This window comes from Ceratotherium simum, chromosome 10 (assembly GCF_057802395.1).
Source record: "Ceratotherium simum simum isolate JZ-2026a chromosome 10, ASM5780239v1, whole genome shotgun sequence".
Classification (NCBI taxonomy): domain Eukaryota; kingdom Metazoa; phylum Chordata; class Mammalia; order Perissodactyla; family Rhinocerotidae; genus Ceratotherium; species Ceratotherium simum.
The window spans coordinates 30829965-30902053 of NC_141909.1; the positions used below are offsets into that span (position 1 = coordinate 30829965).

Consider the following 72089-nt stretch of genomic DNA (forward strand, 5'->3'; position numbering starts at 1 on the left):
AAAAGTAGGTGTGGATGTGTTATAAAACAGACAGTGCTACAAATTCCACTGGCACCAATAACAAGACCCAGCTGTGCATGTTAAACTTTTCAAAGACCAAACTTTAGGCACTGCATACTATTAGCCAAGTCTCAATATTTCTGAGAACATCTCAGAATTGCTAAAATTTCTATTTTGGCACATAACAGATGTATCAATAAATGTTGGATTTTTAAAAATAGCTTTCTGCATGTACTTTTGAAAAGTTAATAAATTACAACCTATCAAAACTTCTGACATGATTTTGGTCTCAGATCTACGTTGATGTGGATGGTCCATGTCCACCATCATGGAAGTTTCTACCTGAAACCATTTCTTCATCGCAACACTATTGTCTTCTTGAGAACAAATATCCAAAGAATGAAGAAATCATTTACGTTAATTGTGGTGCCATGTTACAGATGTTTAGTAAATATAAAATTTAAAAGTATTCTGAAGTAAAAATTGGAACCGACACCACCACGGACCAGTTATTTATACACTGATCTCCAAAAGTAGCTTACTAGGAGCACACTTCTTGCATGAAAGTACATTTTCAGAGCTTGCTGAAATAAACAAGGCATCTGAATCTGTGTAGCTCTAGCTTTGTAACTGATGCAAAATCTGCTATCTATATAACTAATTTTCACTGCTTTCAGTTTTCTCAACTGGTTTTCAAGTGTTTCTTGCTGAATTGGTCATAAAGACGTTGACCATGCCTTTGAAAATCAGGGAAACAATCACTGAAGTGGTCAATCTTGCTAACTTCCTGGTCATCATATAGTTGGTCATCAAAAGAATGTAACCCAGCACAACAGCGGATATAATGATTTCACAGACTTAGCTATCAATCCATCCATAAATGCGTCAAGTCTATTAGAAACAAGACCTCGTTAGAGAGACTCCATCGCAGTCTAACGGTGTCCCCACCTTAATGTTTACCTTCAAGAAATCAGAAAATGTATTAATAAAAACGATGTCCGACATTTCTAGACAATCACCTTATTCCAAGTACTATACTGAATGTTTTACAAACCATAGAATTTAAATTTTACAGTGGAGGCATTATTCTTATTCTCCCTCTTACCCAGGAGATATATGGAGGTAAAATGATTCACATAGGCTTCTCAAGTTAGTAAGTGGCCAGGATTCAGAGTTGCCAAGGTCCATGCTCTTTTCTCTTTTCCAGGCTACCTCCTTTGCAAAGAGGCATGATTCTCTCCTATTTCTAGTTAAGAGGTTTAAAAGGAAGATTGTGATCAAGAAGGTACTGGAAAATTTGCCCACCCATGTACAAATCAATCTTCAGGCCCTTGACAAATATTTAGCCCACATGAGAACTAAAAGAGTTAATATCTCGTTGCTCTAAGACAGATAGATCTTAGCCAAAAAAATAATAATAGCAAATAAGCCAGAGGAGGGGAAGTCCTGTACATTTAGAAAAATAAAGGCCACCTAAAGAAGACAGAAGCTATAATAAGACCAAGCCAAAGCCAATACAACATTGCTAAATGTCAAAGAATATTCACACATATGTATGGATGAAAAGGTACATCTACCATGACCACATCTTATAGATTTATTTTACCCTTTTCCCCCTACATCATATTTGTGACTGTTTAGGAAGATAGAGTCCTGTATATTTTGGACCTCTCACTCATATGCTATGAGGATTTCTAATAATCAAAACAATTCATGGTATTGGGCCCACATTATATTTGCTCATGCAAAGCAAACAAGACCTTTGCGTGATTATTTCCATTGTCAGTCACTTCCAGAAATCTGTTGTAACAAGCAGCAGAGTGACAAGCACAGGATATGAATCACTAACCCTTTCACCTTCATCAATGTCTGCACCTAAAATTTAAAGCTGATACATGTCTGAATACAACTGAGTTTTTCAACTGAAAATGCTTACTACTGAATCAACCATTGTTGCTTTGGTCTTTTGTTAACGGCCTAGGCTCCAAGGAAATCTGATACTTTGAGAAATTAATTTAAAAGTTGGATTTTGGAAGATGGTTGTTATGGTTAAAGTAAGTGTTAGAAATATTTTAAGAAATACTTAGAAAATTCTTCTTAGATAATTTGGTGAAAATGTTACTAAGACAATGACATTTTGCCTTTGCTTCTAATCCCGCGATCAAATTCAGCTGTTCCCTGGAGTACAGGTAAGTAACACATTGTTCTCAGATTTGGTCTTCTCTTGACTTTCGAGAAGCTGTGCTGTGTCTGGAATTCCAAAGGAAAAGGGTCGTTTTTGTTTTTCAGGCAAATCTATTTGCATTTATATATTTCAGATTAAATAACTTAAATATGTGTTTTCAGAGCTAATTTTAAACCAAACACATTGTTGATGCCTCCAGCGGTAAACATTTTCAGGAAAAGACATTCCTCTTGAAAACAAAGCTCCTTAAAATATCATGTACTCTAGCTAATTTTACACCAAGAAAACACTGTCATGAAAAAAATATATGAAATATTTGGTAACAATACCAAAACCACCCTGTGGTAAACAAAAGGGATGAAATATTTGCTCAGAATATTTCTTGGTGGTAAACGAGGACCACCAAAGATCAGGTCACTTGGTGCTTAACATAAGACAGTGCTTAACACTACAGCTTTGAAAAGAACATGATATATTACAGTAATATATAATATGAAATCCGCACATATATGTATGTATAATAAAAGTGATATCTTATTTACCCCCAAATTTTTATAAGATAAAAGATTAATTTAATTGCTTGCCTACTTGCTTCCATATAAAAGTTTAAATATACCTGAGTAATAATATAGCTTTTTCTGCAAATACTTGACTACCTCACAAGATATGGATTATTCCTTGTGAATCTAGGTGGATGGATGGATAAAGGCACTAAAAGAAAAGAAATTGTGACAGTCTAAAGATATTATAGCTGTTACTCAAGATAAATTTTATCCAATGCATCTGTGGTGATATTCATAGAAGCCTTTTTTCCAACCACCTTGGAATTGGAAAAATACCATGAAAACATTTCTATCAAGTTCCTGATTGTCACATTCACCTAAATTCCAGGGCTAGTATCTTACCAAATTATCAAAAAAGGGGAATTTGTCTTAAATTTGTTTTGAGCACCCCCACCCTTGTTGGCCCTTGACCTAGTCTCTAGGTACAGACTTCTCCAACCCTCACTTCCCCAGAAAAGTCTGCTAATACCCTTCTTGTGCAATTTCAGGCCTGCCTAGTTTCTACACTGATCCACAACAAGGCAGGATATAGTTCAAGAGTCCAACCCTCAACCTATTTCAGTTTGGGAATCTCTGAACTCGCTCAAGCTCCCAGATCAAGGACCTGAGGGCTCAATGCTTCCACAGCGATCCTTGAATCTCTGCCTTCTACCACCAGGAATGGAGAACTAGACAATTAAGAACATTTCTGTTGAAGATGAGAGATAGATAGATATCTTATACACACGTGTGTGTGTTTGTGTGTGTGTGTTTTATTAACTTGAAGCCATCAAAGATTTAACAAGGTGATGAATTATTGGTCCAAGTTTCCAGAGAAGTAGGAAATCCAGAGAAGTGAGCCTGCCATTTTGAGACTGCTTTTGCTGCCCCCAGGTATTTACCAATCCAGTTGCTGGAAGAGCATTTTTCCTGCCTTGCAGAGCTAGGAGGATAAAATTTGGAGTCCAGGACACACCATGGGTGGGAGCCCTGGTAATGTTCCCCATTTTGGGTTGCCTCTTAATCATAAGGGTGGGCTAGAAGTAAACAAACTTTTTTTTTTTTTTTTTTTTTTTTTTTTTTATTTTTTGTTTATTGCAGTAACATTGGTTTATAACATTGTAAAAATTTCAGGTGTACATCATTGTACTTCTATTTCTGCATAGATTACATCATGTTCACCACCAAAATACTAATTACAACCCATCACCACACACATGTACCCAATTATCCCTTTCACCCTCCTCCCTCCCCTTCCCCTCTGGTAACCACCAATCCAATCTCTGTCCCTATGTGTTTGTTTATTGTTGTTATTATCTACTACTTAATGAAGGAAATCATACGGTATTTGACCTTCTCCCTCTGACTTATTTCACTTTGCATCATGCCCTCAATGTCCATCCATGTTGTCACAAATGGCTGGATTTCATCGTTTCTTATGGCTGAGTAGTATTCCATTGTGTATATATACCACAGCTTTTTTATCCATTCGTCCCTTGATGGGCACTTAGGTTGCTTCCAAGTCTTGGCTATCGTGAATAAGGCTGCAATGAACACAGGGGTGCATGTACCTTTGCAAATTGGTGTTTTCAAGTTCTTTGGATAAATACCCAACAGTGGAATAGCTGGATCATATGGTAGTTCTATCCTTGCTTTTTTGAGGAATCTCCATACTGTTTTCCATAGTGGCTGCACCAGTTTGCACTCCCACCAGCAGTGTATGAGAGTTCCCTTCTCTCCACAACCTCTCCGACACATGTTGTTTCCTGTCTTGTTAATTATAGCCATTCTGACGGGCGTGAGGTGATATCTCATTGTAGTTTTGATTTGCATTTCCCTGATAGTTAGTGATTTTGAACATCTTTTCATGTGTCTGTTGGCCATCTGTATATCTTCTTTGGAGAAATGTCTGTTCAGGTCTTTTGCCCATTTTTTAATTGGGTTGGTAGTTTTTTTGTTGTTGAGATGCATGAGTTCTTTATATATTTTGGAGATTAAGCCCTTATCAGATGTATGGTTTGCAAATATCTTCTCCCAATTGTTAGGTTGTCTTTTCGTTTTGTTGATGGTTTCCTTTGCTGTGCAGAAGCTTTTTAGTTTGATGTAGTCCCATTTGTTTATTTTTTCTATTGTTTCTCTTGCCCGGTCAGATGTGGTGTTTGAAAAGATGTTGCTAAGACTGATGTCGAAGAGCGTACTGCCTATGTTTTCTTCTAGAACTTTCACAGTTTCAGGTCTTACATTCAAGTCTTTAATCCATTTCGAGTTAATTTTTGTGTATGGTGTAAGGTAAGAGTCTACTTTCATTTTTTTGCATATGGCTATCCAGTTTTCCCAACACCATTTGTTGAAGAGACTTTCTTTTCCCCATTGTATGTTCTTGGCTCCTTTGTCAAAGATTAGCTGTCCATAGATGTGTGGGTTTATTTCTGGGCTTTCGATTCTATTCCATTGATCTGTGTGTCTGTTTTTGTGCCAGTACCATGCTGTTTTGGTTACTATAGCTTTGTAGTATATTTTGAAATCAGGGAGTGTGATACCTCCAGCTTTGTTCTTTTTTCTCAGGATTCCTTTAGCTATTCGGGGTCTTTTGTTGTTCCATATAAATTTTAGGATTCTTTGTTCTATTTCTGTGAAAAATGTTGTTGGAACTTTGATAGGGATTGCATTGAATCTATAGATGGCTTTAGGAAGTATGGACATCTTAACAAACTTTTACATATACTTGAAACTCAGCTTCAAGTCATGTGCCGGCAGCGTGCATACAGGACATCAGTGGCTCCCACTGTTGGGAAAGTTTTGCTGAAACTCCAGCAAATAGTTCCTGCTCACCAGTCTTGGTCCAAGGCTTTCTGCTCACCAGTCTTGACCTGTGTTTTCCTGCTTGCCAGCCTTAGCCCACCCTCTCCCAAGCAGGATGCTTCCTGCTTACCAACCTTGGCCAGTGATTATGGACCAGCTCTGGCCCAGGACAACCCAGTGAACTTTTCCACCAGCCAGTGGGCCACAACCATACCCTCAGCCTTGGGAAGGGGCCTTCCTTTCTAAATGTTTACCTTCCTTTAGTACTATCATTCAATGCTAGGGTATTCTTTAGAGTTCTCTTAGTAGTTGTAGCAGGCAGCCTCTAAACTGGCCCTAATTCATCCCTATCTCCTGGTATCTATACCCTTGTGTAATCTCCTCCCCTGGAGTGTATGCTGGACCTAGTGATTTGATTTAATTAATGGAATATGGAGAAAGAGATGGGATGTCACTTCTAGTATTAGCTTACAAAAAGACAGTGACTTCCATATTGGACCTTCTCTCTCATTCTCTTGCTTGCTTGCTCTGAGGGAAGCCAGGTTGTGAACTGTGCCATGGAGGAGCCCGCATGGCAAGAAACTGATGTCTCTGACCAGTGAGGAGCTGTGGCCTGCCGACAGCCCCGTAGTGGGCTTGGAAGAGGGTCAGGTGGGGCCTGCCACCTGAGTGAGCTGGAAGCACATCTTCTTCCAGTCAAACCTGGAGATGACTAGAGTCCCAGGTGACACCTTATTGTGGCCTTATGGGAGACCCTGAGCCAGTATGGACCATCACCAGAGTTCCCTCTACTATATCCTTCCTGCCTGCCTGGTATTTGGTGCCCAGTCTCTCAAGTGCTTCTCTCAAACACACATTCTCGCATCACCCAACCACAGCCTGTCTCTATAGCGGAATAAATTCCTTCTGGCCCTGTCCCACCCTTGTGATCTCTTTACCTTCTCAATAGAAAAACCTGCTCTCGAGAAAGGACCATGAGCATATTAGTTCTTGAATGTGGAATTCCAGACTTCAGGAAGCCAGAGGGCAAGGTATGTGTCTGGGTGGCGGTGAGACGGAAAAGCAGTAAAGCTTCACAGAAGTCCTGATGTCACACCATATTATAAAGTCAATCACACACTACACTGCCCAAGTATACATTCCTTCCCCCGGCAACAAACAAAAGATTTTCTTTTCCCATGTAAGCTTTAGAAGAAAGGATGATTAAGGATTGATGTTGCAACTTACATTGGAAATTAAGTTATTTATTTATTCATTTGTTTGGCTTCAATCTCCTCCATTGTTTCAGAGTAAGAAATGAGAGGGGAAAATAAAAGAAAACTATTTCAATTACATTTAGAGATCGATATATCATGACATTTTATAATTTAACTATTCGTATTTTTCTATTCAATAATATTATAAATTAATTATTTTCTAAGAGCTACTTTAAAATATAAACAGTGTGTGAAATGGTACAACTGCTATGGAAAACAGTATAGCAGTTCCTCAAAAAATTAAAAATAGAACTACTGTATGATCCAGCAATCCTACTGCTGGGTGTATATCCAAAGGAATTAAAAGCAAGGTCTCAAAGAGATATTTGCACACCCATGTTGGGGCCGCTATAAGAAAAATGCCATAGACTAGGTGGCTTATAAACAATAGACATTTATTTCTCACAGTTCTGGAGGCTGAGAAGTCTAAAATCAAGGCTGGCAGATTCAGTGTCTGGTGAGAACTCGCTTCCTGATTCCTAGATGGCCATCTTATTGTGTCCTCCATGGCTGAAGGGGCAAAGGAGTTCTCAGGAGTCTCTTTTATAAGGGCACTAATCTCATTCATGAGGGCTCCACCTCCCAAAGTCCTCACCTCCAAATACCATCACATTGGGGATTAGGTTCCAACATATGAATTTTGGAGGAACACAAACATTCCGTCTATAGCACATGTTCATTGCAACACTATTCACAATAGCCAAGAGGTGGAAGCAACCCGAAGGTCCATGGATGGATGAATAAATACACAAAATGTAGCATACACATACAATGGAATATTATTCAGCTTTAAAAGGGGAGGAAATCCTGTCACATGCTACAACATGGATGAACCTCGAGGACATTAGGCTAAGTGAAATAAGCCAGTCACAAAAAGACAAATACTGTATGGTTCCACTTACACAGAGTGTCTAAACTAGTCAAATTCCTAGAAACAAAGTAGAATGGTGGCTACCAGGGCCTGTGGGGAAGGGAGGAAGGGGAGTTGTTTTTTAATAGGTACAGAGTTTCAGTTTTGCAAGATGAAAAAGTTATGGAAAACACAACAATATGGATTTACTTAACACTAAGGAACTGTACACTTACAAATGATTAAGATGCTAAATTTTATGTGTTTTTTGCCACAAGAAAGAAAATAAAAAATGTCGGTATTCAAAGGATTAACCACTCTCTGGATTCTCTATTGCTATATCCTTCCTGCCTCCCTGTCTGCTATTTGGTACCCACCCTCTTTGCAGTGGCCCTTCAAATGCCATCCTCATATTGCCCCACTGCCCGTGTAGGAAGTATGTCTCCTGTGTGAGATTATGTGAGTAATTTCATTTGGATAATCCACAGCTGATAAAGCCATTTCAGAATCTCAGTCTCCATAGGTAGCCACAACTGTTCTTCCTAGCAGGCCTGAAAGAGAAGAGACAATTCCCTGCACACGCATCTCTAAAGGAGATGACCAGAAACAGCCTCATGAAATCGGGCACAGCTCTGAAAGCCCCTGATGATCCCTCCCTCAACAAAGGTATGCCATAACGCTGAGCTATGTATTTTAGATAGGGCTGGAGATCAAATTATTCATCTAATGTAGAGTAAATAAACTTTCAGGAAAATAATTGTTTCCCTTTACATTTTAGTTCAAGTAGTTCTGTTCTCCTACAGCCAGATTTCAAAGGATAGGAAACTTTTTAAAGACATCAGCAGATTTTGATTGAAAAAATTTTCATGAAAATCCAGAGCTTAATTATTAGCAGAAATGAAATAAAAATATCTCATTGATTAAATAGAATTTTTAAAAAAACCTGCTGTGGAAATTTTCCTTTTCTTTGTTCCCTAGCATACTCTATTTTGTACTGCAAAAATCCTTTCCTTTCTTTAAAAAAAAAGCAATTCTCTTGTATTTATTTTTTTTATTGAGGTCACACTGGTTTATAACATTATGTAAATTTCAGGTGCACATCTTTATATTTTGACTTCTGGATAGACTGCATCATGTTCACCACCAAAAGTCTAGTTGTCATCTGTCAGTGTACACACGTGCCCCTTTACCTCTTTTGTCCTCTCCCTACCCCTTTCTCCTCTGGTAACCACCAGTCTATTCTCTGTATCTACGTGTTTATCTTCCATATGAGTGAAGTCATATGGTATTTGTCTTTGTCGCAAGATTTCATCTTTTTTATGGCTGAGTAGTATCCTATTGTGTATATATATACCACTGTATATATATTTTTTCCATTGTGTATATATATATATATACCATTCATCTGTTGATGGGCACTTAGGTTGCATCCAAGTCTTGACTATTGTGAATAACATTGCAGTGAACATAGAGGTGCATGTATCTCTTCAAATTAGTGTTTTCATGTTCTTCGGATAAATACCCGGAAATGGAATAGCTGGATCATATGGCAGTCCTTCTTTTAATTTTTTGAAGACACTCCATACTGTTTTCCATAGTGACTGCACCAATTTACATTCCCCCCAGCAATTCTCCTTTATTCAAAAGTGGATTGTTAAATTCCCAAGTTTATCTTCTTCCTCTCTTTCTAACTTCCTTTGACTATTTCACATCTCTTTGGACACATCATTAGGATAATAAAAGAATGGAAATAAGGAAAGGTGAAAATTAAAGACAATAGTTACAGTTAGAGAAAATGATCCATAAACTATCTCCCATATGAAATAACAACCCCCAAAAGGAGTGGCTTACACATGATAGAAGTATTCTGATATAAAGTAATGGTAGTGTTTTGTCCATGATTGAATGACCTAAGAATAATTTACATAAATGTCAAGCATGCACAAACCAAGAAAGCACAGATTGCACTGCCTACTTAAACTGGAATTTCTAATACATTTTTAAAGTTGTGCCAAAGAGTTCCTGTGAACAGTTTTAAGGAGTTTGTAGACCACATTACACTCATTTTTTCTTTTACTGATGCTGGTGTAAAAAAAGAATACATCAAAGAAAGGAATATAAAAATTACTTAAGGCAAATAAGCAAGAGAGTAAATCCTTTCATTAAATCCTTTAATTAAAGTAGACCTAGGCTGAAGTCACTTAACTATGCTGCTTTTCTCAGACAGAAAAAAGGAAGCGTGGCCTTCCCGTTTCTCAAATTTTCTATGAGCAGAAAAGAACTAATTATGTCTTATCTCTAGTTACTATAATCCTATCAAATTTTCATTACTTTAGGGGCATTGACCAGAACTAGGCACTATCAAGCAACCATTGATAAACCCTCAAATCTTAGATTCTCTCATTTATAAGCACACCTCTAATTTATGAATCATGTTTCAGTTACAGAAGCTGAGATGTATAAAATAAGTTGATAACATAGAAATAATGTCTTAATGAACTTTTAATAGGAAATAGTGTCCAAATCCAAAATATTCAAATTTTGCTTCTTTAGAAAAATAAATGCATTTTCAACAAGCCCAGTTAGGTATGAGTCACAGGGATGTACACGTTTGTCAAAACTCTTCAAACTGTTCACTTACACTCTGTCCATTTAGCCATATATAAATTGTACCTTAATTTAAAAAGAAAATAAAAAGCATGCTTAACAATTAGGCCCAAATAGCTACAGTTATTTAATATAAGGTAAAAATCCAAGAAATAGAAACACTCAGGCTGTTTGCCACTGGTTTGTGCACTCACTTTAAATCTTCTTCATGCTCTTGCTTCAACCACTATTTGATCATTGGCTCTGTTCCTAGGGGAATGTGTGGAGAAGCAATTGAACCAGCTCTTTCTGTGTGTTTCGCACACCTTGCCCCTCAGCATTCATGATTTAGAGAATGCAAGGTAGATTTCGAAGGGTACATGCATATCAAGGGGATGACATGAAAGTATTAGTTTTTTTGTGGTTAAAAGGGCTTTTCTTTGTTCTCTTACCAGGGGAAAAGTTTTGCTTTGGGGGAGCTCCCCGTGGCAAACTTCTTTGAGGAATGAATTCTGAAGTGCATTCAACCATGTCTTCAGGTTGGTTATAGTTAAAACGTTTAAAAGGGATAGTGGGACATTGTCCTTCACCACCCTTTCTGTCTTTGATGGGTGATCTTAGCCAATCTGTGATTTTGATACACCTCCTAGGACACTTCAAAAAGTGTCTTCATAAAAGTGACTTTGTAAAAGATTCCACATTTACTAAGTTAAAAAAAAGTCCTTCATAAATGCTAAATGCAAAATTAGTTCAAACCCAAAAGTTTTCAGGAAAGGATTACTAAAATTTGATACAACGTTTTGCTCCTCTTTACTAATTAAATGTACACAACACTTTACTGGTGAATTTACTAATAAAGTTTATTTATTAATAAGAGATTTTAAGTTATAAGGTGAAAAAGAAACCTTGTATCTGTAGTAGTATTGCCTGAGGCATGAGTAGAGAAAGTAAAAAGAAAAAAAGAAACCTGACATAAGATCTGTTCTTACTTTTCTGCTCTTCAGGCCACCCTCACAGAGTCAGTCTGTCTGACAGACTGATGTCTTGGAGCAAGAAGCAGCTTTAGAGAGCATCTAATCCTTCCCCTCCATTTTACAAAAGGGGAAACTGAGACACAATTTCTTGTGACTTGATTAGGGTCATTCACGAGGATCAAAGAATAAATCTTTCACATGGTTATCTTTACATTTTCACTCAAATTAAGGTTGAACTTTAATTAAATATTACTGGTGTCTAAAACAGTGCTTTCTCAAAGGAAATTTTTAAAAATCTGTTTAGATTCTGTGTAATTAAATTAATCAAAAGCACAGTCTGTGAAACCAGATAGTCTTGAATTAAAATCCAAGTTCCAAACCATAGTCCCACAACTAACTAGCCATGTGACCTTGAGTGAATTTCTGAGATTCCATTTCACTACCTATAAAATCATGAAAAACAATTTCTAACTCAAAGACTGCTGTGAGGGGTAAATGAGATCCTGTGTATAAGGTGCCTCATACAGGTAGTAGACCCTATAATGGGTAGCCAATATTGCGTTTTAAATTCCAGATGAGAAATGTGTATGTTTGCCTTAAAATTATTTGGCTTTGTTCTTGAGCCCTATAACTAGAGTTACTAAAATATAATTAAATAACTTAACATGTAATGATCAAATCTATAAAAAGTATTTCTTGAGCTCAACTTGTGACAGCTGTTGTGATGGTACAGAAAGAACCTATCATTCTCCCCCTTTCCTGAAAAAGAAATTAATTCACATGAAATCGATAAAGACCCATAAAAGTCTCTGTGTGATCAAGCGCTCAGTTGTGTTTAACACTCTTAAAGTGCTATTCGAAAAGAAAAGAAATGGAGCCTCTTGAGGCTTAGAATAGACATCCAGGACTGGGTGGAGGAAATATGAGTGAAGATGGGAGAGTGAATGGGGAGGAAGAGAAAGTGGTCCCATCTGTAGGGGCTTTATGAATGATGGGAAAAAGGACAGGTTCAAAACTGAGCAAAATATTCATACTCCAAACGCACCTATGTTATTCCTTATTCACATAACACTGTATATTGTTACTTGGCTCAGCTCTAAAGCAATTGAATGTTGACCTTGTTTTCATTTACCAAGACAGGGAGGACAAGTACTGTGTTCAAGACATCCAGATTCGGAATTAGCACTCACAACTCTAGACCATATTTCTCATTCCTTTAGCCTAACTCTTTAATCACATTCTTTAGACCATATTTCACACCTAAAGTTTATTTTTTTATAGAAATTGATTTTCTACTTCCACTTTCCCAAAAAGCATTGCATAGGAGCCAAAAATCTAAGATTCTCATCCCATCTATGCCATTAACCAGCTGTGAAGCCAAGGATGAGCCACTTAGTCTCTAGGTGAATTGCTACATGGAATGTTCCCTCCTGGGTCTGGAATTTCACAGATCCAACAGCGATTTAGTTGACCAGAGGACAGCAGAGTAATACCCAATCTGTATCCCGCAGCCTGAATTTCTGACTTCTGTTTTGTACAACTTTTGGGCAAAACTGTCAGTCACTATTATTTCTCTCTATCACATAAAAGTTGAGTTCCAGAATGGATAGGAAAAATTTATTTTATCACTCTCATAAATAAATATCATCTTGAATTTGAATGGCAGCTTTCTGATTATTTTCATGTTCCCTATAGGTATCAGGTCCCTCAACAGTATAAAAATCCCTGAGATGGCCTGATAAGAACACTTCAGGGCATAGCAGGAAGAGAGGAGAATAGCCACTGCTAGAGAAAACAAGGGGAAAATTTTAGTCCTCTCTTAGGGCAGTGAGAAGGCTTGAGAAGAAAGGGTCAGATCGTGCTCTTCTGTTGGGACGGATGGACTCGAAACTTAAGGGCAAAACAAAAACAGAGCAAAGAGCAGCGCCCCCAAACCAACCAGGTCTTCGATATCACAGCGGGATATTTAAGGGAAAGAAAAGGCACAGTCGTCATTAAAAGTCCAGGTTAACACGCTTAACACAAAGCCCTGTTCTAGTCGGGAGCCTCAGCGCGTCGCGGGGTGCGAGGAAACTTGCCCTTGGTTTAGGCTTGTCGTTTGAAGAACTTAGAACTGTGACAAATAAACAGCTTCTCAGGACGTGTCTCTGGCTGCGGACTGCCCTCTCCAGCGGGCAGCTCGTGCTGATGCTGTCCAGGCATCGCCCAAGGGGAAAGGTTGCGGCGCGGTCGGAAGGCGCGGGAGGAGTCTGGCGGTGATTGATGGGGAAGGGACGAATGAATAAAAGTACTTGTCTAGGGACAGCAAAGACCCCGAGCAAGCTGTGGAGGCTACACTGTCTGGCATTCCCTCAGCGTTTCGTCAGAGCCAGACCCGCCTGCAGCTGAAGGGAGGCGTGCTCTGCTTCGGGAGGAGACTGGAACCGAGCTGGGAGGCGAGCGCGGCCAGGGAAGGAGGTCCCCGCTCTTCGCTTTGCGCCTGGTGCGTCGGATCCGCGAGGTAAAATTCTGGCTCGGTGTTAAATTAAAATCAGTGATTGAACCTTGTCCTGGGCTTCGGCTTGGACTACTAGTTTGGGGATATTTTTTAAAAAGTAAAACGTATAGATACAGCGAATTAAAATGAGGTTGGAGTAAAGGAGAGCGCATGATTGTTTGAAGCCACTTGGAGGGGGCAGAAGCTTCCCAATTAATGCTGATACTCTCCCAAGTCGGACCGAGTTGAGAATTCTCTGAGATTTTCCGGGTCAGCCCGCGCACTCCTGCCGGCGCCAGGGGAATCAAAGCGCAGGCAGCCCGGGAGGAGCGGCTTTCACCCGCCAGGAGTCGTCTTGGTGTTCAGACATGGGGTATCCGCGTTCCCTCAGGAGCAAAATGCAGAGATTGGCACACGCCCTTGTTCTCTAGGTGCCTTAATTCTTCCGTACCCCCGCGTCCTTAGCCAGAACATGCTTCCTCCGGGCACCCAAGGAGCTCAGAGCTTTGCCTTGGATACCCATCCTTCGCTCCCTGGCACACCCCTCCCAAAATGCCCCGCCCCACTGCGAATCATTTACCCCTGGTGGAGGGGTGGGAGAACGCAGGGGAGAAAAAACACAGGGAAAGCTGTTTCTGAAAGGACAGGCGGCCGGCGCAGACGGGTCACGCGCCAGAGTTTCCCACTGGCGGGCAAACTTGAGTTACTTTTGCGCGCGGATAGTAGCGGCGGCTGAGCTCTGAGCTCTGCTAGCGGTTTGCAGGGGCGTGGCTGGGGTAGCTGATCCAAGTGTCCTATCTTCCTTCCCTTGCTGGTCTCCAGACTCTGAAAGCTGCGGACCGCCACCCGACTCCCACTGGTGCAGGCAGCAGCATGCAGCCTCTGCCAAGCCTGTGTGGACGCGTCCTTGCGGCGCTGATCCTTGCCTGCGGTGTGGCCGGGGTCCAGGGAGAAGAGAGGGGATTCTCGCCGGCCGGGGCCACTCCACAACTTCTGGGGTCCGAAGAGATAATGACGCCCCCCACTAAGGCCTCCTGGCCGAGGGGGTCCAACACCAGCATGCCGCGGTCGTCAGCACCTCCGCAAATGCCTAAAGCAGGGAGGACGGCGGGAGACCCGCCACGCACCCTCCCCCCTCCCCCGTGCGAAGGAGCCATCGAGATCAAGGAGACTTTCAAGTACATCAACACGGTAGTGTCCTGCCTAGTGTTCGTGCTGGGTATCATCGGAAACTCCACACTGCTAAGAATCATTTACAAGAACAAGTGCATGCGGAACGGCCCTAATATCTTGATTGCCAGCCTGGCTCTGGGAGACTTGCTGCACATCATCATTGACATCCCCATCAATGTCTACAAGGTAAAGGGCGTCTGCTGATATCGCGACAGGAGGGGGCTGGGTTAGGAAGGGGCAGGTGCCTGAGCCTGTGGAGAGAGCTTACTCAAGAAGATCTATCCCTTTCTAAAAGTCAGTGATCACTAGAACCAAACTCCCTTCTGGTCTATAGTAGCTCCCCTGTTAAGCCTAGAACAAGCGTAATCCCCAGCATCAGCATCACTTGGGAACTTGTTAGAAATGACATTTTATGGCCCCACCTCAGACCTACTGATTCAGAAACTCTGGGGTGGAGCAGAGTAGTTTGTATTTTAACAAGCCCTCCAAGTGATTATGATGAACTGTAAAGTTTGAGAAGTATCCTGTCCCTAACTCCGGCTCACCGGGTACATTCTCTCTATTCAAAAGTGTGGTCTAGGGCCCTGGCCAGTGGCGTAGTGGTTAAGTTCATGGACTTCACTTAGGTAGCCCAGGGTTCACGGGTTTGGATCCCAGGCACTGACCTACACGCCACTCATCAAGCCATGGTGTGGCAGTGTCCCACATACAAAAATAGAGGAGGGTTGGCACAGGTGTTAGCTCAGGGACAATCTTCCTCATAAAAAAAAAAAAAAAAGTGTGATCCATGGATTGGCAGGATTGATATCACCTGACAGCCTGTTAGAGCTGCAAGTCCACCCCAGACTGACTACATCAGAATCTGCATCTTAAGACACCTAGGTGATTCATGTGCACACTCACCTTAGGAAGCATTTTCTTGGAGGACCCTGAAAGTAGAGGGGCTGGAATAGGAACAGATTTTTAGGAAGTAAATAGTCTACAAGAAAGAGACCCAGACTGGGGAGTACACAACGCAGTCTCCTGCTCTGAATGACTGTATTGTACCTACCCTTTACTGAAAGCCTACAGTGGGCCAAGCACTGGAATAGATGTGTTACGTTCCTTTACTCCTCCTTCCCACAACCGGCTCCCAGTAATATCAGATGGAGTAGCTATTACTCCATTTTACGGAGAATTAATAGGATATTCAAGGTCTCACAATGAGAAAGAGATAGAGGTGGGACTCTGGCCCAAATCTCTCAGGTTCCAAAGTGCAAGTGGCTCCTCATCGATTACTTGGTGGACAAGACAAAAAGCACTCAATGTAGAGTCTCTAACAGTTTCAGTGGCTAATATTATTGTGTGATTACAGGGGCATCAGAGGAAACAGAGACCTAGGGTATAACATAAACCCCCACACTATTTGACTCCAAGTTGCTTTGGAACCCTGGACACATCCCAGCATCTCTGGGCCTCAGTTTCCTCAACTCTACAATATCACTGCTAGTGCCCACCTACTGAGGTTTTGCGGTGCCAAGAAAAATAGCCTAAATGAAAGAACCAGAAAATGTAAAGGATTATGCAAATATATAAAACTTCACTTCCCTGTCATGCTCAGTAATGGAAAGTCCGACATAAAAACAGAACTAAAGTGTAAGGGAATGGGAATGTGCTTTGGGGAATTGCCTAAAGCTAATTCTGGGCTCAGTGCTGAGTGAAAAATGGCTATAGGGTTGGAAAAGTGTTGTTGGGGACGCTTTGATCTTTGTGGCAGGAGAAGATGCCATAAAGCATGCCTTTAAGTTGCCTTTCATGAATCTCTGGAAATCCTGATCCAAAGAGCCATACTTTAAGGGAATTCTAGAGATTTCTGAGGTTTAGAGATAGGATTCAGATTAGGATCCAGGCCCTAGGAGGACACTCCCAGAAATGGGGGATAAATGGAAGAAATTCTAAAATCCTGCATGGCAACTGGTTCTTATGAACTCTGAGGGTTTCCTGGGAGAAGCACAGGCTGAAATGGGTCCCTAAATGCAGTTACAGCTCCACTAGGGCCAGAAGTGACCCATTTACTTCTTAAGGAGTCCCACAGACCAAGTCTTACTGTGCCAGTTTGGCAGAGGAATTTCAATTCAATTCATCAAGACTGACTTGAGAAACTTTAGAGTACAAGGTGTCGTGAGAAATTTTAAAATAAATGAAATAAGATCCTTCTGAAAAAGGAGATTATATCTAGTTTTGCCAGGTTTGCACAGCATTTTGTGAAAGGTCTCTTTAGGGAGGTCCCAGGAAACCCCACACAGTCAGCCCAGTGAGAAACCTTCGTAAGTCAGCGAGCAGCTGAAGTGCTGTATGGAAAGTGGGATTGAGGACATTTTCCTTCAGTGTGTTACCTCCAGGCTGATGTACATCAGCCCTTCCAAGACCATCTTACTTTCTCTGTCTGGTCAAATTATTACATTTGATAAGCCAGAGAGTATCCAATTCCCAAGGAGACACACAGCTTTTACTTTCATTTCAAAGTCCTTTATGATTTTCCTAGCAAGTTACATCCTTTTGCCTGAAGCCATTCAGTCTGTTAAAGCTATGTTTTTACTTCTGAAACAAACAAATAAGTTCTTACAAATGTGACCATCTAGTCATGCATATTGGTCATACAAAAATCCATCACATAGGATTAGGTCCCATCACTCGGTTTGCCATCGTTGAATCCTATGTAGTGGCCTTTGGTTTATTTTTATAGTATGCATAAATATGTGTCACTTGAGGGATAACATGACAATAACGGCTACCATTTATTATGCACTAGGTACTTAGCTTATTTCATTAAATCAGTGCTGCAAACCCTGTGGAGGAGCTATTGTTATCACCCTTGTTTTATGGGGAAACTACACATTGAAGAGGTGAAGAAGTAACCTGCCCAATGTCACATCACTAGAAAGTGAGGAAACTAGGGCTTGAACCCAGGCCATCTGGCCCCAGAACTGTGATCCTCCCTGTCCCCCTTCACTGAGCCAGCTCAGGCACAGCATGCCCTTCTCCAACCTGGAGTATTGTTGGGACCTCATTTGAGTGCACTGGTTTATGTAACATACTACCACACAGTAGGATACTTGGTAAGCATTTTCCATTCTAATTTGAATCATCTGAAGATTTCTATCTCCTGAAATCCCCTTCAGGTGGTCTGTAGTGTGTAACATTGATACTATCACTGTTATTCTAAAGGCTTCATTTACCAAAACACCTAACCCAGGACTAGTCAAAAGCCACTTATTCCTCTAAATAATTGTGACACCGTGGAAGTAAGTTTTAAAAAATGTATTTAGTATTTTAGAGTAGTCAGGTATTATACTTAACACAAAGTAATTTAAGTGAATTTTGAACGCCATTTAAATTTATCCTAAAGTGGGAGACTTGAATCTCTAAACCAGTGATTTCTAATTTTGTTTTTGTGGGGTGTTACAATTTTCTTTGAGAATCCAATTAATTATATATATAGTATATTATAGATAATTAACACGTGTAATTTACATATATATTATAATTAATATATAATATAATGCACATATATATATATACGCACACACACATGTTCACAATTTCCGGGGGTTCATAGAGTCTCCCACCAAATCTGTTGGCACACTCAGGGGCCTAGAAATGTCAATGTGAATCTATTACATTAATCTAGAGTTCAGTAAATCTAGAGTTCAACAAAGTTGACAAACCACAAAATGTCACAGATATCACTGGAATTCATAGTCCTTGATACCACTGTAGAATGAGACAGGACTTCACAGGGAGGTTCTGCTGTGAGGGACTGACACACCTTAGGAAACATGTCTCTGCCTTGACTCCCTCAAGGAACCAGGTCTTTGGAAACTTCTAGGTAGAGTCAGTCCACTCACCAAGTCTCAGGGAAGAAATCTTGTGTTGAAGCCTAGAGAGGTGTCATAGGACACTCAGCAAATTGAAGCTGTTGAAGTACTTCAAATATTCAGTAAACTGCTGAAAATAAAAGCCTGTTTATCCTTTTCAGCAGTACATAGTAGGGCTGTTACATGCTACATTACATAAGACCATCCAGATGAAAAATAAAAAGGGATTGATTGCAATCCAAAGAGGATATTTAAAAATATATATGTATTTATGTGTATACATATACACATATAAATATATTAAATGTTATAAGAATATATAGCTACATAGATAGACAGGTGAATATCATTTGGCACAGTGCCTGGCACAAAGTAAGCAAATAAATGTTGTTAGAATGTGTGTGTGTGTGTGTGTGTGTGTGTGTGTGTGTGTATATGAATAAGAATGGAAATTTGTTTGGGTTTTCTTTTTTCAACTTTTGCCATTATAAACATGACTATAAATAACATCTTTGTACATATGGCTTTGCACACATGTGTGACTATATCTGAAGGGTAGGTTTCTAGAACTAGAATTACTGAATCAAAGGATATGTGCATTTGAAATTTTGAAAGATATTGCCATATTGTGCCCCAAAGTTATTGTTGTACTTAGTCTGAATCACTATTTTATGTAACATGTCCATATAGATATACATGTATTAATATGTATCTATCTAATACGTATGTATCTAGAAATAGATAGACATATATGTACACTGGGTCACCATGCCAATATTTACATGGTCGATATATGTACCTGACCCAAAAGCCAGTGTTTAAGTACCTGATGTGAGGATGAATCTCTCCTTATTCGCAAGCCACGTATTATGTCCTTCCTATATAGACTAAAATGAATGGGGTAATTCAGATGTGTGTTGTCTGTGAGAGCCTATTTGACTACTAAGTTGTAGTAGCACCAACATCAAAGCTGTGTAGGAATCAAAAGAGTTGGGTGTCCTTGTGGACGCTGTGAAGGTTTTTATGTTGCCGGTTGGTTGGTTTGTTGGTTTGGCTTGGTTTGGTTTAGCAACAGTATTTAACAAGCCTTGGTTGCAGGTTGAAGTCAAAATTTCTTTAACTTCTCTTGACTTTTCAAGAAGTTAAAAATTCTTGAGCAAATAATAAGTTTTTAAATTATTTCTGGATTTTATTTAACAATTTCACTCTCTTTGAGCTATATTTACATAGTAACTGAGTTAATACAGTTAATTCTCCAATGGAGCTTCCTTACACGTGTAAGCAAACTGCATTTGAAAACAATCTGCCTGTAAACTGATAAGACAGATATTGAAATGCACATTAGTTTAATAAAGATCTAAGCGTAATCAGATGTCGAGTGGTAGTGGAGAGCTTTTTAAAAATTAGGCTGGTGAGCCGTTGAAGTGCCTTTAGATGGTTTTGCTGTTAAGGCTTTGTAGGTACTATTAGAGGCAAAGAGATTGCCTTCAGAGCTCTGAGAGGCAAAACTGCTGATCTTTAACGTTTAACTAGTTAAGGTGGGGTACATCTAACATTATAATGCTGGCATGTCAAAATGTGGAATGCTCCACTGAACCCACAAATGAGTTTTGAGTGAAGTGACTTTCAGATAATCAGACATTTTCTGCTTGTGACACACTCAAAACTTTATTTCTGATCAAAATCACCTTTCTCACTATTCAATCTTAGACTACTTTAAGTACTTAAGTTTGTGTTAATTAACTAGTTTCATAGTTAGAAGTAAAAGTTAATGGAACACCATTAAACTTAACTTTTGAAGTTATAGTTTCGCAATCAGTAAATGGAAGTTCATGCATACGTAGCAATACAAGAAGTAAAGGTATCATATAATAACACTGTTCCCATTTCCAGTTAAGTAACTGAGATATTTTAGTGATATTTTAGTGCTATTTAGAGATGTTTTAGTAGCAGAAGCATTTTGAACCCAAACCAGAACCTAGATACCTTTGAGATTCATTTATTTAAAGCAAAAAACATTTTAAGGAGCACCAGTTAAGCAATTTAAAAGTATTAGCTTTTACGGCCGGCCCCGTGGCTTGGTGGTTAAGTGCGCGCGCTCCGATGCTGGTGGCCCGGGTTCGGATCCCGGGCGCACACCGAGGCACCACTTCTCCGTCCATCCTGAGGCCGAGTCCCACATACAGCAACTAGAAGGATGTGCAGCTATGACATACAACTATCTACTGGGGCTTTGGGGGAAAAAATAAATAAATAAAATCTTTAAAAGTATTAGCTTTTAAAAAGCATTAAGAAAGAGTAAGACTCTTAGCTTTGAATGACCTCAAATCAATTAACAAAGAAAAACTAACTCCCCAACACCCACCCAGCAGAGCACTTGCAACAGTCAATACCAAATAGTTTGTTGACAAAAGTTGTTGTACGTAAGATGTAAGGGCAGCGGGCTTTTTCTAACTCATATTTTTATAACTGTCCAATGAAAAGGAAGGGTTTGAAGAAAAAAGAAAAAAAGTTTGCTCCCCTTTCTATATGAGGATATTGGTCATAACTGAATAACAGGTCAATAGCAGAATTCAAATAACCCAGAAACTCAAAACTTCATATTCCCAACTCACTGCTTCACACATGGATTCCTGTGACAAGATGGTTGGCAAACTCTTTGCCTTGGGCAATGACAGTTTCCCTAGGTTAACTCTATAGTACTTCTTGTGTTTACCTTTGATCTGCCACTTGGTCATTCCATAAATCCAACCATCTTAAAATGTCAAAGCAATGTTTCTTTCAATATGGTAAGGCTTATCTATCAAAGGCATTACATTTTTTTCTTTGCTCACTTTAAATGAATCGTTCAAGATCGAAGATATTTCCACAGCTATACAAGAGGATAACATAGCCAAGACCCTGTTATTTCATGGCCAGTGAGCCATGGTCTTCATTTCACAAAGGAACCCATATAAGGTTATCTCTGTGTGGCTAATATGTTATAGTTGATTGTTTTTAGAGAAACATGCCAAATGCTAATAAATGATTAAGTGCTTTAAAGGGTGTTGACAGATAAAGCCTGAGCTGAAATAAGATTCAAGATGTAATTTATGATGTGAAACATGCTCTTTCAGAACTTTGCAAAGTTAAGAAGAGGTTGGTTATGTTTGGGAGATAGCTGTGTGTGGTGTATGGTATACCTTAGCTGACAACCTCTCTAATTTTAGACTTCTGCTCTTTCCAATGCTTTTATTTTAGAGATTTATTATTTCTCTTTCCATAGAGACCCTATGGAGAAAATGTAAAGGAACAAGAAAATGGCCAAAATGTGGTGGCAGAAGAGAGAGAGAAAGAGGGTCGTTCTTGAGTCAGAAATGTGTGAGCAAAGGTGACTGAAGCCTTTTTCAAGCAATTCTCTGTCCCTGAGACTCACAGCCATACTCATGACTCCTGACTTTTGTGGGCTCTCTACTTCTCTCCTCTTTCGCTCTACCGTAGTTTCCAGAAAGGAGTAAAACTCTTCTCTGGATGTTTACATTGTACACTGTCTTCTTCTCCCTCACTCAGCGTTTTCAAATTATGTTAAAGGGCTTTTGGATTCCGTAATAATCAAACATTTTCTGATAGCACTTTACCGATGTCCAATAAGATATTCTACAAATAAACTAAGGTATGAAATTACTTAATAAGTTTTGTTGAATTCATTAAGTTTGAAAGTGTCTTTCTGAGCCATGAGGCCATCAGGTTATAATTCTTCAGTTTCTTCAAGCATCATGGTGATTTTAGAAGATCCATCTCAGGTAAATGAATGTAATAATAGGCTAGGTTTGTAAATAGCATTTGTCATTTCTCTTAGTTGGATCTTTTCAAAATATGTAACATGTCAACAAAAGTTTTTAGGCACAAACTGTGGATATATTTTTTAAGTTCAGATGATAGGAGAGTAGCAATCCATTTCTTTATAGACCTGTTACAGACTTAGAAATAAATTTCATTGTAACACTGGTAGGGAAATATATTTAAGGTGAACTTAAATTTCTCCTAAGAAATATTTATTTTTCATCTTTTTTCTATCTTTCTGCTTCTCTTAGAGGTTTGTTTCAAGAATCTTACCTCTTTAGGGCATCATCGTTCTATTTCAGCAAGTCAAAGGCATCTTTCCAGAGCAGTGGGATGCCCTCGGTTTTGTGGGCATGCACGCAACAGATTCCTAGAGATAGAGCTTCTGCCTTGCACAACTCCAGGGGGCACTGTTCACATTGTGGTCTATTTAAATGGCACCCCTGGGCAATAAACTGACATTATTTCTGACCCATATATTTTTAACTCACATGGCCTAATCTTTAAGTGATTAAGTGCATTTTGATGGACGCAGGGTGGAACTTGTAACTGATATTTTCCCCCCAGGGCATGGGTACAACGTAGTCAAGAAAATATCTTCTATGCACTTGACCAGTAGCTTACCTTAAATTCTCTTTGTGCTTACGAATAAAAAAAGGAAAGGGAGATCTGACATGGAAATCCTTGAATGGGGGTGCCCTATCTTATTAAAAACACTAGTTCAAATGCAGAAAAGCTCTTATCTGCTACAGGAAACCGAGATAAAAACAGAAGAATACACCCTTTCCCAAAGTTGTGAAACACAACTACTCCATTATTTCCTTCTTTTGACTCGTACTGTAAAAACATTTCTATAATACCAGTCATTTGAAAGAAATGTTCACAGTTCATCGCGAGATGAAACAGACAGCAATCTGGCAAAGTAACCCTGTTTGTCGTCTTTAATACGTTGCTCAACCGCCATCTTAAATGATAATCTCGTACAACGCCTCTATGCTTACTACATCCATCTCCACCAAATTTACAATGCTCTGCAACATAGAATCCCATTAGATAGTGAGAAACAGTAGGTTCTGCTTTATGTCAGTCATTTCCTTGACAGGTTTGACTAAGAGAGAGAGGTGGGAGAGGAATTCTTCTTTTCACCTTTTCCGGCCTGCTTGGAAGGCAGAGAACTCCAACAAGACAACAGCCAACCCTCACGCCTCAATCCCCAAAGCCCTGGCTCTATGTGTCAAGAAGACCTGATCATCTGGAAGGGGGGAGGACATGGACAAGATAATACAAAAAATAAACCTACATTCATCTCATTTCTCTAAAAAATTTGTTTAAAATATGAGAACTGAACAGCTCATGGAAAAAGTTTTATCACATGATTTCTGCCTTATCATCAAATTCATTCATTCATCCATTCATTCACTGTTTTTCAACAAGCATTTAATGAGTGAATGCTGTGTGTCAGGCACTGTGCTAGGCATTAAAAATGTACAATATTCTGAAACCAATAAACAATTAAAGCTCAGTGTATACACTTAATTAAAAAAATAGGAAAAGAAAATGGTATACATGGTTAATGAGGCGATTAAACATTTGTTCGTGCAAACAGTGAACTTTGGCATTTCCTGACTTTACGGGGCTTGATTCCTTCAGGCATTAATAGTGATGTGTATTAACAGGATTTTCTCCATTTAATTTCTCAAGAATGTAATTTTTAATTAAAAAGAGAAATGAAAAATGTAAATCCCCCAGTTGGAGAGATTTTATGGGACTCACTTAACAATACCTCTAAAGAAAAGATATATTTCCTCTTCATGCATGCTATTTATCCTTTCAGAAATTAAAAAAACTATATGATACAAAAATAATTTTATAATGTAATATAAAAATAGTTTCTTTGATTCTGTTGCCTTTTTTCTTTCCCAAAGAGCTGTCCCAACATTAAGTTATGAAATCATGGCCATCCTTGAGTAGAAGAAAGCTTATAATCAGTATGGTCATGTCTTTTTTCAATCTAGTGTTTATTTATTTATTTGTGTTTATTCATATAAAAGAAAGGTGCTAGGGAAGAAGAATAAGCTTTAAGGGAATAGGGTCAGCACAATCATAGGCTTTCACTTGTCACATGGACACCACATTGCTCACAGGACCTAACAGTAACAAAAGCTCTTAGTTGGAGCCATCACGATTTGAAACCGGTGTCAGTTATGGGAGTATTTTCTATCTGGCTACGTTTGATAAATGATAGGTAATATATATTCAAACTTTCTTCTAAACAAGACCTAAAAATTTCATTCACGTGACAGGGACCTAGAAACAATATCGAACTCTAACATTCATTTTGCGATCAGAGAGACTTGTTTGATTACATGCTTGATTTGTCTTCAGTATTCAGACCTTGCCCTTAAGTTGTCTAATTTAATGGGGTAAAGTCCAAAGAAAAAACTAAACATAAAGAATAAGAATACGTTAGGGGCCGGCCCGTGGCTTAGCAGTTAAGTGCGCGTGCTCCGTCACTGGTGGCCCGGGTTCGGATCCCGGGCGTGCACCAACGCACTGCTTCTCCGGCCATGCTGAGGCGGCGTCCCACATACAGCAACTAGAAGGATGTACAACTTGGACATACAGCTATCTACTGGGGCTTTGGGGAGAAAAAGGAGGAGGATTGGCAATAGATGTTAGCTCAGAGCCGGTCTTCCTCAGCAAAAAGAAGAGGATTGGCATGGATGTTAGCTCAGGGCTGATGTTCCTCACAAAAAAAAAAAAAAAGAATAAGAATACGTTGTTGCTGGGTTTAAAGTTAGAGATGCTTCCTCTTGCAACAGAGAATCAATTTCCTCTACAAAGAGGAAAGCTATATTATTGGAATTCAGATTATAGGTGTTGGATGTCATTATTTTTGCCAGCAAATAGTGAAATACTTTTCAGGAATCACGAAAATCTATAAGAACATTCTTTCACCAAATTTTAAAGATGGCGTCTTGGTTGAGAATGATTTTTTTTTTTAAAAAAAGCTTCACAGCTTTCCCCAACCCAGGGCTTTGTTTACTATTAAACGAGAGGTTGAAGTTGCATTTAGATAATCTCCTAGCGCTAAATTGCCCAAAACTTTCTTGGTGGAGGCCATGAAGACAGAGATGAGTGTCAGCAGTGAGCATAGTTCTTGTTGCAGGACATGAGGCTTCTTGATGTCTCCACAAAGCCTTCTGATCAGGGAGAGTCAGCAGTTGCCAAAATCATCGTTCTCACTATAGAATAACAGAAGTGACAGTGGGTACTCCATCCCCCATGTTCTGTGGCATCTCAGGACCAGCAATATTCAAGTCTGAATTGAAAGTGTGAAATAGTAAAAACTGATGAAGGCTAACACTCCCTCTTTTGCCCTTTGGAAGGGTAGATTAGAAAATTGTGGGGCCGGCCCAGTGGAGTAGTGGTTAGGTGTGCACGCTCTGCTTTGACGGCCTGGGGTTCGCAGGTTTGGTTCCTGGGCACACACCGATGCATCACTTGTCAAGCCATGCTGTGGCGGCGTCCCATATAAAGTAGAGGAGGGCGGGCACAGATGTTAGCCCAGGGCCAGTCTTCCTCAGCAAAAACAAAAGAGGAGGATTGGCATCGGATGTTAGCTCAGGGCTGATCTTCCTCACAAAAAAAAAAAAAGAAAGAAAGAAAATTGTAATCTCTCAGTTCTGATTAGGTTTCTGACTATCTCTGTGTTGAACTGGAAGAGAATCGTTACAATTTTCAGTTTGTGTTTCTCTGTCCTCTGTGATAACTTGGGTCAGAGGTTGGGCTGCAGACCTCTCAGTGGTATGAAAAGCAACCATCCAATTTCTAGGCTGAGCCAAAAACAATAGTAACCTCAGAACAGGGCCTGGTTTCAGTGCAGAGCTCATTTTCATTGGCTAGATTTCTTTCCCTGCAGTGGCCTGGACACTCATTCATCTTGATTCATCTGAAGACTGTACCTATGTGATACTAATATTTGCACGTTTGGAATTAGTATAAGACAATAAAATACTTGAAACTATCCAAATTTTTGGACATTATATGAATAAAATTGCTAGGTGGTTAGAAGAAAATTTTACTCTGCATCTAGATATTTTACCATTGTTTGACACATAGCAATGGCTTTTAAACTGCTAATATTGATTTAATTCTAAACATTCTTTTTTCTAAGGTCAGCTTCATCAAAACACTATAGACTCTAGAATCAGACCATGTGAGTTCAAATGTGGGTCTACTACTTACTTAAGTGAGTGAGCAAGGACAAGTATATCAGTTGTCTAATGATGAGTGGCAAATTACCCCAAAACTTGAAACCATAAACATTTATTATCTCATACTGTGTCTGTGGTGGGTATTCAGGAGCTGCTTAGCTGAGTGGTTCTGGCTCAGAGTCTCTCACGAGGATGCAGTCAAGATATTGGCGGGGTTGCAGTTATCTGAAGGCTTGCCTAGGGCTGGAGGATCCCCTCATTCTTACACCTGGCAGATCTCTGCTAGTCATTTTCAGGAGGCCTCAGTTCCTTGCCCTGTTGGCCTCTCCATAGAGATGCTTGAATGTCCTCCTGACAAGGCAGCTGGCCTACCCCAGAATGAGTATCTGAGAGCAAGGAGGAAGCCAAAATGCCTTTTATGAACTAGTCTCAGATATCACACATCATCACTGTTGCCACATTCTACTCGCAAAAAGCAAATCATTAAGTCCAAACCACATTCAAGGGAAGGAAAAGGAGGCTTCACCTCTGAAGGGAGGAGTATCAAAGAACTTGTGGACATATTTAGAACCAACATAGCAAGTTAATAAACTTCTAAGTGCCTCAGTTTTTGTCTACAAAATGGAGATAATAATAGTACTACCTCACAGGATTGCTTTTGAGATTCAAGGATATAGTAGGTGTAAAGTGCTTAGGATAGTGGATTGTAAGTGCCATGTAAGTGTTAGTTTTGCTTTCTTGTTTTTTTTTTTTCTTATGACACCTAAGAACAACCAGAATGATTAGATAGAATATTGTCTGGATAATTTATACCACGCTGGGTCTGGCAGAGCCCTTGTAACTGATTGGAACCTTTCTGTTCTTACTTTTCTAAGGGTAATTGGCAGTTCTTTTGAAGCACCTTGAGTTCATAGCTGGTTCGGACCTGTGGTACCCTGAGTCTGCCCCATTTCAATAAATGTTTTCACCATTCACATGATAAAGCTCTTTGAGTTTCCTGACTCCTGACGTCTTATATCCAGCCCATCAACAAGTCCTACTGGCTCTGCCTTCAAAATATATACATCTATACCCATTCTCCTCAGCCTCAGGGCACCACACGGTCCAGCCCACCATGAGCTCTCACGAAAACTTCCTTTTTGGACCCCACATTCTGTTCTACATCGAGCAGCCAGAGTGATCTTTTTCAAAACGTAAATAACATCATGCCATTTTCCTCTTCAAAACCTTGCAATAGATTTCCTCGAAAAAGCATTCAAACTCCTCCTACTACAACTGCATCTCCTAAACACTTGGCCTGGATCACTCCACTTCAGCCTTATTAGCCTTCTTGAGTCTTTCAGCTCACCAGGCTTATTTTAACCTCAGGGCCTTTGCACTTGCTCTTTCCTCTGCCTAGAATGCTGTTTGCATGGCTTATTCTCTTATTTTAGTCAGATCCCTACTCAAATGTGGCCTTGCTGAGAAGTCTATCAAGAAAGCACCCCAAATCCCACTATACTCTCTTAATGTGATGATACAATGTTATCTGACAATTTTTTTAAAAATATGAATTAGTTGACAACTTTTATAAGTTGTGAGATTTCATATCAAAATTCCAATTTGGGGCTAAAAATCAAGATTTTTGTATTTGGGGTCCCTTGGCAAAAATTGTGTCTTGTTTATTACCAGTTGCTCCTTTTAGACAAGATTTACCCCAGACCCTGCCACTCCCTATTATCTTCCTGACACCAATGACTTTCTTACACCTGGCACTCTCCACTCCTCTGTGTTACCTGCCTGGCCCTGTAGGCTTTTAGAACTCTGTAATAAGCATGTTAGTGGTAAGTTTGCCAACATTCGTCCTACATGTCAGTGTAATTTTTCATTCCTAACTTAGAAGTGAAATTTGTCCCATGTTGGAACTCCAAGTCCTATTGGTAATGAAATACACATCTCAGCCTTTGGTGCCATTCTAGTTATAAAACAGTTACCGGGCTTAACAAACTCTGCAAAGAACCTTCACTAGTGAAAGGACAGAAAGACTCAGTTGTGTTTCAAAATAGTTTTCACTTTCGGAAGGTTATTTTTTAAAACATTTTTAAAAAAAATAGATTTGAAATACTTTCCTTTATTTTCAAAACCTCATGAACATTCGATCCAGATGTTTACCTAAAGTGATTCATTAACAAGTATGGGGCACACCCAGTTGTCCTAAGAAAGAAAATAACTGAGTATAACAATAGATGGTTGCATAGTCTGAAGTCAGATAAAAAGAAATATATTTATACTAGCAAGAACTATGTCTTTTTGCTCATTGTACAACCAGTGCCTGTATATTTTAGGAGGCTGAATATTTGTAAGCTTCTGCTGTGTCAGGAACTGTATTAGACAATTGCAGAGGGCTTATTCTGTCTTATCCTCTAGGGGTTCCAGACAGCAAAAACTAAACAAACAAACAAGTAAGCGTTATAATCTATGCAATAGGAATTAATAAGTGCTATAGAGAAAAAGAAAAGAGGAGTAGGCTAAGGGAGATTAGAGGCCTGGCTTGTTACTGTACTAATAATATGGTAACAGTAGGTCATGTTGAAAAGATGAGATTTGAGCAAGATCTGAAGGAGGTAAGGGAGTTAACCAAGTGGGTCTGTGGAGAGAGAGCCTTCTAGGATAAGGAAAGACCTACAGGGAAGCCCTAAGGCAGGAGTGTGCCTGGTGTGTTCAAGGAACAGTGTGCCTACTCCAGCTGAGTTACTGTGCAGTCGAGTAAGGTGACTACAGTAAAGAATAAGTATGTGAATGCCCGCGCTGCTCTCCATAGGAGTGTCTAGTCTCTATAGCTAAGGAACATTTATCATCTATTTTTAATTGACCTATATTTTTATTTGGCCATGATCTGAGCATGTGAGACTCCATGACAGTATAAGAGACGTGTTCGGCACTGCAGGTTCAGTTTTGTTAGGGGAACTTAAGTGACTGGCCTCAGTTGGCCCCGCGGTGGAAATCCTGACCCTGAGCTACTGTAAATGCATAACAAGTTCTCACGAACTGGCTGCATTTTCATTATTCCCAACCCACTCTCCTGTTCCATATATCGAACACTGGTGCTTTTGAAAGGAGTAGTCCATGAGGAGAAGAATAAGAACTGGAATTTGTTATCTTACTCTGGATGCTAATTTCTCTCCACTAAATAATGCAGTTCAGAGGGCGCCTTGTGCAAGTCTCCCTAACAGAGCTTTGTGTCTCCTCAACGCAGCTGCTCGCGGAGGACTGGCCCTTTGGAGTAGAGATGTGTAAGCTGGTGCCTTTCATCCAGAAGGCCTCCGTGGGAATCACTGTGCTGAGTCTATGTGCTCTAAGTATTGACAGGTGAGAACGTATATTTAAGCCAAGTATATCCTGGACACTATACTAGTGATTACTGTGTTACTTAGAAAATAAACTATGTAATTCAACAGAACCAGGCTCTGTCAGCTTGACAAACAATTCTATTTCACCCTTCAGATATCGAGCCGTTGCTTCTTGGAGTCGAATTAAAGGAATCGGGGTTCCAAAATGGACAGCAGTAGAAATTGTTTTAATTTGGGTGGTCTCCGTGGTCCTGGCTATCCCTGAAGCCGTGGGTTTTGATATGATTACCACTGACTACAAAGGAAGTTATCTGCGAATCTGCTTGCTTCATCCCACTCAGAAAACAGCCTTTATGCAGGTAAGTTTTACTTTTTTTCCTGTCTGACTTGTCTTATAAATATTTAGCTATTTTTCCCCTGATCTCACCTTCTTGGGAAGCTATTGATTTATGACTCTCCTTAGTGTCAATTAAGAGTGTAGATCCCAGGACTGCAGGGTTAACAATGACTAATGACTCAAGCTGTAAGAAGCTGGGTCACTACTTCTCCCAGAACCCCCCGGTGCTCAGGGATACAGATAAACCAAGTGCACAGGAGAGAATCGATCTGAATTTATCGCTTTTCTACTCAAATCCCCACAAGGGCTGACAACTACTGTACATTCTGCATAAGACAACACAGCAGTCATCAGAGAATGATCAAGGAGAAGTCACCCCGCTACGGATAGATTCAGAATGGCAAACCTGTCCTCTCTCTAAAGGGAAAGCTGCTATTGCAAAGAAATTTTCATCTTGGCTATTTATTCTAGAACATTTAATCAGGAAATAGGAAAAGAATGGCAATGCTGGTCATCAGAAGATGGATCCTAAGTATAAAAGGCTCTTCCCAACAGAATGGGTTAAGAGGAGTTAATGCAAAGGGGGCTGGTCGAAGTGTCACTAATGATTATTTTCTATTTTATATGTAAGAAGACCATATGAAATTTTATGAATTTACCATGATTTTATATCATGGTAATCAAAAAAATAAAGAGGGACATTAATGTGAACCCCACAGGTTACATAAATTCTGCTCTGACACAGATCAATATAGAGCAACAATTTAGAAAAAAATAAAGCAGAAAAAGAATAAGAGAGAAGGCATAAGTCATAAGCAGCTTTCATTTTTTTAACTGATAGGTTAGATTTATCCATTACTGAGCTAAATGATTAACATAGACATTTTCATATCTGTTTTTCCCATGAAACAAACTTGTTGAAAGTGAAAACTTCCCGGGCCAGCCTGGTGACATAGTGGTTAAGTGCGTGCGCTCTGCTGCTGGTGGCCCAGGTTCGGATCCCGGGCACGCACCTATGCACCGCTTGTCAGGCCATGCTGTGGCGGCATCCCATATAAACTGGAGGAAGATGGGCACAGATGTTAGCCCAGGGCCAGTCTTCCTCAGCAAAAAGAGGAGGATTGGCATGGATGTTAGCTCAGGGCTGATCTTCCTCACAAAAAAAGAAAAAAAAAGTGAAAACTTCCCTTAAACACTAAGATGTCTTTACATATTCAGATGTGCTATTTCACATAAATAATATCTTAAGGATAACTTGTTTATGTGGAGACAAAAATATTAATATTACCAAATATTTTGAATTTTGCCCAACTGCTTAAATTTTAATGCATAATTATAGCACACTGCTTTAGAGAATTGAAATGCTTTTTAGGAAAAGTTTGTTTCATTTAATATAAGTATTTAATTATTTGTTCAGTAGATGTGGCCTGAAAGATGCTATATAGTATTTATAAAATAGATCTACTTTGGAAGGTATTTATTCCTTGATGACTATGTTTTTTTAAATGTTTTATTGAAATGTAACTGACATATAATATTATATTAGTTTCAGGGGTACAACATGGTGATTTGATATTTGTATACATTATGAAATGATCACCACACTAAGTCTGGTTACCATCTGTCACCATACAACATTATTACAATATTATTGACTCTATTCCTTATGCTGTACATTAAGTCCCCATGACTTATTTATTTTATAACTGGAAGTTTTTACCTCTTGATCCCCTTAACCTATTTTGCCCATCCTCTCACCCTCCTCCCCTATGGCAACCACTAGTTTGTTTTCTGTATCTGTGAGTCTGTTTCTATTTGGTTATGTTTGTTTGTTTGATTTGTTTTGTTTTTTAGATTCCATATGTAAGTGAAATCATATAGTATTTGTCTGACGTTTCATTTAGCATAATACTCCTTAGTTCCATCCATGTTGTTGCAAATGGCAAGATTTCATTCTTTTTTTACGGCTGAGTAGTATTCCATTGGGTATATATACCACATTTTCTTTATCCATTCATCTATTGATGAAAACTTAGGTTGTTTCCATATCTAGATTATTGTAAATAATGCTGCAATGAATGTAGGGGTACATATATATTTTTGAATTAGTGTTTTCATTTTCTTTGGATAAATTTCCAGAAGTAGATTGCTAGATTGTATGGTAGTTCTATTTTTAATTTTTTGAGGAACTTCCATACTGTTTTCCATAGTAGCTATAGCAGTTTACATTCCCACTAACAGTGCATGAGGGTTCCCTTTTCTTCACGTTCTCTCCAACACTTGTTATTTCCTGTCTTTTTGATAATAGCCATTCTGACAGGTATGAGGTGGTCTGTCACTGTGGTTTTGATTTGTGTTTCCCTGATGATTAGTGATGTTGATCATCTTTTTATGTACTCATTGGCCATCTGTATGTCTTTTTTAGAAAATATCTATTCAGTTCCTCTGCACTTTTTTTAATTGGATTGTTTGTTTTTTTGATATTTTTATGAGTTCTTTATATATTTTGGATATCAACCACTTATTGGGTATATCATTTGCAAGTATCTTCTCCCATTCAGTAGGCTGCCTTTTTGTTTTGTGATGGTTTCCTTTGCTATGTAAAAGCTTTCTTAAAATTTAACATTTTTTATGTAAGATTTTCTTACAGAGGAATATTAATCATAAAATTCTTTTTTCCCCATAGTTTTATAAGACAGCTAAAGATTGGTGGCTATTTAGTTTCTATTTCTGCTTGCCATTGGCCATCACCGCACTTTTTTATACCCTGATGACTTGTGAAATGTTGAGAAAGAAGAGTGGCATGCAGATTGCTTTAAATGATCACTTAAAACAGGTAAGAAAATAGAAATATTTTCTGAGTCATGATTATAATTATGATTATGAATAAGAAAATTAGCATGATGATAAACTAAAATTATTATATACCAGAGCATATTTCCTTTTTCTTGCTTCTGGTGTTTTTGAAGGGCTACAATATTAAGTATTCTGTTTATGAAGGAATTATAATGAGCCATTTATTCAATGTCTAACTATGGTTTTATTTCAGAGACGGGAAGTGGCAAAAACAGTATTTTGCCTGGTCCTTGTCTTTGCCCTGTGTTGGCTTCCCCTTCACCTCAGCAGGATTTTGAAACTCACTCTTTATGATCAGAACGATCCCAATAGATGTGAACTTTTGAGGTAAGAAAGGTAAAATAGAAATCGTTTTGTAAATAATGCCATTCAGAAGTCTTCCCATTGATCCCTTTCATAGGCAGAACGTAAGAGCACCAATTTTCTAATGCTTAGGGAGCAATTAGGATTTTCATTTTTCACCTTCACTCCTATTTTAGAGAAAGGAGTAAAGGGGACTTATGAGAACACTGGGAATGGAGAGCCAGAGTTGTTGAAATGATGAGTGAATAGCAAGATTGAAAATATCAGGTCTGATTCTCTTTTGCACTTTGTAAATCCTTTCTTTTCAGCCAGCCTCAGCACTTCCAAATGAGATTTTATTTTAAAAGACAATTGGGCATGGGGGGGTGGGGGTGGGCAATGACAGAGACAGAGAATGAGAGAAAGAGAGAGACAGGTGAAGAGAGAGAGAGATCATTATCAGCAAAGACCAGGGATAAAGTCAAAAACTATTGTAATTGGGTAATTTTTTTCTTCACAAAAACACAAAAATCTGCAAAGAACATATACTCAGGGCAGCATAGTTTTCACAGACATGTTTTGGGTTATTTTTTGCAGCTTTTTGTTGGTATTGGACTACATCGGCATCAACATGGCCTCCCTGAATTCCTGCATTAATCCAATAGCTCTGTATTTGGTGAGCAAAAGATTCAAAAACTGCTTTAAGGTAAGATAGTATTCCAAAATAAAAAGCTGTCTTTAATCTGGCATCAAGTATAACCCTTCCAAACTATTAATATTTCCATCCAGAGAAACCCAGTAAGCTGTTCTACATTTTCCCTTGCATTACATCATGGATGATTTTTTAAAATATGACTTTTGCTCATAAATCACTATAGTTGATTTCCGTCTATAAATCTTAGTCAACCACTCCCTACTGCCTCAACCAAACAGTTATACTCATAGAATTGTTCAGAAAATTAATAAAAATTACAGGCATTGATGTCTGACAGATATCACGTAACAAAATAAGAACTAAGCATGAATTAAATGCACTGTTCCTGTTTTTGGTAGATCTTGGACTGTGCAGCACAATTTGGATTATAACTAAGTTGGTCTCTTTTTCACATGGACATGAGAATAACAAGTCAAACAAAGAAATTTAATTCAGGTTCTCTCTCCTCTTTTCCACTTTCTTTGTACAGCAGAGATGTGCTACTTGATGTGGAATATGCGTAATTATTCTTCATTCAGCTGCCTGCACTGTAACATCCATCCATCCATTCATTCACTCCTTCAGCAATCTAATATGAAATGAAATATTCCCTCTCCTTATATGGGAATGATCGATTTGTCCCTAGTAGTTCATTATTGGAAAGCCAAGAACTTCGCTTCCTTGTAAACTCAAAGGCAGTCTGTAAAATTATTTGCCCACTCATAAACTCATAGATTTTAGAGCTGGAAGAGAACATTCATCAAGATCAACTCTCTCATCTTATAGAACAGAAAACAATGTACCTCCCGTTTTCTTATGCACATAGATTCTCAGAAAACAAATAGAATGAGCAAAGTTTTACATTTTAAAAAATCCAAGAAAAAAATTGGATGAATAAAACTAAGACACTTTTATACTTTATAACATTATTGTGTAACAATATTGAAAAGACACATGAGAATAAAATATGGCTGAAAAAAATGGCAATGTAATGTTAAATTCATTGACATGGAAAGATGTTTATGACAGTGTCAAGTGAGAAAAAGCAGGCTATGGAGTAATATGTGTAGCACAATTTTGTCAAAATAAATTATACACACACTTTCACAAATGTGCACATATACAGTCATGTGTATATATGTGTGTGGTAATATTTCTATTCACATAGGAAAAAGTCTTGAGTTATATATTTATCAGATATTAAGAGTATTTCTCAAGTAATCAAGAGTAAATATCAAGAATTGCGTGGCTTTCTTTTAATTTTAATTATATACATCTTTTCTTCTCTGTATTTTCTAGTTAAAAAAATTATCATATGCTACTTATGTAATTATATGTTTTTAAGGGGGGAAAATAAGAGAGCATGGAAAGAAAGTGGCCCAAGAATTCTGGATCATGCAAAGAAAGTCAGAACCCTAGAGAGTAGGCAGAGTCGTGACAGTGTAACTGATGTAACAACGAGTACTTTGCTTTGTACAGTCATGCTTATGCTGCTGGTGCCAATCATTCGAAGAAAAACAGTCTTTGGAGGACAAGCAGTCGTGCTTAAAGTTCAAAGCTAATGATCACGGATATGACAACTTCCGTTCCAGTAATAAATACAGCTCATCTTGAAAGAAGGAATGTTCACTTAATTTCATTTTCTTTATTTTGGACAGAAGTCATTAAAACAAGGAGGCATTTGCCAAAACAAAACAACTGTGTGTTTGCACAAAACAATGTAAAAATGTAAGAGTGATTATTTTCTTAACACTCGTAGTTACACATGAAATTTTATGAGCTGTTTACAGCATGAGAAGAAAAGCAGTGAAAATTAAGAAAGCTTCATTGTGAAAGCACTTGATTTTCTACAGTCAGCACTTCAATGTAGCTCTTAATAATTTCCAGTGTATTCAGGCACCACTTACAATTAAATTGAGCTCACTCGGAATTCCTATTAAAGAGGTTTATTTTTTAAATTAATGTAAATCTGATACAAAAGAGAAATGTGTCCTTGTAAAACAGAATTTTTAAATGAAGTTTAAATTACTCAATTTAAAAATGTAAAAATTCTTTAAAAGAACTTTCTAATTAACAGTATCACATCATTGGTTGAACTATAATTGGACATAAAATGTGAAAGCAGTTTAGCTGGTGTATTTTTTTGACATTAGAAACATATTTAAATGATCAGGAAGGAGTATCAGAAAGAGAGATTGAGGTTTTTGAAAATCATTAAACTTTTTACATTCAGATAAGATCAAATGTCACAAAGGGAAAGAGAAAGTTTGGAATGCTATCCCAAAAGACTGCTTTGAAATCTCCATTCACGTATTCTGCAAAGAAAATACTACCTACAATTCTTTCAGGATTATGAAAACATTCTTCTTCTTTCACTGTTGTAGTTTAAATGCTATTTGTTTAGTTTTGTCATCTGTAATTACTTAGCTACAATACACAGCGTGTAGATGATTAAATGAAGGGCAGGCCCCAGTGTTCATACCTTTACAACGGAGAGATGCCAGTAACCCTGTAATGGACAGGATGTGAGTTGGCTGGAGCAGTGTCCACTTGACAAAGGAGAAGGCAGCATCCTCTCTCACCCATGCTGTAGTAAAAATGATCTCCGGCATGTGTATAATATGATAGTTAAAACACTGACTGTTTTTTAAGATCGCACAAATTAGTCAATTTAACAGCTACCTATAAAGCCTATTACTAATTTTTATATTATTTTTGTAAATAACTAATAGTAAAGAGTTCTTGTCATGGTGTTTTTCTGTCACTTACAGGCAAGACCGCTTTTTGAGACTGTAAGAACCCCTTACTTTGTGCATTCTTGCCTAATCCTTTCATCTCCCCAGCAAAGTGCCTTAGGTTAATTTGGGATGAAATGCGTGTGAAAATATGTACCAGAGAAAACGGCAGAGAGAGGAAGTGAGGTGAGGTGGAGGAAACCCGTGGGGACAGAGTCCCATTCTTAGCCTGACATTCGTCATTGCCCCGTCACATCAGTGCAAAAGGTCCTGGTTCTGTTCCAGCAAAACACAGTACAATGTTCTCAGACTGACTTCAGGAACAAATTGGGCCCAAGAGCTTTTAACTCCGTCTTAAAATATAACAGAATTTCTGCTTTTTTTATTTTAGTAACCCAGGGCCACATGTTGGAAACAAGCTAGCAATGTTGTTTTCTGCCGGCATCTAATGTGACAATACAGTAAACCAAAACCCAACAATGTGGCCAAAAAGAAAGGGGACAATAACTAATTCACATGCCACATGGATTCCATTTACAAATCACCCACAGTCTTGTTTATTAATTTCTTCCTGATCACTTTCTCAGATGCCTGTCATCCCAAAAGACATTTCAAACTTTGGATTTTAAATTAACTTTGGGTCACTAATATGTTCACAGTTTGCTAAAATATTTTTTATTCCTATTTAAATTTTAGCTCATTTTTGTTACCATGTACTGAGTTTTGTTTCTTCTACTTCATTTACATCCTAACACCCTTTCCTTCTCTGTGTCAGAACTGTGGTCTGTAATCATCTTGCTGAATTTTGAAACTGCACACAAAGAGGATATAGATGCACTATTTATAATAAAATTGTGTTCAGTAACTTTTCTAAAGATGTTTGATTCAAAATTTTAACATCCTGATAAAAGTTGGTAAGAAATAAACATGATTTTTTTGGCATGATTAAAACCAATATAGGAAAAGGTGCTACTCTTTAACTTTAAAACATGTTTCCTGGTATTAAGGACTACATAATATAGCAAAGGACAAAAATAGTGTCAACATGGATGTTAAAACTTAAAAGACTTATAAGTGATTTTAGCCTATTTTCTCCTTTATACATTGCTAATATGGGCGCATGTTCAAACAGCTTTTAGTACTGACAGCTTACATACGGCCAAAGGAATACAGTTTATAGCAAAATGTGAGTATGCTGTAGCTAACTTTATAAAATTGTAATATAACCATGTAAAATAATTATATATTTTGTTTTTCTGTGGTCACTTAAAGTGGCAACTACTGTAGTTGCTTATTCCTTGTTAGGTAAACAAAATCAATAAAAATTGAAATTGTTTTAAAAAAAGACCAGCTTATTTTTTACTGTACAGGCAATAATTCATTAAATATTAATTGATTAAGTTTTTCAAGGAAATACAAATATTACAAGTGGACATTATTTATGTTAAGCATACAATTATCAAGGAAATATGAAAGTTGTTAAAATGCCAAGTTTCTAGTTTCCAGGCTGCCTTATTGTGTTGTTTTATTGTTGTAGGTAACCAGATATATATATAGACATTCAATTTTCTGAGGTTGATTATCTGATGATAGTTTCCAATGGCCCCTTATGTCTTTCTATTTCTGGTTGCCTGCCTTTGGAGCATTTCACTTTTTAATCATTATTGCACAATATGTCAAATGTGAAAGATTGAAACGAGATTTTGGGATCACTCTCTTCATTTTACAAGCTTCTTTTGAGTGTTTACTATGTGCAAGGTGAGACGAAATTAATAAAATGCAAGGTTCCTACTAGATGGGAGACAGAAATGATAACAAAATTTAATATAAATCAACATAAAATGAGCAATAAATAAACGCACACTGATTGCTCTCGAAGTTTACATGTCTGTGTCTCTTAGCACATATTCCCTTTCTTTCTCTGACAAAAATAATCAAGAATTAGCAATTACTCTTTTCCCATATAATTATATTAAACTTAGCCTAGTGTTCTAGAGGTTTCTATGAGTTATCCCTCACCTCTGCTGGATTTTAGCTGCCTAATCTCGGCTGGGCATTTCAAGACATAGGTCTTCTGAATTCCAGGGGCTATGTGAGAATTCCAGAAATGGAAAACATAGGCAGTACCCTCTTTAAGGAGTCACCAAAAAGAGCCTACTACCTTCTCTTGAACAGTTAGTTGTCAAGTTACAATAATAATAACAATGCCCACACAATTCATTATAGTAAAAGTAGGTAAAATAATTTATATTCTTTGAAGAAAACCAAAAGATGTGGCAGCCCTAAGATGGAAATGTCCAGAAATCCAAATAGTACAGAGGCCAAGCTAGTGAAGAGCAATGACTCTGGACTGACTTGCTGTCAGTCATTAGTCAGCCACAGAAGTGACAACATTAAATAATCAACAAATCTAACGAGTATACCCAAATTGGAAAATCTCACTGGACACTTCCAGGATTCAAGGCCCACTTGAGCAGAGGGAGGAACCTCTGTTCTCATGTTGGGAAGGCAGCATGCGTAATGGAAAAAGCACCAAAAGTCAAAAGAAAGTGATATCCTTGATTGTTTTGGAAATATGGTTGACCTCAAACAAGTCAGTTAACACCCAAAAGCCTCAGTTTAATTATCTATAAAATAGAGATAGTAATATTCCTAGTGTAATTCTTATATTGAATCAAATTTTTAGTGTACTTACTATATAATTTTAGTGTACCCTCCAAAATATGAGTATACACAAATGCAGAAGACATAGTCCCTGCCCTCCAGAAACTCACAATCTAATAGGGGAGATAGACAAATAAACAAATAAAAGCAGATGTTATAGGTACTGGAATATAGATACATACATGGTAAGAATCAGGGCATTTAGGGAAACTCATCAGAGGACGTGGTACTTGAGTTGAGCCTTAAAGGAAGTTTGCCAAGCAGACAGGAGTTAATAACATTACTGGCAAAATGACTATCTTGTGGGAAAACTGAAAGGGGCGAAACAGCATAGCCGGTTCAGGAAAAGGGCTGAACCCCAGCATGCTCAGGGAGAGGTTGTGAGAGGTGAGGCTGGAAAGAGAGGCAAGTCAGACAGGGCTTTGTGTTCCAGGCAATGGGGTTTGACCTTTCCCATGGGCCAGTGCTTCTCAAATGTCTGAGGACTGCATGCCACAGACTCATCTGAGATGTTTGTTTAAAATGCAGATTCCTGGCCTCCAATTCTGACTTATATAATCAGAACTTCTGGACCCCATAAGTGATTAGTTTAACAGACTTCAAGTAGCTCTTATGCATGTAAAATTGGGGAAGCCCTGCAGTATAGATATTTGCAAAGCACTGAGTATTTTAAACAAGATGTAACAGGATAAGTTCTGTTTTCATAAGACTGCCTTGGAAGCAGTGTGGAGCACGGATTAGAGGACTATAAGACAGAAAGCAATGAGACTGGATAAACAGCTACTGCAGCTGACAGGTGAAAGAGACGAGGGTCTGAGAGAGGAAAGTGTGTGGGGATGGTAGAAATAGGTCAGGTCAGATGGAGAGGTAGAATCAACATACTGAGCACATGGATGTGGAAGGTAAAGCTCAATTAAGAGGTTTCTGGCTGGAATGACCATTAACTTAGATCAGGAATCAGCAAACTATGGCCCAAGGGCCAAATCCAGTCTACTGGCCTGTTTTTGTTAATAAAGTTTTATTGAACACAGTCACACACATTTGTTCACATATTAACTATACTTGCCTTTTAGGACAACAGCACAATTGAGTAGTTGTGATAGAAACCACATGGCCCACAAAGCCTAAAATATTTACTCTTTGGCCTTTACAGAAAAAACTTCCCTACCCCTGACTTAGATAAACAATATTAAGGGAAAAGAGAGGCAGCAATTGAATTTGGAGGAGAAAAAAGAGTTCTCGGGATGGAGTGAGTTCTGTTTTGGATGGAATGAGTTTAAGGTACCATGGAACATCCATGGAGAAACTTAGGTGATATATCTGGATTAAAGACAAAAATTGTTTGTCATGATTTAGAGATACTATTTAAAGAAGGGGATGAATAGGAGTGCTCAAGGAGAATCAGAAAAAGTAGGAAAAAAAAGGAAAGAAGAGATGGAAAATAAAATAACAGGAGTCACAAATGCAAGAGGAGTGGACAGAGAAGAGAAGTTCAGAAGAGACTGCAAGGAATAAGGAAGACTGGTGTCACGAAAGTCAGGGGAAGGTGACACAAAAATAAAGGAGTAGGCTGAGAACCAGAGTAAGATGAGCATGGAAAAGTGACCTTTGAAACTGGCAATTCCAAAAATATCAGAAACGTCATCTAGAACAGTTTGTATGCATGCGCGCACGTGTGTGTGTGTGTGTGTGTGATATATAGGATGACAATATATCTCTATTTTCTCATCTCCTATTCACTCAATATATATTTTATACATATCATACATCATGTCACCTTAGCAATAGAGAAGGATTAAGCTTTTGGTTAAAGATACTGTATTAAAAATATATGCTTTTTTGGAGAAATGTCTGTTCAGGTCTTTTGCCCATTTTTTAATCGGGTTGGTAGTTTTTTTGTTGTTGAGATATACAGATGGCCAACAGACACATGAAAAGCTGTTCAAAATCACTAACTATCAGGGAAATGCAAATCAAAACTACAATGAGATATCACCTCACGCCCGTCAGAATGGCTATAATTAACAAGACAGGAAACAACATGTGTTGGAGAGGATGTGGAGAGAAGGGAACTCTCATACACTGCTGGTGGGAGTGCAAACTGGTGCAGCCACTATGGAAAACAGTATGGAGATTCCTCAAAAAATCAAGGATAGAACTACCATATGATCCAGCTATTCCACTGTTGGGTATTTATCCAAAGAACTTGAAAACACCAATTTGCAAAGGTACATGCACCCCTGTGTTCATTGCAGCCTTATTCACGATAGCCAAGACTTGGAAGCAACCTAAGTGCCCATCAAGGGACGAATGGATAAAGAAGCTGTGGTATATATACACAATGGAATACTACTCAGCCATAAGAAACGACGAAATCCAGCCATTTGTGACAACATGGATGGACATTGAGGGTATAATGCAAAGTGAAATAAGTCAGAGGGAGAAGGCCAAATACCGTATGATTTCCTTCATTAAGTAGTAGATAATAACAACAATAAACAAACACATAGGGACAGAGATTGGATTGGTGGTTACCAGAGGGGAAGGGGGGAGGGAGGAGGGTGAAAGGGATAATTCGGTACATGTGTGTGGTGATGGGTTGTAATTAGTATTTTGGTGGTGAATATGGTGTAGTCCATGCAGAAATAGAAGTACAATGATGTACACCTGAAATTTTTGCAATGTTATAAACCAATGTTACTGCAATAAACAAAAAATTAAAAAAAAAATAAATAAATAAATAAATAAATAAAATAAAATAAAAAATAAAAAATAAAAATATATGCTTTTTGGGGCCGGCCCGGTGGCGCAAGCAGTTAAGTGCGCGCGCTCCGCTGCGGCGGCCCGGGGTTCGCTGGTTCGGATCCCGGGCGCGCACCGACGCACTGCTTGGCAGGCCATGCTGTGCCGGCGTCCCACATAAAGTGGAGGAAGATGGGCACAGATGTTGGCCCAGGGCCGTCTTCCTCAGCAAAAAAAGAGGAGGATTGGCGGATGTTAGCTCAGGGCTGATCTCCTCACAAAAAAAAAAATATATATATATATATATATGCTTTTTTCCTCATCCTCCTTCCAAAACTCCACCAAAATGACAGGAAAAATAAAAATAGAAAGGTCTAAAACCACTAGGACAGAGATGAAAGAGCAGACACCAACTGATTAGAAATGTCAACAAAACTGTGTAAGATGAAAACCAGATAGATGAAGGACAATTTATTCAGATTTTAGCTTTCTCTACCAAATGCCTGCCAGGAAGGCAGGGTGACATATTTCAGAGCCAAGAAGTGACTCAGGAATTGGAGGCGGTAGGTACCTTTGAAGACAAAGGACAGAAGAAACAAGGACAATAACAACAAACAAACACATAGAGATAGAGATTGGATTGGTGGTTACCAGAGGGGAAGGGGGGAGGGAGGAGGGTGAAAGGGGTGATTAGGCGCATGTGAGTGGTGATGGATGGTATTAGTCTTTGGGTGGTGAACATGATGTAATCCACACAGAAATTGAAATATAATGATGTACACCTGAAATTTATATAATGTTATAGACCAATGTTACCTCAATTAAAAAAAAAGTAAGGCCAAAAACAAAAGAATTGATTAAAAGTCTAAGAGCTCAGACTCCAGCATCCATCTCCAGCCTGTACAACTGGTGATTGTCCCTAGTCAGCTAAAAGACAGGTGGCTTATTTTCTGGAGAGATTGTGTCAGATTATCCATGGACTTGGTCACAATGTGGACAGCAGAAGGTAGAAATGAGGCCTCTTACTGGAATCAAAAGGATTCAGCAAAGACCTGCCTTATAGACAAGGAGAGCTTCAGCTCTCATCCCCCGCCAGACACCCAGAAGAGTGACTAGCAGCTTTATATGTCCCAGGCGAGAGACTGAAGATCTGTTCTGAGGAAATAACCAGCTCAAGAAAAAGGAGTATCAACACTGGGGGTGAGGAGGGTTCTCACTGAAAAGGGTTTTGTGCCTGCTCCATTCTGCCCACATACATAGAATTTCCAATTTGCCTCTTAGTGCCACATTTTTAAATATGAACAAGCAGACAAAGGCCAATAGATGTTTTAGAAAAACTTGTGAAGTGAAAGACAGAACCTGAAGCCAACAAAAAAGTGAGGAGACTGAAGAAACACCAAGTGCAGACAGCACAAGAGAAAATTCAACAAAATTATAATTAATTTCCCTATAACAATAAAAAACAAAAAGCAAAATAGGATACCATATGAACAAAAGGACATTCAAAGATTGAGAAAGTGCTCCTCCAAATGAAAATATGTTAAAAAAATAAAACAAAATACAATAAAAGACTTTCAAAGGTGGAGTTGAGGAAAAGTAGAACGTAAAGCTACTCGACCAAAGTGCGCTTAAGCAAAACGGAGGAAGGAAATTAAGGAATCCAGGAAACAGGTGACTCCAACACAGGAAAGACTCACAAACTATTCCCAAGATGACTGAGGGGGAAAAAAATACCGGTTAACCTGTCTCTGACGCAATCAATCTGGTTAGGAGCTGAAGAGCAAAGGAAGGATATGGCGAAAAAAATAGAACAGAGAGAGTGCCTGTTATATCTGGTCTTATTTATAGGAGTTGGTAATTCTATGAAAGCATCTGAGGATCAATGAATGAGAGTTACATAGAAAGTGTAAGCAAACAAATAGTAATTACGCAATTATTAATCTCTAAAATTTTTTCTTTTAGAGAAAAAAGACATACAGTCATAGCTACATGACTTGGATATAAGCAAATCTACATTGTCAACGTAAATACTGAAGATTGTTTTAAATAATATTGTGATATATATAAAATTGTGATATAAATAAATCAGAAGAAAAAGGGGGAGAAAATTGTGTGTGATGGTTATGGTACAAGAAAGCTAAATCTTAATATTCTGTGGTAAAAATCTAACATCCACTTTGGAAAATAATTGGGGACTATCTAGGAAAGTTGAAGATATGCTTATCCTATGACTAAAATTTCTACTCATAGAGGCCAGCCTGGTGGCATAGTGGTTAAGTTTGCACTCTCCGCTTCAGTGGCCCGGGGTTCACGGGTTCAGATCCCAGGCACGGATCTACACACCGCTTGTCAGGCCCATGCTGTAGCAGCATCCCGCATATAAAGTAGAGGAAGATGGGCACAGATGTTAGCCCAGGGCCAATCTTCCTCAGCAAAAAGAGGAGGATTGGCATTGGATGTTAGCTCAGGGCTAATCTTCCTCACCAAAAAACAATTTCTGCTTGTACAGAAACTGCTATGTGACCAAGATCAGATACCAGAATGTTCATAGAAGTATTATTTGTTTCAACCAAAAATAGAAAAACTCAAACTCCAACAGCAGTAGTTTCAATAGCTAAATTTTGCAGCATATCTATACAATGGAATGTTCTACCACAGGTTTCTCAACCTCAGCACTACTGATATTTCGGGCCAGAAGATTCTTTATTGTAGGGGCTGTCCTGTGCATGGCAGCATTCCTAGCCCCAACTCCCTAGATATCAGTGGCATCCCCCATCAGTTGTGACAACCAAAATGTCTCCAGACATTGCCAAATGTCCCCTGGGGGCAAAATTGCCCCCTGTTGAGAACTACTGCACTATCAGTTAGTCTGATTCCATTAATACAAAGGTAAAAATCTAGCAACACCAAGCTATATTTTACAGAGATGCATACACAGATGACAAAATAAAGGAAAACATGGAAATTATTATAGGAGTAAGAACAGTTGTTATTCTTGGGAGATAGGAGATGGTTGTTATTTGGAAGAGATATATGGGGATCTTCTGGCTTTGGAGAGATGTTTCTTATTTATTATATTGTTAATATATAGTTATTTTGTATATAAACATATATATTAATATATAATTTAGTTATATGTAATATGTTTATATATACTAAATGTGTAACTATATTATATATAAATATATTTACTTAATATATAACTATAACATATATTATACCTTATTTCATATATTACATATGTATTATATAAAACTACATACAATATATACATGTATATTACATATATATTATATAAAATATGATATACTTTATAGACTATTAAATGTTTATTATTTCTTTAAGTATACGTCTTATGCCCTCTTCTGTATATGTGTTGCATTTCACAATTTAAGAAGAAAAAACAGAAGGAATATAGATAACATCTAATTGAAAAATCAAGAAATAGCAGTAAAAGTGTGTTATTTAGAAATATGAAGGCATAAGCCTGAAAAATCCAGGGAAAAAAGTTATTATTGTAGGAGCGTGGAATTCACCACAGCAAAGGATTTCAGGGAGAGGCTGGAAGCTGCTATTATTCATTATAAGCCTTGTTACAGTAAACTAGGTACATATATAGTTAAATATAAAAATTAATTTTTAAAAATGAAACAGTGACAGAACGAGGTGTGTGGACACATTTCCTGGATCATAAGCTATATATATTCAATATAATAAGCAGGCAAATTCAAATTCCTTATTAAATTAATTCTTGAAAGTTTAAACTTTTTGGCAAATCGAAGAAAATGGCAGGGGGTAGGGAGAAAACAATGATGGGTAATTGAAAGTAAGTTTTATTTCAATACACTGTAGGTGGGACTAGAAAAATTATTTTTTTAAGAGGTTGAAACAGTATAATCAACAATCCATGAATAATAAGCATTATCCTAGGGCACTTTCAGTCCAGAAAAGTTTTAATTAATTCAATTGCTTAAATTGACACTACAATCAAGTTTGGAAACTCTTTATATCAGGACATATTAAAAAGATTGTAGAGAGAGCCAAGTTATAAATCTGAGATAAGCGACATTGTTCATTTATTCCTATCAGCAGGTCAAAAATCCAACACACACCAGGGAGTTTGGTAAGAAATCCGATAGGAAAGCACAGAGGATCCTGGAATTTATGACACTTAGGGACGGCTTCCTAGGGTAAGTGACATCTAAGCTGAAGTCTGAGACTGAGTAGGAGTTAGCCAGGCGGAGGAGGACAAGAACGTGGAAATTTGTCCCACGAGAGAGGACAGCAGGCACACAGTCCAGAGATAAAAGAGGACTTGACCTCTGAAGATGTATTTGTATGTGTGTGTGCGGGTATCTGTGAAGATGTGTGTGTGTGTGTGTGTGTGTGTGTGTGTGTGTCTAGCATCAGAGGCAAGGGGAGAATGACAGGTGAGTTAAAAAAAAAAAAAGCCAATTCAGAAAGGGTCTTATATTCTGCGGTAAGAGGTTCAGATTTGACATGGATAGTGATGGGGAGACAGTGAAGGCTTGTAATCCAGGGATGTGCATTTAGAAAGATCACCACGGATGCACTGTAGACCATGGAGGAGAGCAAAATTGAAGTTCCAGAAACCAGTTAAAGGCCATAGGTGAGTTAGGTGAGAGATATTGTGCCCTAGACTAGGGTGATAGTTCTGGAAAGAAGTAGCCGGACTAAAGAAATAGTTAGGAGGTAAATAAACTGGACCTAGTGATGAATGAAAGGTGGGGGTAAGGCGGGGGAAAGAGTCAGTGATACATCCCAAGTTTCTAGCATGGGAGATGCCGTTCACAAGGAAAAGTCATCCTTAATTATCTTGAAGGATGTGTGTGTGCACGCGTGCACGCGTGCATGTGCGCTAGAAGTGAGAGGAGAACGTGTATTTGACTTGGCTCATCTTAAACTTGAAGGCCTTGTAAAACATTTGTCTTTTTTTAAATATATGAGAGTCTTGGGAGAGTTTACATAATGATGGAGGTAAAACTGCTAGAGAGGAAGAGGTTGAACACTCAGAAGAAAGGAGATATTTAAGAGATATTTTAGAGAAGAAAATCCCAAGAAAGTGTGAGGAGATGGGATTGGAGTCATAGAAGGATAGATTAGATTTAGACAGGAGATAAGAGAGAGAGAGAGGGAGAAAGAAAGAGACCATTCTTTTGATTAATTTTTTTTTGAGTCTCTGTTTTCTCATCTTACTGCTTCTAGAAAGTTTTTTTTTTTTTTTTTTTTTTTTTTTTGTGAGGAGATCAGCCCTGTGCTAACAACTGCCAATCCTCCTCTTTTTTTGCTGAGGAAGACTGGCCCTGGGCTAACATCCATGCCCATCTTCCTCCACTTTATATGGGACACCGCCACAGCATGGCTTAACAAGTGGTGCATCGGGGCGCGCCCGGGATCCGAACCGGCGAAGCCCAGGCCACTGCACCGGAGTGCGTGCACTTAACCGCTTGCGCCTCCGTGCCGGCCCCTAGAAAGTTTTTCTTAAGACACGTATAATGTCATATTTAAAAAATGCATTTTGGAGTACTGAAATAAATTATATTTAATTTGTTAATTGTACAGACTGGCTTCCTTATACATAATAAACCATGTCAGGGACAACAAGGACTTCATTGAGATTACCATGAGACAAAGTTACTTAAATGCTTTTTATAAATATTGGGTGGCAGCCTGAGTGGAAATTGTAAATTCCTTGGAAGTTTGTGATTATGTCTCTGCCTGTTTTGTAACTCCCCACAATGCCTTACACGATACTTCATACATTCTGGATATTCAGCTGATGCTAACCACCAGCTTATAGTCATTGAAATGCAGATTTAAATTTTTCTTTATTAGATAACTCGGGTAAGCAGAAAAACTCAAAAATTAGTGACTGATGACAACTTTTAAATTCTAGGTCAGATGACATAAATAGTGGTAACTAGACTATCTGTTAAGCATTCCAGATACATCAGGAGCTATGTAGCTTGAAAATGCTTTCAAAGAGGGAAAGGCTACATTTCTTTTAAGGAAGAAATTGATTTTGACTATCATAAAATTATTCCTAAATCTCGAGCATCTTAAGAGTATAAGACAGTTTATCTTCCATGTCTCTCCTTCCCATTTAATTCTTCAGCCTAATACAAATAGTCTTTCAGCTCTACCATTCCACTATCAAGATCACCCAAAACTCAGCGTTGTCAAACTCAATAGGCTTTACTCTGTCCCCAAGACTCCTAAGAAGCAATCAACACAACTGCCCACTCTCCCCTCCTTTCAGCCTTCTCCTCTTGACTCCCATGTCATGCCCCATGTCCTGGTTTTCCTCCTGCTTCATGGACCAGCCCCTCTTAGATTTCTCTGTCTCCTGACCCAGCCTCTATCACACCCCTGGAGGCTTGGTCCCCAACAGGTTCTTCTCTCTCCTTCCATGCTCTTCATAACTGATCGCATCCATTCTCAAAACACTGAATTAGTTGCTGACATCTACATTTATATCATTAACCCAGCCCTCCCCCAAAGCTCCAGATTTCTCTTCCCAACAAACTATTTGGCATCTCCATGGACATAGAAATTCTGACACATCTAAAACAAAACTCTTGATTTTCTCACCAAACCTGTGTTCCACCCCACCATTCTCACTATGCCCATGTTCAGCAAAGGGTCCTACCAGCCACCCAGTGACTCAAAACAGACACCTTGATTCCTTCCTTCTCCTCACTTCTCCATTCAATGCAATAGGAAGCTCTGCCTCTGGATTCTATTCCAACATGTTTCTCAAATCCATGCGCTTTCTCCTCTGCCTCTGCCTAGGCAGGTAAAGTCATCATCATTTAGATATTGTAACTATCTGCTGATTGGTCCTTCCATTTCCATATTTGTAAAATTATAATATTTTAAAATGTATATTGGATCATGTCACTACCCCAGTTAAACCCTTCAATAAACTCTCATTGTACTTGGAATAAAATCTAAAGTCTTTAACAGGACCTATGAAGTCTGCCTGATGTAGACTTCTTCTGTCTCTCCAACCACATCTTGAGTCACTCTCCCTTTTGCTTCCCATCGTCTAGGCACAGTGGTCTTCCTGTGGGTCCTCAAAGCCAACCACTTTCCTGTCTCAGGGCCTTTGCATATACAAAGTGGTTGGAGCACTCTTCCTCCCTCTCCCCCACTATTTGCCTGGCTAGCTCCTTTTTTCTTTTAGGTCTCAGCTTAAATGCCACCTCCTTTAAAGGTGACACCTCCTCCAAAGGGGATATTTAAGCTAAGACCGGAAAGCAAAGACCCTCCCTTCTAAGGTAGATTCTTTTCATTATTTTCTATCTGAGCTCTTTGCATGCTTCCTTCACAGCCCTTAGCACAATTTGTGATTTGTTTATTCTTTGTTTGCTTACTTGATTTAGGGGAAGTGGGGTCTCCCAGGCAAAACTCCCTAAAGGCAGGGTCCATGTCTACCTCATGCACCATTGTACACTTGGCATGAGTGCCCAAGAAACATTTATTGAATGAGTGAAACGCCCTCTATAAAAAGTACTCTCTGAAATAATTTTACAGTAATTGTTTATTCAGCCTTAAACTTTCTCTTGTTCTGGAAAAATAATTCACCTACCTAACCTCTAACATATTGCTTGCTTTTATATTTTTTTCCTGAATTGATTTAATTTTTTCTTTTGTTCTTTTACTCTAGCCAGTGGGAGAGCAATGAGAAGAGACATTCCAGTAATGTACTTTTTTCATCTCTCCTCAAGCCTGGAGCCTATTCTGAACCCAGTGTTCTAGAGAAACACCACATCTTACCTGTCATATGTAGAGCAACATGACGAGCTCAGATGCGTGAGCAAACGGCCTTTCTTTTACAGAAAAGGAGGGTGATGGATATTATAGTGAAATTATATTTGCTCTTCAATTTTCTTCTGTAAAACAGTTGTTTGCCTACTTACCCAGCCAGATATCTTGTCTAACAAATGTGTACTCTGTCTCATACAACATTCTAAGTTTGCCTTTACCAAGAAAAGTATGAACTGGGAAATAACTTTAGAGAAAAGCATCAGGGAGTTTGTTTCCAGGACTATTGCTTGAAATTATTTTTTGCACGTCAAATTTAAGTTTTCAATCTGATGTAAACCAATGTCAATAGGTCAAGGCACAACAAATAGAATAATAAATTCAGATAAACCCCAATACATCCAAAACAAATTATAGGCTATTCAGCTCACAACAGCACAGCAATAGGGAACAAATAAATCAGGCTGGTGTCAACCCAAGGAACGCACAATTACGTGTCATGAAAATTTCCCTCTAATACAATTGACCAGTTGGGGACAACAAGGGGAAGAGTCTGCTTTTCTTGTCCCTAATGTTCACCCCAAACTCTTAAAGAATCTCTTAAAAAACCATTTCCACAAATTATCTAGCTGCAACCTTCAACTCTATTACTTAGGAGAAGAGTTACGAACCAATCAAAAGGATTTCTAGTGTATGTTTTTCCAAATATTGTGTTTCCTAAGAAATCAACTGTACCAAAAGTAGGGGTAAGCAGTAAGACCACATGTAGTATCCAATTAAAAGAGGGAAACAAAAATCAGGACAGGACATGCTTTTCTTCCTATTCAGAGATTGGTAATAAACACGTGGTGTGCAAAGGGAGCTGATAAAAACTGAATGTGAAGAAATATATCCCTTCCATCCTATGTGCAAATAGTAAACTGGCCTCACGCAGCCGTTAACTACCAGGGTCTGTAATAACTACGCCTTTTAAATTGACGTAATTGGAAGTTGAGCAACGAGAGCAATTTTTCTAACCACTTACTCCAGCCCACTTCTACCCCACCACACACACACACACACACACACACATACACACTTACACCAGCACTCATGTATGAACAGACTCCCTGCCTCTAACACCATAAAGCATTTTTAAAACCTGGCACTGGATGAGAAAATAAAAACCTTTTCTTTCCCTCAGTAGCAGCCTCCTTCATCTAGCAAGTTGCAACATGTTAATGTCTGGTTTTCTGAAAAAAAAAATATATATATATATTATATATATTATATGTACACCTCTTGAAAATCCTGTAAAGACCCTAATACATGATAAGCAGCAAATTTCCCCTTCTTTCCATTCAGTCAAAGTGAGGCCCTTCATTTTGAGATAATTTATGAAATTTTAGAATTATACTTGCACAAGAATATGTTGACATTCAAATCACATAAACAGTCTCGCACTATCCTGGATTTGTGTCATTTAAAAATTCTTATTGGCCACACTCCAAGGATTGTCTCATTTGTTTGGCATGCAAACAGTGCTGTGTGCCCTGGGGTCTTCCAATCATCTAAGCCCCACAGTGGTCTGTGGAAAGAAGATCCTATTAGCTTCACCTCGGAACTTGGATACCTTGTTCATTAACATCAGTGTCCTTAGAAACCAAGATTTTTCAGTGAAAGAGTAGGTACAGATATTAAATCAAAGAAGTTGAGTAGAAACTCTGTAATCCTACATTTGAACGGAAAATATCAGTCAGAACCCACAACATACTTTCTCTTCAAAATATGTTTTTTTCTAGTTCTGTCCACTAAAAAGACTTAGAAAAAATGACCAACGTGGTAGCAATACGTACCTTGAGTGCCCAGATTATAATTTCTAAGTAGTATTTACCACTGGGAGGAACCAGGGCTCCTTGGAGAAATGAATGACTCCAGCTCATAAGTCTAGAGCCTCTAGTAACACCACAGAGCAAGGAGGTTATCGAAGACTGATGAGGTCATGTCAAAGACATAGCAGCCAATTTGAAGAGGCTCCCACTGGCCAAAGAAGTACCATTTGAACAATAAAGTAAATAATAACTACAATGGATCAAAATAAATCATATGTTAAAAATCAATGAGTTCAAAATAATACAATAAACAAAAAAAATCAATTGTTATATTGCAATTTGTAAATATTTCTATTGTACCACTCACCACACATTGCCCATGTTTATGGCTCCTAATTAAACGGTGAGCTCCTGAAGTGCAAATATCATGCTGCATTCATTATTGTGTCACTGAGAGAAGGTGAAGAACCACTGTCCTGTAGACAATGTCATTTGTACAGTGTCTAGCAGTTAGTTGGAATTTTTTACCCCAGAATTCCACTGAAATCATTCTTAACAAGGTCACCCAAGGCTGCCATGTTGTTCAGTCCAATGGTCAGATTTCCGTCTTCTCTGAGTCTATCAGCAGCATTTGACACAGATGGTCACTGCTTCCTTCTTGAAACACTATCTTCCCTTAGTTTTTGAGATATTATTCCCTCTTCCCCTTCTCAGTTTTCTTTGTTGGATATTCTTCATCTGCCTAAACTCTAAATATTGGAGTACTTCAGAGCTCAGTTCTCAGACTTGTTCTCTTATCTTCTCTCTCTACACTCACTCCTTAAATTATCTCATCTAGTCTCCTGGCATTAAATTCTATCTATAGGTTGATGATTCCCAAAGTTATATTGATTGCCTCAACTTTTCACATGAACATCAGATTTGTAAAGCCAACTGCTTACCAAATCCACTTGGATGTTCAGTGGGTGCCTTAGTTTTAGGATGACCAAAACTAAACTCCTGATATTGCCAGCTCTCCTCCAAAATCTGCCCTTCCCACAGCTTCTCCATTTCAGTTGATGACAGCTCCATTCTCTTAGTTGTTCAGAACAAAATTCTTGAAGCCATCTCTGAGTTCTCTCAACAAACTCCCAACCCATTAGCAAATCCTTTTGAATTTACCTTCGAAATGCATCTAGCATCTGACCACTTCTCTCCAAGCCAACGCTACTATCATGGTCCAAACAACTATCCTCTCTCCCCCGCATTACTGCAATAGCCTCTCTCCTTCTGTCCTTATTTCCCTCAAACCTCTTCTCAGAGTAAATCAGATCATTTCTCTTTTCTGTTTAGATCCTTGCCCCCAACCCCAAAAGCTTTCTATCTAGTTGAGAATAAAAGCTAAACTACAATTTTTACCCCCAGTACTCCACTGAAACAGCTCTTATCAAGGTCACTCATGACCACCATGTTGTCAAACCTGATAGTCAAATTTTCTGTCCTACAGGAACTAAAAGATCTGGCATCTTGCTACGTCCATGTTCTCAACTCCTACCTCTCTCCTCTCTTGCTCCACTGTAGCCACATTGTCTTCCTTACTGTTCTTTGAACATGTCTTTAACATTCCTGCCCAGGGCTTTGTACATTGTTCTCTCTCTGACATTGTTCTTTCTCATTTTCTTGAGGCATCTACTCAAATGTCAACTTCTCCAGACCACACTATATGATATAGTAACTGCCCCTTGCCTGGTATTTCCTCTCCCCCTGTCTTAGTTTGGACTACTCTAACAGAATACCATAGACTGAGTAGGTTATAACCAACAGAAATTATGTCTCAGTCCTGGAGTCTGGGAAGTTCAAGATCAAAGCCAGCAGATTTGGTGTCTGGTGAGAGCCCTCTTCCTGGTTCATAGATGGCCATCTTCTCCCTGTGTCCTCACATGACAGAAGGGGCTAGGGAGCTCTCTGGAGCCTCTTTTATAAGGGCACTAATCCCATGCATGAGGGCTCCACCTTATGACCTAATCACCTCCCAAAGGCCCCACCTCCAAAAGCCATCACATTGTAGATTAAGTTTCAACATATGAATTTGGGGGGGATACAAACATTAAGTCTATGGCACCTCCTTTTCCTGCTTTATTTTTCTCCATAGCAATGCTTATCAGATCTATCACACTATGGATTTACTCATTTTGCCATCCATCTTCTTCAACTAGAATCTCAGCTCCACAGGAGCAGGAATCTTTGGTTTACTGCTCTAATCCTAGCACCTACAAGAGTTCCTGGAATATGGAGGGCACACAACAAATATTGGCTGAGTTAAACCATGAATTCATGAAGTATTTAGGATGAATGCATTGGGTTCCAGGCTAGTTGTTGTTGAATGTTGTTACCCAAGATCACATAGCTGGTTGGACACGGACCCAGAATGAGTCTCATGTCCCCAACTCCCTGTTCTGTGCTCTTTCCAGTAGATCATACTGTCTGCTACTTGGGGACTACTGTTTCTAGTAATTGCTTAGATGAATGGACAGATTTTCTACAATCTGTGTACCTAAAAAGACATCAAGTGATGCCCATGTGGTATGTCATATTGTTCTAGATTCTTTAAATTAAAAATCAAGAAGGCAACAACTATATAGTGAAAAAAATGTTCTACAAGTTAAAGTGCACTAAAGAAGTAGAAAATGATGCAAGTGAAACTTCCTATTTTTTTGCATTTTAAACATTGGATTATGGATAATTGACCTGATCTCTTTGAACAATATAAGACAGTAAGAACTCAGGAACAGGAAACAAGTTATTTTTTTTCCTGGCAATGTTTTTCAGTTGAACTAGTGAACATGAGTATATCTACTTTCTGGACATTACATAATATCAACTTTAAAACTGCCTACTGAAAAAAAAAATCCTCTTATTGCTATTCTAAGCCACTGGATAACTTCAGATCCAAGAAGTGAGTTATTTCAGTAATAAACAATGTAATTTAGAAACAATAATAATTAGCTCTACTTAAATCAGTCTTTTTTGTGAGTAATTCAAAGAACTAATGACATCTTTATAAGGTATACAAGGAGCTTGGCTTCTCACCCCATTTCAAAGAAAGGGAAATCCTCTTATTTCAGATTAATATATTGGGCTTCTAGGTAAGAGTTCTTGAACTAAAAAAAAAAAGTATGAAATCCTATGATTATTTTACCTTTCTCACTCTATGAATAAGGCAACTAAGTTCCAGAACCTATTCAAGGTCCAGTAATTAGTGATTCAATAAGAATAATAACCCGTATTCTGATTCCCAATCTAAACTTTATTTCATTACACCGACTTCCTTCCTTATAAACAAATCCATTTTGAAACACAATTAATCTGGGCTAGGTCTACCAACCATTACTCAAAAGTATTTTAGCTATGTGCTCTCAATTAACCAAGGTCAATGGGGCAAAAGTAATTAATTCTGAGGTATTTATCACCATAGAATCATTTACCAAAGATGAAGCTTGAAATAAGCACTCACTTTCCCTCTATCATACGACCTTTTCATGACCTTCTGGTTAGACTCAGGGAATCAGTAGGGAAATGTCCCTCAGATATTCTGGGATCTTAAAGGAGAGAGGACATGTACAATTCCATTTCCCAGATCTCTAAGTTCTAAAAAAAAGGGACCAAATGGCTTCCCCTGAGGTTGGGAAGAAGCTCCAGGACAGAAGGTACTATTCTCATCTCAGGGAATAGAAACAACCTCTGGAGTAAAGATGTATTGCAAAGACACTATCAAATCAATACTAAGAAGTAAATATTCACACGTACCCACTAGAATGGCTATAATCAAAAAGACAAACAACAACAAGTGCTGGTGAAGATGTGGAGAAATTAGAACTCTCCCACGTTGCTGGTGGGAATTAAAATGGTGCAGCGACTTTGGAAAATAGCTTGGCAGTTTCTTAGCAAATTGTACACAAATGTATCATATGACCAAGTAATTCCACTCCTAAGTATCTACTCTAGAGAAATGAACATATATGTCCACATAGAGACTTGTATTGCAAACGTTCATAGCAGACTTGTTCATAATATCCCCATACTGGAGGCAACCCAAATGTCCATCAATCAGTGAATGAATAGATAAAATGTAGTATATCCATACAATGGAATTCTATTTATCAATAAAAGGGAACAAAGTACTGATACATGCTACACCATGGATGAACCTCAAAAACATCATCCTAAATCAACGCTAGATACAAAATCTAGATTTAAAGACCACTTATTGCATAATTCCATTTGTATAAAATGTACAGAAAAGGCAAATCTGTACAGACAAAAAGCAGATTAGTGGTTATCTAGGGCTGGGTTTGGGAAAGGACACTGATAGCGAACAAACATAGGAATCTTTCTGGGGTAATGGGAATGTTCTAAAAATGGATTGTGGCAATGTTGCAAAATTCTTTAAATTCACTAAAAAATCTTTAAATTGTATACTTAAATCAGATAAACTTTATGGTATGTAAACTATATCTCAAAAAAGTTGTTTTTAAAAAAAGGAGTAGACATTCACAGGGAAGTAAAGTCTGTAGAGAGATCTAGCCTGCAGAAACTCTCGCAGAATTTTTGAACTAAAATCTGAAATAATTTCAATACTTCATTTTCTCTCTATTGTGCCTCTTGCAAAACAGTTGTGTATAAATGGGAGTTTGGTCCTGCCAGATGTCAGTCTTCCTCTTCCGGCGCTTCTTTAATAGTAGTATGTCTTCTCACACACCTGCTCTACATTGTAAGCATTGCCAAGCCCAAGCGCAACGCTGGGCATGGATGTAATATAGCTTGCTTTTGTAAAATGCTGTCTTGACCTAATTTTAAGTTCCTGACTAGTTAGAGGCCAGTTAGTTCCCCTTCTTGAACAGCTGATTAAGTCCACATCCCAACTCTTTCCCTTGTCAGGCTTTCACACTCTGGGCTACTCTAAGACAGCCCTAATCACCCCAGGGTCTAGGAACAGCCTCTATACCCTAGGCCTGAAACTTGAATAGTTAGCCAATCCACAGGGAACCCAGAAACCTAGATAATCCCACCCGCTAGCCATAATAAGATACTCCCTACAGTTTCAGCTAACTGTGACCCTGTCCCTGGGGGCAACTCCTTGTATAGCTCTGTCCAGCAGCCTTCTCTCCTTCGGAGCTCTAAGTAACGCAGAGTTCTGTCTTTCGTCTCTCCAAGTGTCAGACTATTGTGTCCTGCCAACAAAAAGATCTTTAAATCTTATGAAACAACAGAGCAGATGCTTTATGGTTTACTAGAGAAGGACATATCCACATGGAACTATGTATCAACAGAACTCTCAAGTACACTTTTCCCAAAACTTCTCATTTGCTAAGCACTTCATGAAGTCAGTCTAACTCTTCTGGAAGTACACGCCCTTGATTTTCCCTGGAAATCTCCAAGATTAATGTATCTAACAGTTCTCTCTAAAGTATTTTTTGATGGAACAGTATGATACTGGCACAAAAACAAACACACAGATCAATGGAACCGAATAGAGAGCCCAGAAATAAACTCACGCTTAAATGGTCAATTAACCTATGACAAAGGAGGCAAGAATATACAAAGGAGAAAAGACAGTCTCTTCAATAAATGGTGTTGGGAAAACTGGACAGCAACATGCAAAATAATGAAACTGGACCACTTTCTTATGCCATATACACAAATAAACTCAAAAGGGATTAAAGGCTTAAATATAAGACATGAAACCATAAAACTCAGAAGAAAACATAGGCAATAAACTCTTTGACATTGGTCTTAGCAATATTTTTTTTTGGATATGTCTCCTCAGGCAAGGGCCACAGAAGTAAAAATTAAAAAATAGGACTACATGAAACTAAAAGCTTTTGCACAGTGAAGAAAACCACCAACAAAACAAAAAGACAACGTACTGAATGGGAGAGATATTTACAAATGATATATTTGATAAGGGGTTAATATCCAAAATATATAAAGAACTCAAACAACTCAACATCAAAAAAACAAACTGATTTAAAAATGGACAGAGGACTTGAATAGACATTCTTGAAAAGGAGACATACACATGGCTAACAGACACATGGAAAGATGCTCAACATCACTAATCATCAGAGAAATGCAAATCAAAACCGCGATTAGATACCACCTCACATCTGTCAAAATGGCTGTCATCAAAAAGACAATAAATAACAAGTGTTGGTGAGGATGTGAAAGAAAGGGAACCATCGTGCACTTGGTGGCAATGTAGATTGATGCAACAATTATGGAAAACAGTATAGAGTTTCCTCAAAATATTAAAAGTAGAACTACCACACGATCCAGCAATTCCACTTCCAGATATTTACCTGAAGAAAACAAAAACACTAATTCAAAAAGATATAGGCACCCTATGTTCATTCCAGCACTATTTACAATAGTCAAGATATGGAAACAACCTAAGTGTCCATCGATGGATGAATGGATAAAGAAGATGCAGTGTGTGTATATATATATATACAATGTAATATTAGTCAGCCATAAAAAAAGGAAATCTCACTATTTGCAACAACATGGAGGAACCCAGAGGGTATTATGCTGAGTGAAATAAGTCAGACAGAGAAAGACACATACCATATGATTTCATTTATATGTTGAATCTAAAAGCAAAACAAATGAACAAACAAAACAAAACAGAAACAGACTCATAGATACAGAGAACAAACTGGTGGTTGCCAGAGGGGAATAGAATGGGGGACTAGGAGAAATGGGTGAAGGGGATTGAGGTAGAAACTTCCAGTTAAAAAATAAATAAATCACTGGGATTTAATATACAGCATAGGGAATATAACCAATAATATTGTAATAACTTTGTATGGTGACAGATGATTAGTAGACTTACAGTGGTGATCATTTCCTAATGTATATAAATATCAAATCACTGTATTATACACCTGAAACTAACATAATACTGTGTCAACTGTACTTCAGTAAAAAAGAAAAAGTATTTTTTGATTGTTTATTCTCAAACAGAAGGACAAGTAATCACATAACTGATTTTGAGAAAGAACTAACAATGTGTTGCTTTTTTAAAAATTGTAGTCACTACTTCCCCAGGATTTTTATTATATCCTAGTAGACCTTTGATAGAATGAAAATCAGTGATATTGAGGGGGTCTCGCATATCTCCTCTCTCACACAACTGGAAAAACATGCCATTTTCATGCTTATAAAATTTAAAACTGAGCTATAGACTTAAAAACTGACAAACATCATTAACTTCCTTCATGGTTAAGTGGTGCATCTGCTATTCAGAGGGACTTTGGATAACTTAAAATATTCCTCATCTTGCTTCCTTCTTTCTTCCAAATTGCTGAGTGTTATGGTTACAGGGTACTGGTTGAGCAAGTATCATTTAGTGGTTCCAGATTTTCTTTGGTAAACTCTTACATGCAGAAATCAGCAGTGTGACGTACTTTAATGAAGAGGAATGTGTTGTTTACTCTCTTTTCAAGTTTGCCTGGGAGATAACATCACTGTCCTCCTTCAGATGCTGGCTCTTCAGAATGCTCACTGTTGCGGGAGATTAAACAGACACAGCATATAGGCAGTAAGATGTGTATCAGAAGTTTGTCTCTTCCTCCACCCATCATTCCTTCCAATCCTCACTAGTTGATTTGGAGCTGTCCTCAACTACGTTCAGACTAGCTTTCTGAACATTCACATTGACTGCAACAGATATGGATTGAGACTGGATATACGACCCAGGAGAAGTTATAGATGTTAAAACCCATTCAAATGAGAATTAGACTTACAGAGATTTATTTCCTCCACCAGACAAAATCCATTTGCTTTGTCACAAACAGGAATCATTTGTGTTGCTATGGACCTCTGCAGACTCATTTAAATAAGTAATCAAATAAAAGTATCTGAGAGAAAACTGCCTATGGAGATAACTTAAGAAGTAAAGCAAAGCCTCTAAATTCTAAAATATCCCCTTCACTAATCTGCAAAGTGCTAGAAATTTTTATGCTGGCGCTATGCTTGGGGTATAATTATTGTCTCCAGAATTTCCTTGTGATAAGGCACCACTGTCAGATAAAAAGAACATAATAATTAGCATAGAAGGGTTTGTTGAATTTCCTGGTGACAGAGAGCAGGTCTTGAAAGAATGTGGCCCAGCCCAGCCTGGTTATCCTAAAAACTTCTTTGAGGATAGCAAACATTAAAAGGCCTTATTTCTGTATATACTCATTTATTTGCACAAACGCAAGGGCTTTGCTATGATGTAGCCAACAATAGCCAAAAATTTACTATAACCCAGCCATGCCTTGGTATGGACTCTGAAGAAGTCATGGCTATTCTACTTACACAAACTTTATTTCCACATGAGATTTGAGGCAGTCCACAACAAAGAATGTAAGTTAAAGAAGTTGATAATTTAAAAGCAAGAATATATGAAAAATCTGAAAAGACAAACAAAAAAAATCCAGATCTATATCTTTTCTATGAATAGGTACAATTGGTTATCAGTTAGCTAATCTGCTGATATATCATTTTTCAATATCAGAAAACCAAAAGATTTTATCAGGGAAAAAAAGTTTTCATGGGTCCTAAATTACAGGAAACTGTTCATATGGAATCTGTTTAGGAGACATTGACTAACACAGGGGACAAATCCTAAACAAACAGTCCAGGAGCAAATGCAGAATGGGGGCTCATATGATAGTTTCATGTATGGATCCTTAAGATTATGAGTCTCCAACATTTGTGAAAGAACAATCCCCACAAAGAACTACTAACTTTCTGAATGAAAAGAGACAAATAAGATAACTATCTACATATATCCCTACCAAAAAAGATGTGTAAACTCACATGGAAATTTTTTTAAATTATACTTTGTAAAAGAAAAACATTTTAAAGTATTTTGATTAACTACAAATTTTACATGAGCTTACTTTTATAACACATGACTTTAAGTCCACCCTTCACCCAGTAATTAATGGCAATTTCTCAATTTGTCATACGCAATGATAAATATCAGTGTCATTGGTTTCAGAAGTAATATTCTATTACTTAGCATGATTAAGCTGTCATAGCAGCCTCATTCAAAGAAATAAAATTGTAATCTGTTTGACTAGTCTGCATCAAATGTAAAATATAAAAAGAATGACATCAGAGGGAGCCACTGGCAGGCTGCCCATGGCAGTGACTCAGTGAGCAACGCTGCTGAAAATGAGGTAAAACAGAAGTTTCCTTGCAACATCCACTTCTCCCTTCTCTGTAAAATGATTTTTATCTTTTCCCTATCATGTTTTAGTGTATTCCGATTCAGGATGAAATTATTAAAGTTATATGTTTCATATTAGAAGGCCCACGCTTTAAGCTTTAGGCTATAGAAGTTCATATTTTGTCTAGCCACTTTAAGTATACTTGAGTCAAAATCATTTACCTGTTTCATTTCAGACATTTATTGCAATCCTCTGTTATAACAGGATGTTATTCAGATTCTTTTGAATCAAAACAGAAAGCTCAATGAAAATCAGAATTTGTCTCTCAAAATGGTATTTTGTGAACTTTAATTTCCTTTCTATTCAATTTGAGAAAAATTATAAAACTACAATCCAGTTTATGTAACTATTTTCATTTAAAAAAACACATCTTTTTAACCTCTTCATTACTAGTCTCTTTATTGCAAATATAAGTGGGAAAATACAACTTGAATATTTATATATGTATATTTAATACATATACATATATGTATTATATATGTATATTATGTACTTATAATATATATTCACATAATTCATATACTGATGCCTTAGGCAACTAAAATGTAAACCGGTCGGAATTACAGGGCTCAAAAGAAGTGCATGAGTCCTACGGGCAGGCTCCTGCTACATCAATGTTTTTAAAAGACTATATCATGCATGAGTTCAAGTGCTTGAGAAGTGCAAACCTCTGCTGAAAATTCTGGCTCTACGTCTAAGTTCCCCTTCTACCCAAACATAGCAGAAATGAAAGATCCTCTTGTAGGTCACAAAAAGGATTAAATTTGTCATCCACTCAACACGGCTCTCCTTTAAGTCTACACAGTATGCCTGCTCTACCAAAATCAGAAAGGAAATTCAATTCCATCAAGCGTCTGATAAAGATTGCAAATATCTGAGAGTTTAGAGAGAATCTAAGAGATGGCTGATTTCGGCATCACTTAGCTCCTCCAAGTTCTTCCCTAAGCCGTCTTGCGTCGGACACCAACACTGGTTGTCTGCTTACTAACAGGCTCTCTTTCATTCGGTAAAAGAGTCCCCTCTGAATTCCCAGGGATCCAGTCCCCCTGGGATGTACCTCAATGATGATCAAGAAAAAACATCACTTCCCACAAATCTCAACCTAATTTTAACTTTTTCCTGGTCCTCTCCCTTGCGAGTGCGCACGTGCACACACACACACACACACACACATCTTCCTTCAAGTGACACATACTGAGATAATGGGGAGGTGTGGAGAATCCTGGAAGGGCCGTCTTTCAGGATTAACTCCATCTGCTGCTTCTCGTGGCAGCTCTGGTCAGCAGGCCAACAGCTGCTGCCCTGGCAGTTAACACCAGGGCTCGGTGGTTTCTCCCTTCTCCAGCTGTTTTAGGAAGACAGAGCTCCAGCAGCTGTTTTCTCGCAGCAGCTCTGGCCAACACACAGGGTTTTGTGTGTGTGCCCGGCTTGTTCAGCTGTCTTTAGAATTGACTCCTCATGTACCATGTCAACACCACCGTCACTGGGAAATCACTGTGCAGTATCTGGTCCAGTGGGAATTACAGTAGTGTGCATCTCTTCTAAAGAAAAGATCTATTTAAGATGCATTTGATCCTAGAGTTCTGCTATGCCATGACACTTCCCAAAATTTCCAGAAAAATTCCACTGACATCAGTAGAGAGAAGATCTGTGACCCATGAGGTTTTGAGGCTTAACATGAAGTTGCACAGACTTACGGAATTCTATAATCATGAATTTCTTTGATGTCTCATATTTTAGCCTAAAAATCCATGTGATTTTGAAATTTATTTCATAATATATTTATGTTTGTTTTAATGAAAAATGTTTCTCTCCCCATCTCAACTCTTCAATCTTCTAGTAAAATTGATAGTTCAGCAAGAGGTGTCTTGTCAAGTTGTCTTGCCTATGTGGGAAACATTTGCTTTTCACTCCAGGGATAATGATGATGGGTGATGCTGCTGCTGATGATGATAGTGGTGATGAAGACAACTATGATGAGCATAAAAGTAGCTAGTTTTTACTGAGTAATTACTATGTGTCAGGAATTGTGCCATGCCCTTGGCAAGCATTATCTCATTTAATTCTTACAATGAACTTATCAGTTACTGTAACTATTATCCTCATTTTGTAGATGAGTTAAACAAGGCACAAAGGAGTTAAATAACTTGCCACCTAAAAACTTTTAGCTAGAAAGTTGAGGATTCACAGTATGAGCCCCCATAGTGGTGAAAATTATTGATTTCTTTTTCTTATTTTTCTTATTTCTTTTCTTATTCTTAAGAAGAGGGACTAACAGCAACTAGAAGGATGTGAACCTATGACATACAACTATCTACTGGGGCTTTGGGGGGAAAAAACTGAATAAATAAAATCTTTAAAAAAAAAAAAAAAAAAGAAGAGGGACTAACAGTTTCTTACCATGAATCCCAGTGGGGCAAGGTGCCCAGAAATTCAAGGAGGACTCGAACCAATGAACAGAGATGACCCCGCAGTAACTAGGCAACCAGAGTGTTACCAAGAGAGCTATTTAGGGACAGAACTTAAGGAACTAAATCATGCCAAAATAAACTTGCCTGTTAGATTTTTTCTCAACTCTCAGATATTTTGAACCCTATCAAGTGCTGATAGGAAGTTATTTCATGAATGAGCTCTCATTCTGGTACCTATAGAGCAGATATTGGTTACAAGAGCAATATGCTCTGGGGCACATGTGCTCCAGTGAGGTTTGGTGTCATACTTCTGGACGGCCATTCAGCTCCCTTTTCTTTCTTTCCTAAGGAAGGGCTCAGGTCCTTTCAGGTCCTCATCTCTCTTATGTCTCAGAGGTAGTATTTTCCCTTCAAGTTATTTGCTCTACTTTCTTCAGGGTCTCCCTCAGGCAAGTAACTAAGGAACTTAGCAAAAGTTGAGATAGATTTTTATATTAACTCTTCATGAACACTGGGGTTCCTGTGCAAATCAGATCTCAGGAATATTCCTGGCTACTCTATGATTCCCCATGCTAGATATGCAAACTAATTGTAAAGGGGTAACTAGGTTATATCTAAATTAGGTTAATAATAAAAGAACCTTTCTCTCTCAGGTCTCCTTGCTTTTTTACCTGGCCAAAAATTTCTTCACAGACCCATTTTAAGCATATATCCTCTGCATCCGTAACAGGTCTCTACAAGAAGTATTCTTTTGAGCAACAGGCAAGTGTCTTGTGTAAGGATTTGTTTGGAGCCATAAGTCACTACTCAGGACCTTACCTGAGGGTCAAACCAGGAAAATTTAATTTTAAATTCCATTCCATAAATATCATCTCTAAAAAAGAGTTTTGTATACTTCATCCAGAAAATGGAAGCTATGTAACATGCTTCTCCCTTAAATTAGTTGCCAGGGACTTTGGATTCAATTTAATGTCTAAATGAGGTAAGTTTATTTCAGATGCTTGTTACCATCTATTTGAATATTGCAATTTGCTTCAGCAGCTCTCAAGCCTAGCTGCACATTAGAATCTTCTGTTTCAAAAATACTGGATGACTGGGACAGAATCCAGCCCAGATCTAAGAATGGGGGCCAGGTACTGGAATATTTCAAATGCTCTCTGAGATGATTCAAATGAGGAGAGAGAGTTGAAAACCACTTCTATGGTTGATCTAAATTTGCTGGGGTTATTTTTGTTTTAATTCCAATTGTCTTATTTATAAACTAAATTATTTACCCTAGCTCAAGTTCTTTTGAAAGAAAAGAACCATCATACAGAAATACGTAAGCCACAAATCTTAAAATATTGAACAGGTCTATATCTAATCAGTCTTTCTCAACCTTGGCTGTCCATCAGTATCACTTGGGAAACTGATAAAAATCCATACCCAGCCCACACCCCAAACCAATTGAACCATAATCTTTGAGGATGATACTGAGGCATTGATCATTTTTAAAGCTCTTAGGTGATTCCACTGTACACCAATGTTGAAAATAACAGATCCATACTCTCTCTTCACCCTCATCCATGTCTTTAAATATGCATTGTTCATGAACAAAATTATTAGACAAGTCAAATTTGTTTTGTTTCCAACCTAAGCTTTCTGTGTTTCCCAGCCCTCTCGCATCTGTATCACGTTTCCTGACATACTTTAAGCCTGTCCCAAGGACACTTGCCCATCCTACCCAGATCTCCTCCCTTCTCACTGAGTGTGTTCCAAACTCATAGAAACTGCATTCTTCCAGTCCGTCAAAGTCTGACTACCTAAGTGCAAGGACACCCACATACAGAGAAACCCTGCTTGTTCTAATAAATAAAAAATGGCAATACATTCCATCCTCGTTCTCTTTTCAATTTTCTTTTATTTTTTCCTCATTTGTAACCCCTCTTGACACCTTCTGGGAGAGGTTCTTGGACATCTCTTCTAGCTAACTTTAATTGGTTAATCAATTTTGCTGTTTAATTCATTTGTTGACTTCTTTATCAATTGTTTGCTCAAAATTTCCAATTTCTTTAGAGCTGAATAACAAATTCATGGTAAGAATTATCAATATTGTTTGACATTTGAAAACTACTATTGACCCAATTTCTTTGAAAGTTCTAACTGCTGCAGAACATCTACCTTGAACAGTTAATTGCTCTTCAAATTCTATCATCTCACTATGCAGTGATGTGCCATTGCTCTTACAGAAATGGAGCACAGATTAGTGTTTGCCTGGGGGATACGAAGGAGGTAGGAGAAAGAGGAAAGTGGATATGGCTATAAAAGAGCAACATGAGAGATCTTTTTGGTGATGGAGATGTTCTGTACCTTGCAAAACTGTTGTACTGCAGTTTTGCAAGATGTTACCACTGGGAGAAACTGGATAAAGGGTATACAGTTTCTCTCTCTGTGTTATTTCTCACAAATGCATGTGAATCTACAATTATCTCAAAATGAAAACTTAAAAAATCATTCCCGTGGCTTACAATCTCGTAAACTATCACTAGCTTGCCCCTGGCCTCACTTGGTCTTCTCTTTCCCTTCACTCTCTATGCACACAATGCTCCATCTGTCTCAAGGAAATTGCACATATTCCCTCCGTCCTAAATGAAGACACAAATGCACTGCTCTCCCCCACTCTCATGTATCATTCAGTTCTCCCTTTCAATGTCATTTACTCCAAGAATGAGTCAATTCCCCATATCAAAGGTAACCAAGTCAGAAGGATTGCCAGCATCAACTACATTGCGCCTCAAGCTAGCCCTCTCAAGACAATGTAGGGCCTGGTTTGGGGTCCAGAATGTCAGTCCAGACATATGACTCCCTCATGGTAAGTTTTCCTTCAGGACTCCATGTGTCTGTTCCTCACATTTCAGCCATTATATTTTTTAAATATTTTTTCTGCTTCTTTCTCCCTCTCCTCTCCTTTTGGCACTCCTATTACATGTATGTTGGTAGGCTTAACAGTGTCTCACATTTCTCTGAGACTCCGTTCATTTTTCTTCATTTTTTAAATCTGTGTTCTTCAGATTACATAATCGCTATTGATCTTTCTCAAGTTAGCTGATTCTTTCTTCTGCCACTTCAAATCTGCTGTTGAGCCACTCTAATTAAGTTCTTATTTCAGTTGTACTTTTCAACTCCAGAGTTTCCATTTGGTTCTTTTTTTTTAAATTTCTGTCTCTTTATTGATATTCTTTGTTTGAATACGACACGTAGTCATTGTATCATTCTCTATGTCTTTAGGCATGGTTTCCTTTTGTTCTTTGACTATTTATATAATGGCTGCTTTGAAGTTTTTGTCTCTTAAATCTAACGTTTGAGCCCTCTCACAGACTATTTCTTTTGCCTGCTTTTCCCCCCCTGTGCATAGGCATTTTAGATAATACATCATAAAAAACATAGGTATTGATCTGCCCTAGGGAGTATTATTGTTGCTGTTTGTTTGTTTGTTTGTTTAATGATGTGACTCTACTACTTTAGTGAGGTCTCTTTCTCTCACAGTCTGAAGCCTCTGATGTTGCCCCTCAGAGGGCATTGTCCTGGCATGGCATAGTCACTTTGGGATGACAGTAGTTTTAACTGCGCTCTTTTTGACTGCCTTTTTCCCTGATCTCTTTGTTAAGTTGTCTGCCTCTGTTAGTTTCACAACCGTCTGTTAGGCTCGACTAGTTGCTGACTGCTTCTCTGTTGTTTAGACTATACCTTGGGGCATAAATTGCTCTATAGGCTAATCTAATTAAATTTAGGCCCCTTTGTAACGGTAGTTTTTGAGGCTAGTGTCTGAGGTTTGTTCTGGCCTCAGGAGAGCTCTTTTTATCTCTTTTTTTCTGAGTCTCTCTAAAAAGTAGCTACACTCCCCATACTCTGTTACAAATAAATCAGTTCTTTCGGGGAGATTGTCAGTGCTCTCTGTTCTCTGGCCTGCTGCTCCATCCAGGTAAAGTCTCTAAGCCACTGCCCTAGAGCTGGGAGTCAGGACAGTGCCTGCTGCTCTTAGAGCAACACCTCTGCTTCATGATCAGGGCACTAGGCAAAGACTGTAGCCTCTGATATTTTCATTGACCTCTTATCTTCCCTGGTATGTGTCCTCTAGGACAATGGGAGCCTCAGTGTTCTCAGTTTTCCATGCCTGGTGTAGAGCCTCTACCCATGGCTGGGTAGAGGAAGGTAAAACCCCACGCTCTCAGCCACACTCACTTGGAATTTTTTCCTCTGCAACCCAGAGCTGGGGAGAATGAAAAATGCTGATCGCCTATCCCTCCTTGGGGAGATACACAGCCCTTGACTGGAAACTGTGGGGGGAGAGGGAGCCCTGTCTTCTTGGCCACACCCAACCAGAGTGGAGCTTCTGAGATCATGAGCTAGGAGGGAGAGGGAAGAGAGAATGAGTCACAGCTCAAGCACCACAGACTTTCACAGTTGTTACTGAGATAGCAGATTTTCTCAAATAAATATTTCTTCTCTTTCTGTATGACCTTAAGACAATTTCCAGACTTTTATTTTTTTCCTAATAATTTTCACCAGTTATGGTTGTATCCCAGGGGAACAGGCCTGTGAAGCTCCTTATACTGTCATTCTGGAAGCAATTCCCATTGGGGCCATCTTGATTCATTAGAGAGGCTCTAGAGTGATTCTCAGAAGAGAAAGGCTGAGGTTCTTGATCCTTTTACTTTTATGAAGTTTCTTAGATCTGTGCACAAATCCCCAATACATTGATACTATATATCCAAAGGTATGAGGAGAAATGGTTTGGTCAAGCCAAAGTAAGTATATTTTTCTATCCTTCTTGTGGGAGAGTAAGTATCTGCTCTCATTATAGCTACGTAACCAAAAATTTACACTCTTCTCATAACAAAGAAACTTAAGAAGTAACTTGAGATTTCCACCACAAGTCATAAAACTGGCAGGCAATAATTCAACTTCAGTTTTTCTTGCTTAATTTTTTTTTTATGTTCCACATTATTCATCATGCAACCATATAGACCTACTACATTGATTTAATATCAGTCTTCCCATGTAGAACATAAGCTCTGTGAGGATAGGAACCATTTTGTCCTTAGCACCTATCATAGAACATTATACATGGTATGTACCCAATATATACTAGTTGAATGAACAGACATTGATAGTAAGACTTGGTATCAGGACACTGACACACTTGAATATTTGGGGAAAAATTGACAATCCTCTTAGTGAACATTTAATTTGAAAGTAACTTAAAGTCTAGGCCATCCCTAGGAATGAATACAATCTAAAATATCTTCCAGGAGTCTCACCCATTATGTCAGGGAAACAGAGTTCCCTTCCATTCCTCCTTTCCCCTTCAAGTGAAATTAGACTACAATTAATATCAAAGTTAGTCTTGAAAAGGAAAACAATATCCCATAACAGAAGCCTGGGAAGAAAAGGAAAAATTTATCCATTTGCCTTGATGATAGTATGGGCCTTATGGATTGATTGTGCATTTGAAAAACAACTATTTTTAAACTATCAGCTAGCCAAATCAATTTCTTTCCATCAAGAGTTCCATTCTTCTTCTTTTTCCACTTATTTATTTTTTTATTGAATAAATTTGATGTGCAACATTGTGTACATTTAAGGTGTACCGTGTGTTACTTTGATACATTTATATATTGTAATATGATTGCTGCTGTCGTGCTATTTATCACATTACATAATTATAGTGCATTATTGTCTATATTTATTATACTGTGCATTAGATCTCTATGGTTTATTTACTACTTGTTACAAGTTTATACCCTTAAATACCATCACTCATCCCCATCCTCATCCACTGATAACCACCATTTTATTCTCTGTTTTTTATAGGTTTAATGTTTTTAGATTTCACATATGTGATATCATCATATGGTACTTGTCTTTCTCTGTCTGACTTATCTTGCTTAGCATAACGTGCTCAAGGTCCATCCATGTTGTCATAAATGGGAGGATATCTTCCTTTCTCATGGCTAAATAGTATGGGCCATATCTTTTTTATTCATTCATCCATTGATGGGTATTTGGGTTGTTTCCATATCTTGGCTATTGTGAATAATGCTGCAATAAACATGGGAGTGTATATTTCTTATTAAAATTCTGTTTTCATTTTCTTTGCATATATACCCAGAAGTGGAATTGCCAGATCATATGGTAGATCTATTTTTAATTTTTTGAAAAACCTCCATATTCTTTTTCATTTTTTTTTTGTGAGGAACATCAGCCCTGAGCTAACATCCATGCTAATCCTCTTCTTTTTTTTTTTTCCTGAGGAAGACCGGCTCTGAGCTAACATCTATTGCCAATCCTCCTCCTTTTTTTTTTCCCCCCAAAGCCCCAGTAGATAGTTGTATGTCATAGTTGTACATCCTTCTAGTTGCTGTATGTGGGACGCGGCCTCCGCATGGCTGGAGAAGCGGTGCATTGTGGCGCGCCCGGGATCTGAACCCAGGCCACCAGTAGTGGAGCATGCACACTTAACTGCTAAGCCAACGGGCTGGCCCTCCATATTCTTTTTCATAGTGATTGAACCAATATACACTCCCACCAACAATGTATAAGTGTTCCCCTTTCACCACATCCTCACTAGCACCTGTTGTCTCTTGTCTTCTTAACAATAGCCATTCTAACAGGTGTGAGGTGATATCTCATTGTGGTTTTAATTTGCATTTCCCCCATGATTAGGGATGTTGAGCATCTTTTCCTGTATCTGTTGGCCATTTTGACGTCCTCTTTGGAGAAATGTCTATTTAGTTCTTTTGCTCATTTTTTAATCAGATTGTTTTTTGGTTTGTTTTTTTTTGTTATTGAATTGACTGAGATCATTATGTACTTTGTATATTAATCCTTTATCTGATATATGGTTTGCAAAAATTTTCTCCTATTCTCTAAGTTGTCTTTTCATTTTGTTTGTTGTTTCTTTTCTGTGCAGAAGCTTTCAAGTTTGATGTAGTCTCATTTGTTGATTTTTTCTTTTGTTGTTAGTGCTTTTGGTGCTATGCCCAAAAAGTTGTTGCCAAAACCATTATTACTAAGCTTCTTCTCTACATTTTCTTCTAGGAGTTTTAAGGTATCAGGCCTTATGTTTAAGTTTTTAATCCATTTCCAGTTAATTTTTGTGTGTGGTGTGAGATAGGGGTCCAGTTTCATTGTTTTGCATGTGTTCCTCCAGTATTCCCAGCACCATTGTTGAAGTGATTATCCTTTCCCCATTGGGTATTCTTGGCTGCCTTGTTGAATATTAGTTGACCATATTTTTTGACTGATTCTTTGGGATTTTCTATATATAGGGTCATATTATCAGCAAATAATGACTATTTTACTTCTTTCTTTCTGATTTGGATGGCTTTTATTTCTTGTTCTTGCCTAATTGCTGTAGCTAGGACTTCCAGTACTATACTAAATAGGAGTGGTGAGAATAGGCGTCCTTGCCTTGTTCCTAATCTTAGAGGAAATGCTTTCAATTTCTCTCCATTGTGTTTAATGTTCATGAGCTCCCTTCTTGATCCACATCTCAGGACCCTGAGCTTTGGATTAATGCAAATTTCTAAGACCAAGATTATTGCAAGCTCTGCTGCACCTGAATGTTACATGCAGTTCATCCTCAAAGCCATTTGTTCAGTTTTTGTTCCACCTGATTGATTTGGGAACAAATAGCCCCATTCTGAAGGGGCTGACACACAAGGTTATCAACACTGAGCCTTTGTTTCACAATCATTGTACTTGGTCTTCTGAGAATGTAATAGGAATGTTTGTTTAGGAATTATCCCACCACTTTCTCAGCATTGAGACTCAGCCCAAGTCCCCAGAAAGCTCATGACATACACCAGAAGCAATATACATCAGCCCCAGGGTTATTGTTATGTGGTTATATTTCTTAGCATCTGAAACTTAGGAATTGGAAACCATAGAGAAAGTAATGAATATTAAACAAGCAACATAACATATATATTTTTACTATTAAATTTGTTCTCCTCTAAAAATGTCGATTTTTCTCACTTTAAAAAAAAAAGAAAAAAAATGAAGATCAGGGTTCTTATCTACTTAATAAAATGAGAGTAAGGGAATGAGAACTTTCAAGTTAAATTGTAACAAGGGGAAGGAGAGACAGAGATGACAAGCCAGACACACCTGCTGTGGAATTCCTAATGTAACGCTCAAAATAGTGGCTAAAAGTATTTCAATGGAAACTCTTTCCCAAAGGATTATGAATCCTGTTTCACTTCTCTGCGATATTTAATGTTGTTTTGATTTATACTCATACCAAAGCTATCTACATGATACTGAAATAGTCGATTATTGTAATAATTTCAGTCAAATTTATGGATGGGTATGACAGAACTAGATGAGGCGTATCCAAAAACAAACAACTTGCCAAAATACCAATTCTAAATTTACAGAATCATTACTAAAATCTCCA

At 38.3% G+C, this 72089-nt stretch overlaps 1 protein-coding gene across 1 annotated transcript; it reads left to right on the top strand.

The window, feature by feature from the left end:
- The first annotated feature begins 14503 nt into the window (after window positions 1-14503).
- Window positions 14504-38228, top strand: EDNRB (endothelin receptor type B). Its single transcript, XM_014781814.2, has 7 exons — window positions 14504-15030; window positions 29976-30088; window positions 30224-30428; window positions 33093-33242; window positions 33456-33589; window positions 34142-34250; window positions 35718-38228. The coding sequence occupies exons 1-7, from the start codon at window positions 14545-14547 to the stop codon at window positions 35850-35852; spliced, it is 1332 nt and encodes a 443-aa protein (XP_014637300.1). The 5' UTR covers window positions 14504-14544; the 3' UTR covers window positions 35853-38228.
- Window positions 38229-72089: the final 33861 nt, after the last annotated feature.

Excerpts from the sequence above, each read along its gene's own strand:
- EDNRB (XM_014781814.2), top strand. The coding sequence starts at position 14,545 with ATGCAGCCTCTGCCAAGCCTGTGTGGACGCGTCCTTGCGGCGCTGATC. Across the intron at positions 33,243-33,455 it reads TAAATGATCACTTAAAACAG|AGACGGGAAGTGGCAAAAAC; the intron begins GTAAGAAAATAG and ends GTTTTATTTCAG. Across the intron at positions 33,590-34,141 it reads AATAGATGTGAACTTTTGAG|CTTTTTGTTGGTATTGGACT; the intron begins GTAAGAAAGGTA and ends TATTTTTTGCAG.